Below are 72,089 nucleotides of genomic sequence, written 5' to 3'. Positions count from 1 at the left end.
GTGGCATTTTGTTATGGCTGCCTGGGCAAACTAATGTGGATTATGAAGTTAGTGACCCTGAGTCAGCAAGACTCTTCTCCTTACACAACTTTAAACTCCATAATGTTTTGTCTGTTCTTCTGTGTCCTCTGAGAGATTGTACATGATTTACAGTGGGTATAGGGAGTGGTGGCATAAATGCCTTATACCTACAGATAATTCCAAAACTCTTATTAGCTATTACTCTCCGCCTTTCCCTTTCCCCGCCTCCATGATTTGCTAAAACGTTCTGACCAAGAGACTAATTTGAAATTCCAAGTCCAGCTATGTTCTCTGTGATGGTCCAAACACATCAAGGGTAGGCACAGAAAAGAATATTAGAAATAAGTCTAGAAAATACATCACCCAGTTAATCAGCTCCTTTATAGACAGTTCTAAGTTAGTTTTATCTAACAATGCAGAAATGAAAGTGTATAGCATAAGAATAGAACCTGAAGAACTATTAGCCCAGCACTCTGCATTTGCTAAACATAGGTAATAGACTCATTATCTCACCCCACCCCCTACCCTACTTCTTAACAGTATGTGCTTGATCGCCCTCTTGCCTACATGTAATTCTCCAACAAAATTAAATCTGTCAGCTAGTTCTCAATTTTATAAACTACGAAGGGAAGGGGAGAGAGGAGGTCGACAGGGGCTGTGTTGAGTGGGAGCAAGGCTATTTTCCCCAGGGCTGCTAAAACACCAATCCAACATTTCTCCCAACAAGGGTCTTGAAATATGCCTGCATTCATGGTGCCATAGTGACATCAGCTGGTCAGTTTCTAAACAACACCCAAGTCAGGGAGTAACAGGCTGAGAAAAACATTAAGTTCACGAATGATATAGCCAAGAACCACTGGGTAATTTTTGTTTGTTTGTTTTTTAGCACTCACACGTTAGGTTTCTGAAGTGCTTTTTATAGTGATTCTTCCAAATATGTAATATTAATATCTGGTGAAGTAAACTTTTAGAAATGGGAATTTAAACCCTTCCAGTGGCAACAATTATGATAATAAGTATAATAAATACAAATAAAGTACATAAATTTTACAGGTCATGAATAGATTTTAGTTTTAAAATATAGGGTAGAAACTAGGCACAGTGTGAGATGGCTTCTAGTATGCTATTAAGACATAAAGTGACTCCTCTTGGAGAGTTACACAGCTATGCCAGTTAGGCTGGACCAAATGTGAAATACAAGAAAATTAACAACACAAGAGTGTGAACATAAGAAGAGAGAGTCAAGTCTATCTTAGCTAGATTTCTTTTATTGGGTTACCAGATGAAGGACTTTCAGTAGGAATTTTGGCACTGTGCTAAGTTTCTTAACCCCAAGGTTTGCACTTATTTGTAACACTACTGGAAATTCCGTGAAGCAGAACAAGAACACAGGAGCAGGGATTAAGAGGGTGATTCAGGAGGAAGAATCTAGAGCACTATGCCTATAATTTATGGTGGGGAGTGCAGAGTATATTAAGAAACATTCGTGGGATGCACAAAGCACAGTTTGAAAATAACTGTCTGAAACCTAACTAAGGGGAAGAAATCAGATGACCAAGTTTTAAATAAGATAATCTAGAAACTCAAGAAATTAGTTTGTAATTCAAGGTAACTCCTTTTGTTTATTTATTTATTGTTAAGGCATTAGCAGTACTGTCCTCACTATATATTCATTGGGCAATAGCACAACCCCAAGAAAAGAATGGGTCAAAATAAACTCTTTTCAAAGGTAAAAGAAATGTATTGATAAACAAGGAATAAGAATTGGGTTGGCAAAAAAATCTGTATGGTTTTTTCCCATAAAGTAAGACGCGTTTTTCATTTTCACCAATAACTATTGATCTGGATATTTTGAGTATGTTGGCTATCTCCCGTGTGATATAACATTGAGTGTCTCAGTTAGTGTCTCAATTCGAACACTATCAACTTCAACTGGTCTACTCAACCATGGACCATCATCCAGAGAGAAATCTCCAGCATGAAACTTTGCAAACCACTTTTGACGCGATCACTCACAGCATCTTCTCCATATATTACACAAATCTCTTTTTGTGTTTCAGTTCCTTTTTTACTTTCTTGAAATAATGAATCATGTGCCAAAAATGTGTATTTTCTTCCACCTTCAGTTTTAAAATGGCTACACAAAAATTGATGTTTTTTTAAATGTATACTGATGTGCTAGCTGTCGCAATAAAATCTAACAAAATTTTTTCAAATGAAGTTAAAAACAACTAAGCACTACTAGAGTCATCTTATGGGGAAAAAAACCAAATGAACTTTTTGATGAATCCAATAGATTGATTAAAATCAAAAAATCCTGAAAACATAGATATTGAAATATTATATTATCCTAAAAACAAACAATTTTTCAATAATTTCAGTTGATTTTCTTATGTATATATAGAGAAGCTAAGCTCTTATTTGTAATGACTGCCCACAATAACAAAAATTTCTTGCTCACTATCCATATCAGCCACAAGTCAGCAGTCATTCTGTTCTAGGTGCCTTCATCCCTCAGATTCAGGCTGAAGAAATGCCCCCTGTGTGGAGCACAGTAATCTGTGGCAGAGAAAAGAGCTAAGCCCAAATGACTAGTGGCTCTTCAAGCTTCTGCTCCCTTTTCATTGACCAAAGTAAATCAAATGTCTGCCCCTGTCATCAGTGGGGCAGGGAAGTACAGGGAGAGGCAAAAGAAGACCTATAGTTGTTTGTAAGAAAAATAGTACAATAATTAATAAATAATAATACAAGAATTAACTCTGTGTTTCCCATACTCACAACTGTAAACCTGCTTTTGTCTCATCCTGTATAATCCTCACATAGGGAGACTCTGCAAACCACATGGCTTCAGACGGGGATGTATAATGCTCTTATAGAGAGGACAGAAAAGAGTTAGGAATAATAGTACAATCTACCACCCCACTAAATGCTCAAAGTCTTGTCAAAGTAGATGCTCAATAAATGCTTTGAATTAGTAAGTGAATGACTTAATATTGGCATGACCTCACACTGAATGTACATTGATTCATTTTTCCTGGGGCAGAGTTTTATATCTTGGAGTGTTACATAGTAACTTCTCTTTTCTACCACAAATATCTACTAAAATAGAGCTCACAAACATAATATTGAGCAAAAGAAGCTAAACACCAAAAAGTACTTAACATCAGCTGAATGGATAAAGAAATTGTGGTATATCCATACAATGGAATACTACTCAGCAGTAGAAAGGAATGACCCATCTACACATATAATAGTAGAAATGAGTCTCAAAATAACTATGGGGAATGAAAGACAAAAAAAGAGTACATTATGTATGATTCCATTTATATAAAATTCTAGAAAATGCAAACTAGTCTGTGATGACAGAAAGTGGTGACTTGAGGAGAGGAGAGGCAGAAGTGGGAAAGAAGGTGGGTAAGGAATCTCTAGGATTGGAGGATGTGGTCATTATCTTACTTGTGGTGATGGTTTCATGGGTTTTTATGTGTCAAGTTTCATCAAATTGGACACCTCAAATATATGCAATTTATTGTATGTCAGTTATACCTCAATAAACCTTGAAAAATGTGTTGTAAAGATTAATTCCCATATGATTATATTTAGACAATGTTTAACAAGAGGAAAAACCAATCTACGGTGGTTAGCATAGATTGTGCCTAGATGGATTATAAAGAGATGCAGGAAATGCTGCTTTTTGATCTGGATGCAAGTTAGAGTTATGCAGACATGTTCTATTGGTCAATTTAATCGAGCTATATATTTATGATTAGTGCACTTTTCTGTAGGCAAGTTATGCTGCAATAAAAAGTTTTTAAATGTGCTCCTAGTTTTAGAACAAATATCAACCATTTTAAAAATATCAAAGAAAGTCATCCTCATAAAGAATTTATCAATGACAGAAAATAACAGTTTTGCGATTGCATTAATTTATCATCTGCTTTTGAAATTTGAGAGCTATGAATGGATTTTTATTTCCTGCAAGCCTCTGTGACTGAAGATAGGCCACAAAGACTTGTAGGCTAGACACTGGGAGTGAGCAGTCATGGAGACTAGTGGGGAAATGCATCTACATACTGACATGCTGCCAAGATCTATCCCCCAAAGTGCACAAATACTGCTGCTTCTGCTCTCTTTTGTGTCCCTAATTTCTATTATTGTTACCTGCACTATCTGCTTATGCAGGGACACATGGAGAAGCCACAAATGATGCACATGCACCCAAACAACTCAAAAAGCAAGCTAGCTAGTACCCTCTCACAGATGGGATGATTCTATCACTACAAACAACTAAGATGAGAAATGAAAACTCCTAGACATTTTTATGAACCCATCATTTTTACCACTTCATATATTTTTTAAAAATGTGTTCCCACTGAATGATTACTTTAATGAATAAATATAATGTACAGTAGAAGTAATTAAATTTCCCTTGCTGGCAAGGATGGTCTTAAATTAAAATGAATTGAAGGTTCATTATTTCCATCAATCCCCTACCCCCAAGCCCCCAAAACAGAAAAATCAGACTGATTTTCAAATGACTTTGATCTTTGTGTTTGCTTTATAAACTATTACCTGGTTCCCATTAATGCCCCTATGAAGTAAAAATAAATAACAGGGTCTCAAATTGTGTGCTTAAATAATTTTAAAAGAAAACTTTTCAAAATGTTGTTGATTTGTTGTAGAAACTACTACTCTCTTCTCATTCATAAAACTTTAAGATTCACCCCCAGTTCCCATCTAATAAAAGAATAATGAAAATGACCATAATTATGCATGATCATTACTTAAAATATGCAAAAGACAAAAATAACTGAAAATCCAATCCCACATCGAATATTCACTACTTACTTAATAGCTGGTGTGCTATGGACTACATAGATAATAAAAACCAGATTTTGGTATCTGGAAAGTGGTGTGATACCCTAACAGACTTCTAGAACCTATGCCAAGATCAAGTGGCTGGTAGAAGTCCCAGGGCCTTCAAAAGACTGTTAGAAGAATGTTGATGATAGTCCCCAAAATGCTACTGGTGAGAGCTCAAAGGAAAAGGAAGAAAATGTAGGGGAAGCTAGAGAAAAGGGGAGGCTTGTGACATAGTAGAAGAAAATTTAGTAACTCTGTTGCTGTGGGAACATGGAAATAGAACATGCACTTCTGAAAGGAATAATCTAGCTAAGGAGATTTCCAAATGGCACAAAGTGCTGCCTGCCTCTATTTGTTGCTTATAGTAAACTGTGAGTAGAGAAATAAGATAAACTAAAGAACTCTTAAATATAAAGGAACCAGGACTTACTAGGTTCACAAATAAAACCTTTTCTCATTCCAAGCTTTTCCAGATAGCAAGCAATGCTCACATTAGAAAATGCCATCCAAGGCATGATCAGATAAACCTGTCCAAAGATGAAACCAAGGGTGTAACTATAAAACCTTCTAAGATCTCCAAAGGTAGCACCCTTTCCAAATAGAAAATAGTCTCTCTCGGGATCTTAAAATTATTGTGCCTTGTTTGCCTTATAGAGAACCAAAGCTGCGGAAGGGTTTATTCAAGAAATTTCAGGTGTTGCTTTTGTCTAATGAATGGATTACAAAGCAATGTACAATAAAACCTGTGAATTTTTTAAGGAATTATATTAGCTTGAATTGAGAAGAATAAGCAGTACAAAATGAAACAATATCTTTGAATGATATAATCCCTATGGTTAGGAAGTAGACTGAAAAATTACTTTGCTTCAAACAGGATCACATTTTATAAAAAAGGGAGTCTATTTCAGAAAATGGAACCAAGAGCCACTGTGGCTCACTCCCAGGAATCGGGACTGAGTCTTAATCATGGAATGGGAAGCACATGCCATATGAATTTCATAATTATTATGATCCATAACTGCTCTGCACCATCACCTTCTTTGACCGAGAATGTCTATAATGGTTTTCCCACACTCACGCCATCATTATATGTTGGGTAACTAGGGTCCAGATAATTTAGCACTTTAGTTCACAGTTCTTTCAGTCAAAAGGAACAGTTTTCAAGGAGTTGTTCCAGAAGAGTAATGTTCAAAAAGCCTCATCCTCACCTTGACCCTTCAGTATAGTAAGTGCCCTGTAAGGAAACAAAGGGAGAGAGCAGAAATGGATGTGGAGCCAGCCCATCTCCACTTCCCCACAGACATGTAAAGAGGGAGCGATATTTACTAAGAAATTGTATCCAGCAGAGAAGTGAGCCATTGTCCATAGCAAAGCTGAGAGCAGAGATGAAGAGAACCAGTGGCCAAGAGAACAGATCTGGAAGGGTACATATTAAAATTTTTTCTTTCAATTTAGACCAAGAAAATGGCCCTTCAAGACAAGAAAGCTTATGTTACCTATAAAATGGAATCATGGAGACTTCAGAAATCTTCCAATCAAGCTGCTTTTTAAGATATTCAAAAGAAATTTTATAATTGTTGAAACTGGGTGATCAGTAATAGAACTTCACTGTATTATTGTCTCTAGGTGTGTGTGTGTTTTTAGTTGTGTGTATGTTTGAAATTTCCCATAATAAATATTTTAAAGTAAATATTATATTGAAGTTTAATACATAAAAAAGATTAAATGCACACAGTTTAAACACATCCAAAGTATTCTTTCAATACTCTTCATACTTGCTAAGAATCATTTTTCAAGGAATTCTTGGCAGATGATCAGCCACTGCTTAAATACTTGTAATGACAAGGCGCATACTCGTTTTGAGGCAAAGTTGGATGGCTCTGCTTGTGAGAAAATAATGTTGATATTCATCCAAAATACGACTCCTAACTTCAAGTGAGAACCACATGATTTCTCCACCAGGAAAGTATACTTATCCTTTTTATTTTCTTCAGTGCATTTTCCAATAACCCAAATAACTGGGAAAGTTTGGTATTCTGCATCACAACTAATAGATGCTACAAAGTCTGCTAGAGAGGTGCTAAGGGCTATGTTTCCATGCTCTGAGTTAAAAAGATGTGAACAAAATATTTAAGTTAAATTAAGATACCTACAGGCAAAACCTGACAAAGTGTCACACATTGTGTTACATAATAGATTGAGCGTTGTTTTTTTTTAATATCATGGTACTCTCCATTTTCTCCTACCTGTCATCTCGACATCATTTGTTATTAATTTAACACCAGAAAGGCTAGAAAGAGCTGCAAGCTACTGAGAGCACACAAATCAGGAGCAAAGACAGCAAAACCTCCTTGGAGATTCTTGTTCACAAACTTTAAGAGAATTTGAAAAATGCCCTTCTGTTTAGAGGAAGCTTAATATAAAAATCTAATAAAGTATGGAACACAAGTTTCAGATGCCTAATTTAAATGCAGAAACCAAGATTAAGATATGGGCAGCCAGGTCATCTGTATAATTCTCAGCAGTGTCTCCTCCTAATTACGTGGACTCATCCCCAGCAAAAGATACTTCTAAGACAGGGACATCTAAGTGTACCTCAGCAGAATGTGCTAAAGGGGGAAAAATGTGTTTAGATTGCAGACTAATTTTTACAGTAGTGCTCCGTTACTAATAATCACATTTGGCTTTACAATGAAGAATTATATAAGTCTTGCTTGTCCCATGTTAGCCAAAGTTGAGTCTCAAATGAGTGCTTTTTATCCCAAAACATGTCCAAATGCCACCCTACTCTCAAAAATGTTTTAAAGCAAAATGCCACTTTAATGCCAACTACATGAAAAAGACCCTCCTCTACTAAATTGCTTAATCAAATCCCATTTATTCTGGTAGGCACTCATATATATCCATAGCTGTTGAAAACCAGTTATAGAATCTAAAGTTTGGTACTGACCGCACTATGAAAGCAACTGACTAAATGCTCACTGAACCTATTTTTTCCTCTTCTGGTATCAGTCAGGATTCTTGCAGTAAATAGAATCCAACTGTGATGACTCAAGAAACTTTAATAAAAGGACTATTTTCAGGAGCACAGAAAGGAATAAGAAAACCAATAAGGATGCTGAGTCACCCGGAGACTAGCAAGAAGAGATAGTCATTACCACCCCTAGGTTTTCAACTACTCTCAGAATATGTTGCCTCTCCTTGGGTCATCCCAAGCATAGGAGATGGACTCCTCTCAGTTAAATAGGTTGAATGTCTTGACTGATGACACTTCTTCATATATCAAAAGAGTTTGAAAGACACACAAGGAACTTCAGGGGAGCAAGGCTGTCTGGAATGGCAGAGCGAAGAGCAGAGGATGAGTTTGGCCTTCACTGTGCCTGGGAGATCAGACGGAGAAGGGTTTCTACGCCCAGGCTGGGACTGCGAGTTTCAAACCTCCTGTTGGTGTCAAGAACTCTGAAGGTATATGGAATTTCCTTATGTGGAGTAGCAGAAATTATATGTTAGGAAGGGGGATGGTGGAAGCCTAAATGTTGTCAACTACCAAACACCAAAAATGGAATGGAGTCAGACTCTTAACACAGTGAAATGCTGGAAGGCTGGGGAATAAAAACCCCGAACCCTAGCTCTCCAGTCTCCTGCCTATGCCTCTCACACTGAACCTATCTGGAAGTAAGAGATTCTGGGGCCCAAAGCAGGGCCAGAGCAAGTGGAGAATTGAACTTGGGCAAAAAGGCAGAATAACCAGCAGAGGGACAGATTCCAGGACTCAGCCTCTTTTCTGTCAGGTTTGGCATCATGGCTAAGTTCTGGCAGTGGCATGTGGACAGGAGTGAGGTGCAACATTTTCAGACCTGGTCCACAGCACTGGACATGGCCATCAATGCTCTCCCTCTCCCTTCATCTATACTTCAGATTAAAAGGGTCCAGAGATGGGCCTTAGAGAATGATGGAGACACTAAACTATATGTTTAGGCCTGTGTTCCTAAAGGACTGTGTCTACTAAAGATCCACACAGAACAGTAACATGAGTGAGAAATCAGTTTTTATGTTCTAAACCTCTGAGGCTGTAAAATTACTTGTTATGTAAAACAACTATAACCAATATATACATGAATATTGTTGGGAAAGAAGAAGTCTTAATGAGCTGAAGTTAGCAAACGATTCTAAGGATAATTTTTTTAAAGCCAGTAAAAACAACTTATTAGCAGAGAAGGACCATGAAATAATAGGTTGGGACCAAAGTTACCAAACCTTTGTTTCACATGTTCTGTGCCTGTGTTTTCTAGCTGTTTTACGGAAGGTGTGCTCTATTGTGTGGAAGAAAGGAGAGGAAAATCGCTTTTGGGTAAGAATCCAACAGTACCTGCAATAGATGGGAACAGGTGCAGCCCTTCAACACCAGTATGTGGATTGCTAGTCCTTGTGGGTGTATTTAGTTCGGACACCTATAAAATACGTCATCTTTCTTCAATGCTATTCTTCCTCCTTAAGATTTTACTCCTATAATTATTAACCATTTAATCTTCATTCACTCTTTCTAGAAACATTTATTGAATGGCTATTCCATGCCAGTCACCTGTCATGTGACTTACAGTCTACTAGGAAAAGTCCCAAATGTGAAGAAGCACTTTGTTGAAAGTATGTATAAGGTCCAGTGGGACCCAAAAGGGGGCATGGCTGGCTCTCCTGGATTGAAGGCAGGAGCAGAAATGGATTAGGAAAGTCTTCAGAGAGAAAGTAAGCCTGAGCGGAGGCTGAAAGGGAGGCGCTCAGTGAGCACATGTCCTTCCAATGGCCTGGACTCGAACAGAAGGAACTGACCTGTCCTGAGGGCTGGCTCTGTAAGTGCGTGCTGGCCACCTACTAACTCTTCACTTTACAGGTATTACAGAGGACATGCTTCACCCTTGGGCCTTCTTCCAGAGAGGCTGGGAAGATTTTCTGTTGCTAAAAATCCTGTGATTCTCTGCCATCACCATCCCCAGGGCTGCAGTTAAAGCTGTGACACCAGCTCTTCCCTAACACATCCTCGGCTCAGCAGCAGTGCCAGTGCCAGTAGCGGCTACTGGCAGGAGAGTCAGCACAGTGCAGTGGTGACCTCTGAATGGCTCTCAGGCCAAGCTCTGCTTAGGCTCTGATGAACTGATGTCCCTAAGAAGAGCCTGGAACTTCCAACTGAGTCACCACTGAGTCTGAGAGCTACAAGGCTACAGAGGACAAGTCAGACAGGGGCAGACTTCAAAATGAGGAAAATCAGATCCCTTCATTCTTCTAAGGTACTTTGCTTTCTAAAATGCTCTGAAAATTCATTTTCTTGCCCTTCTTTGAGGCTCCGTGTCCTCATTTCTAAAAGGGGAATAATAGTACTTGCTTTAAAGATTGTAAGGATCCATGAGTTAATACAAAAACCAGTAAAGACCTTAGAACAGAATGTGGCACACGGTAATGATCAACAAATGTTTGACCTCATTGGACAATGAGGATGAGAATGAGGATGAGGACGGTGATAAGATAATAAATAGCCACTTCCTGAGCCTAAAGAACATGTTAAGGAAATCAGTGAATGAGTTGTTGGGGACTAGTGAAAAGAAATGAATTTTCTTTTAGTAAACTGATTGCCAACTCTGAGTCATCTTCATTTGCACTGGCCTACCCAGTAGACACGGTTTTCTGCTTTTGTGATTTTAATATTACTTAAAGGCAAATTACAATATTCTCTCAATTTGCATGTTAGTTGTTTTGACCTACTGGCCTAGCTTTCAGCTTCATTTTGTATCTTTGTATGTTCATTTATTTATTCAATAAATAACTTTATCGACCCTTGTACCAGGCTAAACAGAGCATAGTCTATGTCCTCAGCGAGCTTGCCAGTGGATGGCAGAGAGACAAGAAGACAGTTTCAATACAGTGGGGTACTTCTTGTGCAGGGAATGTTACCCTGTCTGCCATGAGAGCTCAGAGTCTCAGCCCTTAGAGAGGACTGGGGTAGGAGGGTGGGGGCATCTTGATGGAGAGAACAATAAATACAAAAGCCCCAAGGTAAGGGAGCTCATGGGACTTTCGGGAGTTTTGAGGAGACACGCAGTGGGAAGAACAGAACTCCAAGCAGGAAGTGTCCAAGGTGAGTCTGAAGGAGTCAGCAAAGGTCAGATTATGAAGAACCTTATTGGTTGGGCTAAGGAGTTTGGACTGAATTGTAAAAGTTCTAAGAGAGACCACAGGTATGTTTTCAGCAGAAATGTGACAAAATAAATTGGCAGTTTAGAGAGGTCTCTAGAGCTGCAGGATGGGGGACAGATGGGAAGGAGGCAAAATGGATATCAGGATCCTAACCCGGAGACCATTAAAAAATTTCAGATGGTCTATGATGAAGTTTATGCAAAGACATGAGCAATGAGGGTGCGGAGAAGTACAAGTAAAGGGCAGCTTCCAAGAGGTAGGCAGTCTGAGCACCAATACAAAACCAGTGAAAAGACATTTAGTCCGTCTTCCCGTGGGGCTTCAATTCACTCTCTGTTGCCTGCATATGGGATGTGAAAGAGGGAAGAGTCAAGGATAGCACCCAGACCTGGGACTTGGGCAAATGTTTGAATGCTGTTCAGTGAGATGGGGACTAGGAGAGAAAGGCCGGATCTGGGGAAAGGGCGTAAGAGAAAATATAATGAGTTCAGTTCAGACATGTTGAGTATGAGGTGTCTAGGGACTTTGGAGTAAAGACTCTTTAAGGCATGTTACCAACCCCTTCTGGTCCACCATCTGCTACCTGCCCAGCCTCTCCTCTCACCTTTTCAGCCCAAGCAGCACCTGCAAAGAATCATGTTCTCCTCACTTTCTAGCCTTTGCTCATGCAATTCCCACAATTCAGACCAACCCCTCCCCCCAGCACCACTCTTTTACCTCTCACCTGACCAGCTCTTTCATCCTTCATATCTCAGCTTAGACACCATGACTTTCTGGCAACCTTCCCTTACTTCCCCCAGTTCCAGATCAAGTGCCCCTCTGTGCATTCTTGTCATTCACTCTATTTCTTGATCATTGCCTGTCACACAATTCTACTCATCACTTTTCAAGTTTCTTCCCTCAAGACACTGTAACTGGATGGGGGGTTGATCATCAATGTGTTCCTGGTGCTCAGTTCAGTGCCTGGCACATTGTAATAGCTTAGTGAACATGTGGGATAAATGCGGATGTAAGAAGTGTCTGTGACATAGAAATAAAAGTGCATGTAACACCTGCATCACCTTATTTACCACACAGTTGATGTCACTCAAACATGGGTTTAACCCCAACATATTCTGAAATAGAAAGTTAAGCTCTCATAAAATTGAAAATTTTCAGATAGGCACTGCTAGGAGCAATCTGATACAGTAACAGTTTCTGGCATTGGTAGCCCATGTTAACAGATGCCCATGTGACATACAGAAAGCTGTCAGGCCTGCTCCAGAAAGCAAAGTCAGTCAGTTCACGTTCCACTTGCCAAATTAATTTCATTTGACATTTAATTTGTATCCTAAGGTACTGTAGATTTAAAACTTGACTATAATAATAGAAGATTACAGAAGTGTTCCATTTGACAAAATCAAATCATCAAGTTATTTTTATTATGAGTAAGGCTGTCTTGATGAGGATATCTCCAAGTCAAATATACAGATCATCTAAAAATACATTTAATCATTATTTTAATTTAAATACATTCCCTCTCTATTTTACACCTGCTGCTGAGTGAAGAAGAACATGCATCAGCTCAGCATAACAGCAGAGAAAGGAGACAACAGGAAGTTAGAAGTGTGTGGTTAGAACTAGAAAGCTGAGTTGAAATCTTAGATCCTCCATTTATTAAAGGGGTTATCAACCCTGGCTACACATTAGAATCGTCTGGGAATTGTTTTTTTAATTATTGATTTAACTTTTAAGAATTGATTTTTTTTAATTTTCTTTTCTTTTCTTTTCTTTTTTGATTTTTCAATTACAGTTGTCCCATTTTTCCTCCTTTGCTCCCGCCCACCCAGCCCACCCCTTCTCCCACAATCATATCCCTCCCCGTTGTCCATGTCCATGAGTTCTCCATACATGTTCCTTGACTAAACCCTTCCCTCACTTATCCCCCTTCTCTCCCTCCCCCTTCCCCTGTTGATTGTTATTCTGCTCCTTGTCCTATTTAGTTTTTTTGTTTATGTTGTTCTTTAGTTTCCTGTATTAGATGATAGCATATGGTATTTTTCCTTCTTTGCCTGGCTTATTTCACTAAGCATAATTCTGTCTAGTTCCATCCATGTTGCTGGAAATGGCAGGAGTTCCTTCTTTCTTTCTGCTGCATAGTATTCCATTGTGTAAATGTAGCACAGTTTTTTGATCCACTCATCTACAGATGGGCACTTAGGTTGTTTCCAGCACTTGGCTATTGTAAGCAGCACTGCTATGAACATAGGGGTGCATAAGTTCTTTTGAATTAGGGTTTTAGGATTTTTGGGGTATAATCCTAGCAGTGGAATCGCTGATTCAAAAGGCAGTTCCATTTTTAGTTTTTTGAGGTAATTCCATACTGTTTTCCATAGTGGCTGCACCAGTCTGCATTCCCAGCAACAGTGCAGTAGGGTTCCCGTTTCTCCACATCCTCGCCAGCACTTGTTGTTTGTTGATTTGTTGATGATGGCCATTCTGACTGGTGTAAAGTGGTATCTCATTGTGGTTTTTATTTGCATGTCTCTGATGGCTAGTGATGTTGAGCATTTTTTCATGAGTCTATGGACCTTCTGTATGTCCTCTTCGGAGAAAGGTTTGTTCAGTTCCTTTGCCCATTTTTTAATTGGGTTGTCTGTTTTCTTGGTGTTGAGTTGTATAAGCTCTTTATATATTTTATAGATCAGTCCCTTGTCTGAGATATCATTGGCAAATATGTTTTCCCATATGGTTGGTTTCCTTTTCATCTTGTTGATGTTTTCTTTTGCTGAGCAGAAACTCTTTAGTTTGATGTAGTCCCAATTGTTTATTTTTTCCTTTATTTCTCTTGCCTTAGAAGATGTATCCATGAAAATATTGTTACATGGGATATCTGAAATTTTCCTTCCTATGTTTTCCTCTAGGACTTTTATGGTGTCATGGCTTACATTTAAGTCTTTGATCCATCTTGAGTTTATTCTCGTATGTGGTGTAAGTTGGTGGTCTAGTTTTTATTTAATACCAATGCCTGGTCCCACCCAGACAAAGTAAATCAGAATTTCCAAGAGTATTGTATGACATCTGTATTTTTCTAAAGCCCACAAGTGATTCATGCTTATATCTATTAGCTATGTGAATTTGGGCAAGTGCCGTAATACCTCTGCTATACAAAATGGAGTGTAGTAGATATGTATGTGCCACTGTCATGGCTAACCATCAACCTTCTTTTTTTTTAAAATTTAATAGCTTGTTGCTATAATTAGGCTTGAAAAAATTTCGTACCCTGCAATTGGTTGATATGTCCTTATAACTTTAAATTTATATGTTACACTTTCCCTCTCTTTCTTTTCAATTTATTTACCGAAATAGGTTATTTGTTCTACAGAGTTTTCTATGGCCTAGAATTTGCCGATTGCCTCTTCATGGTGTCACTTAACACGGTCCTCTTTCTTGCTTTTATTTGCTATAAACTGGTTTTTAGATCAAAAGGCTTAATTAGGTTTAGGTTCAATTGACAAGCTACTCCATAGGTGACGATGTGTACCTCTCTCAGAAGCACATTATATCAATTAATCTCTACTTTTGTGATGTGACAAATTATTAATAATTGTTACCTAGATCCATTATTTTATTGGAGGATGCAAAACAGTGATATTTTATTGTTTTATCTTCATTTATCAGCTGGAGCACTTTTATAAAGAGAAACTTTACTCTCATCAGTGTGTGGTTTCCCTGAGACAGAGTATCTATAGGATAATTAAGGAAAAAATATTTCTTTATTTGTTCACTTTATTTATCACTTTTCAAAATAATGAATTAGATATCTAGAACCCTCCAAAGGTAACCAATGAAGATTGTTTAGATTTTGTTCTTGTGTTTGTTTTTTAGTATCATTATGAACTCATAGGTTTAAACATATTTAAAGTGTTTCGATCCATTGCAATTATTATTGACCTTCAAATTATCCTATCCTATCCTTTGACACTCCTCATTACTCTCTGACAACCTCTTCGCTTTCTGCTTTGGCAATATGATCCAGGCTTATCTATTGTACACATCCTGTCCTGGATCTGGAATCAGCCAGTTTTCCCAAGAACACTGATTCATGGAGTTGCCCTTGTTTCTAAGGTTTTTAAGTAAACAAACTAGATAAGAAATACTTTTTATTTTCTTCAAGATAAAAATCATCATGAGTTTATATTGATATTTTAAATAAAATTCAGAACTGAGGAGTTTTGATTTAAGTTCATCTATCTTACATTCACTTCTCTTTTCTGCCACATCCAAAACCATAGTTTCCAACGTCACCACATAATTAGCCCTTTGCTTTGTGCCACAGTACACAACCTTATTACACAACACTGGCTAACTGTTTTTCTTAGAGTCAGAAAAACAATACCAACACTAAAACTACTAATATGGTAACTGAACAAAAAATATATGCATTTTCCATAAATTTTAGTCCTTATAGTATATCTCACAAAGAATGTGTAATTAAATTATTATTATAAAGTCGCTTAAAAGATTTCCACACTATGTGATCATGTCACCAACTTGATGGACATTTTGTTTTATTTTGCTTTCGATTCTTTAGAGATTTCTTTTTAAATTTAATATGCTTATAATTGTATAAAATACATACCTGATTCCAAAGTCAAATGTATATGAAAAGGTAGACTTACAAAAGTCTGGTTTCTATTTCTGTCCTCTCCATAACATCTCCTCCCTCACAGGTTCTCTCTCTCTCTCTCTTTTTTTTTTTTTTTTTACGTTTTGTTTCATAATTCCACTTTTTAAATAAAAGCAAATACTTGTGTATATTTGTACCACTCCCTTCTTTATTAATAAATAATAGCATGCCATAAACATATTTTTACCTTGTTTTTTCACTTAACGATATGGCTGGAGACTATTCTGTATCACATTCCTCCTTAGAGCTAAATAGTACTCCACCATGTGGACATACCAAGATTTATTCAACCAGTCTCCTATTTAAGAACATTTGAGTGGTTACAATTTTTGCTATCATAAACAGGATATCATTCTATAGCCTTATACATACATTTTTTTCACAAGTATTCCATGAAAGAGACTCCTGGAAGTTGGATCTCTGGGCCAAATGGTGAATGTGTTTGTAATTGTGATAGACATCACCCAACTTCTCTGATAAAGATCACGGATTGTATCATTTTGCTGTCACCTGAAATGTATCAGAATATCTATTTCTTCACAGCATGGTTATAATTTACATTTCTCTTATGATAAGGAAATTCACTCTCTTTATAGCTTTAATGGACATTTGTATAGTTTTTTGTGAAAGGTCTATCCATATTTCGATGCTTTTTACTATATAGTTAGTTTGGTCTTTTTCTTCTCTCTTGTTAGTTCTTTTATACGTTAACATTATTAAATTTTTATAATAATATAAGTTGCAAATGTTACCCGGTTTTTAATATGTTCTTTTTACTTTGTGTGTGACTTTTTTCCCATTCAAAAGTTTCTTTATTGTTATGCAGTTAAGTATTTGGATTCTCTCACTTCTTGCATTTGGATTTGGAGTAATGACGAGGAATGTTCCCCCCATTCCCAGGGTATAGAATAATTTACCTATGTTTCCTTCTGGTATTTGTATACTTTTATTTTTTACATTTAATTTTGAATGCTTTTAGAATTTATCAGTGTATATAATGTAGGCTATTAAACAGCATTTATTACGAAGTCTGTCTTTCCTCCCATTAATTTGAGATGCTGCCTTTATTGCATATTAGCAAATCCAACTTGGTGTATATCTGGATTTCCTATTCTGTTTCATTGATCTGTCTAGTCAATATGTCAATACCACCTTGTTTTGATTATAGGAAATTTATAATAATGTTTCAACATCTTAAAGGGCTCTCCCAGCTCTCACCTTACATTGTTCTTTTTTAATCCACAAAATTTTTATGGCTTTTCTTGCTTGTCTGTTCTTCCAAATGAACTTTTTATTGTCTCCAGCTCCAGATTAAAACACAACCTGTGACTTTTTATTAAAATTTGCTAATCTATAAATTAAGTTAGGATTGACATCCATATAGCATGTCTCCACATTTGTTCACATATACTTTTCAGCCTTTTGTTTTCATATATTTATTCATATAACTAACACTTTCTATTATGTTTACATCTAGACTTTATTTTATTTTTTGCTTTTTTGAATTGTTTTTCTATTACAGATGTCCCATGTTTTCCCCCATTGCTTCCCCCTATCCCACCAATCCCTTTGCCCAGAGACAATCCCCACCCCATTATACATGTCCATGTCTAGTTCTTTGACTAGACCCTTTACCATCTTACCCTCTTGTCTTCTTCCCCACTCGCCCCTTGTCACTGTTAGTCTGCCCTTTGTTTACATGCTTCTTGTTCAATTGTGATCATTTGTTTGTGCTGTTCCTTAGTTTCCTGTATTAGGTGATATCATATGGCATTTGTCTTTCATTACCTTATTTCTCTAGTTCCATCCATGTTGTTGCAAATGGTAGACATTCCTTTTTTCTTTCTTCTGCATAGTATTCCATTGTGTAAATGTACCACAGTTTTTTGATCTATTCATTTACAGATGGGCACTTAGGCTGTTTCCAGCAGTTGGCTATTGTAAACAGCGCTGCTATGAACATAGGGGTGCATAAGTTCTTTTGAATTAGGGTTTTAGGATTTTTCAGGTATAATCCTAGCAATGGAATCACTGGTTCAAAAGGCGGTTCCATTTTTAGTTTTTTGAGGAAATCCCATACTGTTTTCCATAGTGGCTACACCAGTCCGAATTCTCACAAACAGTATGCTAGGGTTTCCTTTTCTCCACATCCTCGCCAGTACTTATTGTTCGTTGATTTGTTGATGATGGCCATTCTGACTGGTGTGAAGTGGTATCTCATTGTGATTTTTATTTCGTCTCTCTGATGGCTAGTGATGTTGAGCATTCCTTCATATGCCTATGGACTCTTTGTATGTCCTAATTGAAGAAGTGTTTGTTTAGGTCCTTTGCCCATTTTTTAAATTGAATTGTCTCTTCTTGGTGTTGAGTCGTATAAGTTCTTTATAAATTTTGGAGATCAAACACTTGTCTGAGGTATCATTGGCAAGTATGTTTGCCCATATGGTTGGTTCCCTTACATATTGGTTATGATTTCTTTTGTTGAGCCGAAACTCTCTAGTTTGATGTAGTCCCATTTGTTTATTCTTTCCTTTATTTCCCTTGCCTTAGGGGATATATCAGGTAAGATATTGCTACGTGGATATCTGAAATTTTACTGCCTGTGTTTTCCTCTGTGATTTTTATGGTGTCACGGCTTACATTTAAGTCTTTGATTCATCTTGAGTTTATTCTGGTGTATGGTGTAAGTTGGTGGTTTAGTTTCATTTTTTTGCATGTCCCTGTCCAGTTCTCCCAACACCATTTGTTGAAGAGGCTCTTTTCACTCCATTTTATATTCCTTCCCCCTTTGTCAAATATTATTTGACCATACATACCTGGATTTATTTCTGGGTTCTCTATTCTGTTCCATTAATCTATATGTCTGTCCTTATGCCAGTACCAGACTATTTTGATTACTATGGCCTTGTAGTATAGTTTGATACCAGGTATTGTGATTCTTCCTGCTGTGTTCTTCTTCCTCTAGATTGCTGTAGCTATTCAGGGTCTTTTTTGGTTCCATATACATTTTTGAAGTATTTGTTCTAGGTCTGTGAAATATGTTGCTGGTATTTTAATAGGACTTGTGTTGAATCTATAAATTGCTTTGAGTATTATGGACATTTTAATGATGTTAATTCTTCCCATCCATAAACATGGTATATGCTTCCATTTATTTGTATCTTCCTTAATTACTTTTTTCAGTGTTATGTAGTTTTCTGAGCACAAGTCTTTTACCTCCTTGGTTAAGTTTACTCCTAGGTAGTTTATTTTTCTATTTGCTTTAGTAAATGAGTTTTTTTTTTTTTTCTAGTTTCTACCTCTGATTTTTTTATTGTTGGTGTATAGAAATGCCTTCAATTTCTGAATATTGACTTTGCACCCTGCTATTTTGCCGAATTCACTTATTAGTTCAAGTAGTTTTCCCATGGAATCTATAGAGTTTTCTATGTACACTATCATGTCATCTGCAAATAATGACAGTTTTACTTCTTCTTTTCTAATTTGGATGCCTTTTATTTCCTTTTCTTGTCTGATTGCTATGGCTAGAACTACCAAGACAATGTTGAATAGGAATGGAGAGGGTGGACATCCTCATCTTTTTCCTGATCTTACAGGGAATGCTTTCAGTTTTTGCCCATTGATTTGATGTTGGCTTCAGGTTTCTCGTATATGGCCTTTATTATGTAGAGGTATGCTCCCTCTATTCCCATTTTGCTGAGAGTTTTCATCATAAATGGGTGTTTTACTTTATCAAATGCTTTTTCTGCATCTATTGATATGATCATGTGATTTTTGTCTTTCATTTTTTATTTGGTGTATTACATTTATTGATTTGTGAATATTAAACCACCTTTGCATCCCCACTTGATTGGGTGTATGATCTTTTTAATGTGTTGCTGAATCTGGTTTGCCAACATTTTGTTGATGATTTTAGCATCTATATTCATCAGTGATATTAGCCTGTAGTTTTCTTTCTTTGTTGTGTCTTGACCTGTTTTTGGATTTAGGGTAATACTGGCCTCATACAAAGAGTTTGGGAGTCTTCCCTCTTCTTGGATTTTTTTTTTTTTTTTGAATAGTTTGAGAAAGTTAGGAGTTAGTTCCTCTTTAAATATTTTGTAAAATTTACCTGTGAAGCCATCCAGTCCAGGGCTTTTGTGTGCTGGGATTTTTTTTTTTTATTACTGCTTCCATTTCACTAGTTCTTATCAGTGTATTCAGGCTTTTGTTCAGAAATTTGTCAATTTCATCCAGGATGTCAAATCTCTTGTCATATAGTTGTTGATAGTAATTTCATACAATCCTTTGTTTTTCTGTGGTATCAGTTGTTATTTCTCTTCTTTCATTTCTGATTTTGTTTATTTGGGTCCTCTCTCTTTTTTTCTTGATGAGCCTGGTTAAAGGCTTTTTTATTTTGTTTATCTTTTCAAAGAACCAGCTTCTAGTTTTATTGATCTTTTGAATTGTTTGGTTAGTCTCTATGTTATTCAACTCTGCTCTGATCTTGATGATTTCCTTCCTTCTACTCGCTCTGGGCTTTGTTTGTTGTCGTTCTTCTAGTTCTTGTAGCTGTAGAATTAAATTTTATATTTGGGATTCTTCTATCCATTTTAAGCAGACCTGTATTGCTATGACGTTTCCTCTCAGACTGCTTTCTATATATCACATAGGTTTGGGGTTGTTGTGTGTTCATTATCATTTGTTTCCAGAAACTTTTTGATTTCTTCCTTGATGTCATTGTTAACCAATTCATCATTTAACAGCATGTTATTCATTCTCTATGAGTTTGAATGTTTTTGAGTTCTTTTCTTGAGGTTGATTTCCAGTTTCAAGCCATTGTGATCTGAGAAGATGCTTGATATAATTTTAATTTTCTCGAATTTGTTGAGCCTTGTTTTGTGCCCTGCCATGTGGTCTATCTTTGAAAATGTTGCATGTGCACTAGAAAAGAATGTATATTTTGCTTCTTTGAGGTGAAAAGTTCTCTCTCTCTCTCTCTCTCTCTCTCTCTCTCTCTCTCTCTCTCTCTCTCTATATATATATATATATATATATATATATATATATATATACATCAGAGAAGGAAAACTCTGACTCCAAAAAACCTCCGCTGCCTTGTGGCATACCTCTTCAGGGGAAAGGCTAAGGGAGTAAACCCCGACAGAAAATCCGGAGCCGGAGTCCCTAAGGCGGTTTGACGTTGTAGTCAACACCAGCAACTCCTGCGGCGCACCTGAAGCCAAGCTGTATTGACTCCGTCTTTCCCTTGGATCCTTCAGCTGCGAAGAGAGGGGGGGTCTGCTGCATGGGCAACAGCAGACCCTCCATATCACCCTGCCCAGGCTCTGTAGCTTCAGCTTCACTGGAGAGGACACTCCAGCGTCATCGCAAGATGTCGATTCAACACGGGAGGAGACAGATACCGTGTCACTCCCAAGTCGGACTGCACAGCCATTCTCGGCGGTGCAGATAGACTCTTAAGAAACTACACCATCGTCTCTCGAGACGGACGGCTGCCGCCGCCGACGATATATATATATATATATATATATCAAGTCCATTTGATCTAGAGTGTTGTTCAATGCCTCAATATCTTTGGTGTTTCTTTGCTTCAAAGGTCTGCCTATTGTTGACAATGGGGTGTTAAAGACCCCTACTATGAGTGTGTTGCTGTCAATATTCTTCTTGAAGATCTTCACAATTTTCCTTATATATTTGAGTGCTCCTCTGTTGGGTACATATATGTTTACAAGGATTGTATATTCTTGATGGATTGTTCCCTAAGTATTATGAAATGTCCTTCTTCATCTTTTTTGTGGCCTTTGCTCTGAAATCTGTTTTGTCTAATATAAGTATTCCTACTCCAGCTTTTTTTTTTTCACGTCCATTTGCTTGAAATATATATATTTTTTATCCCTTCATTTTCAGTCTGGATAGATCTTTTGTTCTGAGATGGGTCTCTTGTAAACAACATATATGTGGGTCATGCTTTCTAATCCATTCAGCTACCCTATGTCTTTTGATTGGTGCATTTAATCCATTTACATTTAAGGTTATTATTGTTACATACTTATTCATTGTCATTTTTCCCCTTTCTACCTGTGGTCTTCTCTGTCTCCCTCTGTTTCTTCATCTTCTTAAAGCAGACCCTTTAGCAACTCTTGCAATGTTGGTTTTGTGAAGATGTATTCTTTTAGCCTTCTTTCGTCTTGGAAACTCCTTATTTCACCTTCCATTTTGAATGAAAGCTTTGCTGGGTAGAGTATTCTTGGTTGTAGGCCTTTGTTTTTCATTGCTTGGAGTATTTTTTGCCACTCCCTTCTGGCTTGTAGTGTTTCCGTTGAGAAATCTGAAGATAGCCTTATCGGAGGTCCATTGTATGTTATTAGCTGATTCTCTCTTGTAGCTTTTAGGATTTTCTCTTTGTCTTTCAGTTTTGCCATTTTAATTATGATGTGTCTTGGGGCGGTCCTCTCTGAGCTCATCTTCTTTGGGACCCTCTGTGCTCCTGGACTTGCGTGACTTTTTCTCTCATCAAGTTAGGGAAGTTTTCTGTCATTACTTTTTCAAACAGGTTTTCTATCCCTTGCTCCTTTACCTCCCCCTCTGGTTTTCTTGATACAATATTATTATGTTTCATGTTGTCCTGCAGCTCTCTTAAAAGCTCTTCATTCCTTTTTAGTCTTTTTTCATTTTGTTGTATTGTCTGAAAATTTTTTTCCACGTTGTCCTCCAGTTCACTGATCCAATCTTTTGCTTCCTCTAGCCTGCTTTTAATTCCTTCTTCTGTATTCTTCAATTCAGAAATAGTATTTTTAATTTCCACCTGGCTTTTATTGATAACTTCTATGTCCTTTTTAATGCCAATGTAATTCTCAGTAAGTTCCTTGTAGTTTCCCTACAGTTCTTTGAAATTTTCTTTGAGCTTGCTGAACTCATTGAGCTTCCCTGTAATCCATATTTTGAATTCAATATCTGATAGTTTGCTTACCTTTATTTCACTTAGCACTCTTTCTGGGGATTCCTTCTTTTCTTTCGATAGGGGTGTTGTTTCTCTCTCTCTCCTTTTTTTGTGACTTCTTGTTTGTTTCTGCTTCTTTGATTGATCTGAACTTCTTGAATCGGCCCCTTGCGGCATCAGATCATGTCCCAGTCTCTACATCTAGATTTTAAATATTTAATATAAATGGGTTTTTTTCTCTAATTGTAACTTCTGTTGACTTTTGAATTTTGATTTTATAATGTGCTACTTTGATAAATTCCCTTAATGTTTGTGGTTTCCCATTGATTCTTTGAGTTTTCAAGGTATAAAATCATATTATCTACAAGGAGATGTAACTGAACTCTCATTTCTGTTGTATGCCTCTAATTACTTTCTCTCATCTAAATGCATTGCCTAAAACCTACTAATACAATGTCACAAAATAATGGAGATGGTGAGCATTCTTCCCTTACTCCTTACCGTTACAGGAAAACTTCTAATGTTTTCTCATTAAATAAAAAATAAACCACTACCTTTCAGACTTTGGGACACACACACGTATCAATTGCTATTTTACTGAGTGTTCTTAATGTGAATGAGTATTAAATAATGTCTAATGACTTCTGAGCTTGTAGAGATGATTATGTACATAATTTTTCTCCTTAGCTGTGTTAATATGATGCATTATATTAGTAATTTCCTGATGTTGAACCACCTTAGCATTCTTGAAATAAATTCCACTTATTCATAATGTATTATTTTTAATGTGCTATGAGATTCTATTTGCTAATATTTTATTTATAATATTTACATTTATATTTAGAACTAAGATTGTTCTGTAGTTTTCTTGTTTAGAAAAATTATTGACAGAGTTAAGGATCAATGTTTTACTCTCTTTATAAAACAACTTTCCCATTTTTTCTTCCTCTTCTATGCTTTGGAATAGTTTACCAGCATTGAGATCATTTGACCTTTAAATTTGATAGGCTTCCCCTGTGAACACATCTTGAGTTGATACTTTTTTATGGGAAAGATCTTTTACTACTTCCTCTATTCCTTCCATAGCAATTACTAGTCTATTTAAGAATTTATGTCCCACTGGTGTCAATTTTATTGTTATTCTTAAAAATGAAGCAGCCAGTTGTTTGCAAATAAAATGAGTTCATTTTGGAATAACAGAGGACTTGTAGCTTGGGAATTTCAAACTATGGCAAAACAATAGGCAAGTTTGGAGAACAAATGAGAAGCGCTTGCTTTTGTAAAGGAAAGGAAGGAGTTGGGAGGGTGGTTTCAAATGAAAGTCCATTAGAGGAGAGAGAGAGTTGAAGGGGTGGGTGGTTATTGTGGCTTCTTATTGACTGGGTTATTGCTGGGCAAGAGGAAATTTTCCTTCCTCAAGCTGGGGTAGAAAAGAAGGTTCTTCCTCTTGCAGTCTATGAATGAGGAGCAGTAGTAGAGCATGAGAGGTCCCCCTCAGGTCTTCCTAACTCCATTTAAAATGAGATTTTCCTTCAAATGTTTTCACAGTAAGTTGCATTTTTCTAGAAGATAATTGAGAAAAAATTTTCTGGAAAACTTCATCTAAGCTTACACATTTATTTGCAGAACCTTGTTGAAAATAAGTCTCACGATTTTTGAAATTCCCTCTTTCCACTTCTAATTTTGTGTATTTATGTTTTTTCCCTTTATTATTTTTCACTACATATAGTAGCTTGTGGTTTATTTTTTTCAACTCTTATAATTTGAATTTATTTATATTCTACTCTTTTATTGTTATTGCTGTTTTCTTACACATTTCTTTTTACTTATTTCCTTCTTATATCTTTTGACTTATTTTTCAATTCTTTACCTAGATTTTAGTTTTATTTAGGTTATTTTTCATTTTTGTTAATGTAAGTATTTCACTGTGTAAATTTTCCTCTTGTAAATATCTCTAAGATTTATTATTCTGAAACTTCAGCCTGTGTATCCACTTTGGCCTGAGTTATTTATTAGAATATTTTTATGTTTCTTAAAAAATACCTTTTCAAAATATTCCTTTACTCGTAGTTTCTGACTTATTTAATTGTGGTCAGAAAATCATGATTTAGTTTTTTTATTCTTTAGAATTTATTTACTTTTAAAATGCATTTTCTTTGTAATCTAAGACACAACAAATTTTCACAAATAGTCATGTGTATTCAAATTGAAGTTGTGGTAGGCTTGATACAGAGAGATCTGATCAGATCACTGGGGAGAAATAGGGAGGGTCTGCAGGAGGAGTTTGCTGAGGCAATGGAAAGCAGCCTAGGATAGGATTGGCTGAGAAGCTGAATGCCTCCAGAGCACATGGAAATAAAAAGAGGGTTGGCTCACTGGCTCATGGGCTCTGGCTCCTGGGCTGGCTCTCTCTGACTTTCAGGCTCTACTTCCTTGAGGATTCCTGGATGATTGTTCTCGCAGCTGCCTGTGTTTCCCAGCAGATGGTATTTTGGATGGGAAGGAACTCCAGGCACAACCTAGGATCTGGCTGGCCTGGCAGAGGGTGGCAGGTTTATTCTTTGGATGTTTTAGAGTGGAGGAACTCTGAGACAGAAGCCTGCCATTCTTCCAAAATTGTGTAACTTTTGTATCTTATCTTGTGTTAGTTTGTAAACTAACCCTATGGGAATAAAATAGCTCAAAACTAACAGGGGGAATGCAGTTTAGCCTTAATTGATAGGTTTAAGCTGTGACTTGATAGGCTTAAGTGACTGCTTTTGAATAAAGACTCCTTTCCTTTATCACCAAAATTTCACCTCTGGAATTTTGCCTAGTGGGTGGCAGTGGGGAGCAGGACCCCAACTGCTGTTTGGTAATAGGCTGACAATGGCCCCCAAATATATCAGGTGTTAATCTCTAGAGCTGGGAAATATTACTTTATAAGGAAAAAGGATCTTCTCAGCTATGATTAAGTTAAGGATTTGTAGATGAAGAGATTATTCATTTGAGCCCTGAATGCAATCACAGTGCCTTTATAAGAGAGAAGCTGGGGGAGATTTCTGACACACACAAACAAGGCTGTGCAAGGAGGGAACAGAAAGAGATTTGAAGATGCTGACCTGGAGAATTGGAAAGATGCAGCCCAGCTGTGCCTTGATTTTGGCCCAATGAAAGTGATTTTAGACTTCAGCCTCCAGAACGTGAGAGAATAAAGTTCTGTTGTTTTAAGCCACCAAGATTGTGGGACTCTGTCACAAGGTGTTCCCTCTATTTATTAGGTTTCAGAATTTGTATATATGTATATGTTCTATACTATTGATTATCCTGTCTAAATTATCTATAGTCCTCCTGATTATTTTTGTCCACTTTCTCTGTCTTTGATCGAGATATATTAAAGGCTCCTATTATTACTGGGTTTCTATTTCTCCTAGCATTCCATTGTCTCTGCTTTACTGAAAATTTTGTCATGTTACTGAGTACATAATATTAATCACTATTTTATCTCCATTCCATATTGTAGCCTTTAGCATTATAAAGTGCCCTTGTATTGTTTGGGGTATGCTCTTATAAACAACGTAATGTGAATTTTGCTTTGTTAGCCAGTTCAAAAATGCTTTTCATTTTGTAGGTTAATTAAATCTATATATGTTTATTCATATAATCTAAATACTTGGCCCAATTCTTTCATATTGTTTCATGCTATATAAATTATATATACTCACACAGACAAACATAGTCATCCTCTTACATGATCTGTTTTGTTTGCATTCTCTCTTTTGACATTTAGGAAAGTTCATATTTTTATTTTAAGGTTACCTTTAGAATAATGCTTTTTTAAAGTATATTTTATTGATTATGCTGTTATAGTTGTCCCAGTGTTTTTCTCTTTGCTCTCATCCACCCAACCACCCAGTACCCCTCTTTCCTCCAGCAGTCCCATCCTCTTAGTTCATGTCAATGTGCCATACATGTAAGTTCTTTGGCTTCACCCTTTCCTATACTGTTCTTAATATCCCCCTGTCTGTTTTGTACTTACCGATTATGCTTCTTAATCCCTGCACTATTTCCTCATTTCTTCCCCTTCCCCCTCCCAGCTGATAAACCTCCAAATGATTTCCATACCTATGAGAATCACAGGTTGTTTGTTTAGTTTGTTTTGGCTTTTATTTTTTAGATTCAGTTGTTGATAGTAGTGAGTTTGTTGTCATTTTAATGTTCATAGTTTTAATCCTCTTCTTTTTCTTAAATAAGTTCCTTTAACATTTCATATAATAAGGGCTTAGTGATGATGAACTCATTTAGTTTACCATGTCTGGGAAGCACTGTACCTGCCCTTGCATTCTAAATGATAGTTTTGCTGGATAAAGTAGTCTTGGTTGTAGGTCCTTGCTTTCCATCACTTTGAATACTTCTTGCCAGTCCCTTCTTGTCTGCAAAGTTTCTTTTGAGAATTCAACTGATAGTCTTATAGGGACCCCTTTGTAGGTAACTCTTTTCTCTTGCTGTCTTTAAGATTCTCTCTTTATCTTGAACCTCTGGCATTTTAATTGTGCTTCCTGGACTTGTATTGTCTATTTCCTTCACCAAATTTGGGAAGTTTTCCTTCATTATTTTTTCATATAAGTTTTCAATTTCTTGCTCTTCCTCTTCTGGCATCCCTATGATTTGAATGTTGGTGCGTTTAAAGTTGTCCCAGAGGTTCCTAAGTCTCTCCTCATTTTTTTCAATTTTTGTTTCTTCATTCTGTACTGGTTGACTGTTTATTTCTCCCTTATGTTCCAATTCATTGATTTGAACCCCAGATTCCTTCCCTTCACCAATGGTTTTATGTGGATTTTTCTTCATTTCACTTAGCATAGCTTTCGCTTCTTCCCTTATGTGTTTGCCGTACTCAAGCATATCTGTTAATACTGTGAACACTGTTATCACCAGTGTTTTAAACTCTGTGTCTGTTAGGTTGGCTATCTCCTCATTGCTTAGTTCCTCCACTGGAACCTTGTTCTGCTCCCTGATTTGAGCAATACTTCTCTGCATTCTTAACTTGACCACCTCCTGTATTTGCCTGTGTCTTAGGTAAATCTATTGAATCCGTTGCATTGTAAGGAGTTGAACCTTAGGTATCTGTCAGTGCAGGGTGACCTGTTTCACCATGTTGTGGTGCTGTATGTAGGGGAACACTGCTGGTTGCTCAGTACTCACCCTTTTTCCAGGCACTTCTTCTGTTTTCCATATGGAAATGGCCCCCCTCTAGCTATTCCCCTGGTTGTGGTTCCCAGAGTGGGTGGGTTTAAAGATGTTCAAGGACTGTGCAGGCCTTCTAAACAAACAAACTCTGCTAAGAGACTGGCAGTTTCTTATGCCACCTCAAACCTCACTGGTTTTCACAGTCAGAAGCAATGAAGCTTTATTTTCCCCGGCACTGGAGCTGTGAGCTGCACAGTCTGATCTGGGGCTGAGATCACTCCCCAGGTGTCCATTCTGACTTTTATAAAGTGTGACTGTGCTTTCAGCTCCCTGACCACAGCCATTGACTTGATGCTGCCACCACTGCCACCATATCACCTCCTCTTCACTCCATTTCCACCCCCTCCTACCTGTCTGGATGAGTATTACTTCTTTATATATTTGTTGGACTTCAATGCAGTCCGATTTTCTGTTAGTTCTGGTTGTTTTTAGTTTTGAGGTAGTTGAATTTCTTCTTATGACTGTAGAGGGAGGTGAAGTGTGTCTACCTATACCTCCATCTTGACCAGAAGTTGTAGAATAATGCTTTTATATAATAGTCTTAATTGCCTCTTCTTTTGGATACTGCCTATCAATTACATATAAACAATATTGGAACTAGCTAGTATTGTTTTCTCTCCTTCCATCCTGCTCCCTCAGCATCTAATTTGAAATAATAGTTTTTTTCTAACTAAAACCCTTGGGCCATCAGCAAGCTGTTTTCATTTCCGTATGCTCTTCATCTTATCTCCCCAATATTTCACAATTATTCAAATACTTATAGTTTTTAATAATTATACATTGATATGTATATTGTTTCTACAATGCAGAGCAGATAATCATTGTATAATGTCAAACTCCTTTATTGCAATCACTTAGTCATGGTACTAGAGGTAAATATATAATCAAGGCCTCTCAAGCCTAGAAGTCAAAACTCAACTTCCCATGTTACCAGGACACAAGCTAATGACCACAAGCTTGGCAGTCACACATTTTCATTCAGAACTGAGCAATATTAAGAAGCATACTGTATGAATCTGCCATTTGTGCTGGAATAACTAGCACCCAAGCATCCAGCTCCCAAAGGCAACAGTTGGAGACAGCAGTTTCCCAACGATTTTAAGATCATGTTCCTGATACAGAAATGGTATTAGTAGTAGTAGTAGTCAGAGTAAAATCTGATTTCTGGCATTAGTACTTGGTAGTCATGACATCAGTGGTAGGGATTTCTTAAGCAAATCAATTCTCCAGTTTGGTTTGGGAATCCTAGCTTTGATATTTTTTCTGCAGCCATTCTAATATTATTGTGAACTTACTAAAAGTTTTTAATATATTCCCACTCTGCTTAAATTAATAGGAGTAGATACTGTCATTTGCATCCAAAGCCCCCAGTGATACCTGGAGAATGTGTATGTCCCTTTACTGCTGTGAAACTAAATGATATGCCAAATTTCTTTTTTTTTTTTTCATTGAATTTATTGGGGTGACATTGGTTAATAAAATTATATGTTTCAGGTGTGCAATTCTGTAATACCTGATCTGTATACTGTACTGTCTGTTCAGAACCCAAAGGCATCTCCTTCCATCACCATTTATCCCATATTTATCTTCTACCTCCCCTACACCCCTTTCCCTCTACTAATCAGCATACCACTACAAATATACTGCTGTCTGTGAATATGATTGTTGTTGTTGGGGATTTTTTTTTGCCTAATCTTTTCACCATTTTCACCCAATCCTGATCCACCCTCCCCCCTGACAGCTGTCAACCTGTTCTATCTATCTATAAGTCTGTTTCTATTTTGTTTCTTTTGTTCACTAAATTCAACATATAAGTGAAATCATGTGATATTTGTCTTTCTCTGACTGTCTTATTTTACTTAGCAAAATACTATCCAGGTCCATCCCTGCTGTTCTAAAAGCTAAGATTTTCTTCTTTTCTATGGCTGAGTAGTACTTCGTTGTGTAAATGTACTATACTTTTTAATCCACTCATTTACTGATGTGCACTTGGCCTGCTTCCAAATCGTAGCAATTGTAAATATAACTGCAATGAACATAGGGGTGCATATATTCTTTTTTTAAGTATACTTTATTGATTATGTTATTATAGTAGTTCCAATTTTTTCCCCTTTGCTCCCCTTTGCCCAGGATGCCCCTTCCCTCCAGCAACCCCATCACCCCTTAATTCATGTCCAGGGGTTGTTCATGGTTCTTTCCTATATTATTCATAACTTCCCTATGTCTATTTTGTACCAACCAATTATGCCTCTTAATCCATGCACCAATTCCCCATTTCTCACCTTCCCCCCTCCCAGATGATAACCCTCCAAATGATCCCCATACCTATGATTCTGTTCCTATTCTGATTTCCTTAGTTGGATTTTGTTTTTATTTTTTAGATTCAGTTGTTGATAGTTGTGAGTTTGTTGTCATTTTAGTGTTCATAGTTTTGATCTTCTTTTTCTTAAGTAAGTCCCTTTGACATTTCATATATTAATGGCTTGGTGATGATGAACTACTTTAACTTTACCTTGTCTGGGAAGCACTTTATCTGCCCTTTCATTCTAAATAATAGCTTTGCTGGATAGAGTAATCTTGGATGTAAGTCCTTGCTTTTCGTTACCTTGAATACTTCTTGTCAATCCCTTCTTGCCTGCAAAGTGTCCTCTGAGAAATCAACTGATAGTCCTATAGGCACCTCCCTGTAGGCAACTCTTTGCCTCTCTCTTGCTGCCCCCAGGTCTCTGTATTTATCTTTCACCTTTGGTATCTCAATCATGATCCGTCCTGGTGTGGTCCCCACTGGGTTCAGTGCGCCTGGGACCCTCCATTCTTCTCAGACCTGTATGTCCACGTCCTTCACAAAATTTGGAAAGTTTTCCTCATTTTTTTTCAATTCTTGCTTCCTCATTCTGCACTGGTTGACTGTTTTTTTCTTCCTTATGTTCCAAATCATTGATTTGAACCCCAGTTTCCTCCCCTTCACTATGGGTTTTGTGTGGATTTTCCTTCGTTTCTCTTAGCATAGCCTTCACTTCTCCTATGTGTTTGCCATACTCAGTCATATTTGTCAAGCCTGTGAGCATCTTTATCACCAGTGTTTTGAATTCTGCGTCTGTTAGGTTGTCTACCTTCTCACCTGTTAGGTTGGTTATCTCCTGGTCGCTTAGTTCTTCCACTAGAACCTTGATGCATTTCCCCTTCTGGGCCACACTTCTCTGTCCCCTCATTCTTACAGGCTCCTGTGTTTGTTTGCCTCTGTGTCCCAGGGTGGAGCCTTAGGGATTCATCAGTACAGGGCAACCTATTTCACCACGTTGTGGCGCTGTATGTGTGGGAGGGGTCTGAGAGGGAACAATGTCATCTGCCCAGCACTTGCCCCTTTTCCAGGCACCTCTCCCTCTTCTGCACTGAACTGGCACCCCTCTAGTTGCTGCCCTGGCTGTCGTTCCCAGAGTGGGTGGGTCTGCGGACATTCTGAGACCATGGGGGCTCTTTAAACAAGTGGATTCTGCTGAGAGACTGGCAGTTTCTGCCTCTTCCCTGACCCCCACTGGTCTGCACAGTCAGAAGCAATGAAGCTTGATTTTCCCCGATGCTGGGACCATGAGCTGCACAGTCTGGTGAGGATCTGGGAGTGCTCCTCAGGTGTCTCTCCTGACTTGAAAACATGTGACTGCTTTCTACCAGCCTGCTGCTGCGACCGCTGCTGCCGCCACCACACCGCATCCTCTCCACCCCAGCTCCACCCCTTCTATCTGTCTGGATGAGTATTTCTTCTTTATATCTTTGTTTGCTGGACTTCTATGCAGTTTGACTTTCTGGAACTTCTGGTTGTTTCTAGTTTTGAGGTAGGTAGTTGTATTTCTTCTCATTTGTGGAGGGAGACACAGCACATCCATCCATGCCTCCATCTTGGCCTGAAGTCCAAACGGTAAATTTTATGTCATGTGTATTTTACCACAATAAATACACATACATTAAATGTACACACAAGTTAATGTGTAAGAGGCAAGAGGAAGAAAATTGTATGATCTTTAATGTACTGCTGGATCCAGTTTGTTAATATTTTGTTGAGAATTTTAGTGTCTGTATCCATCAAGAACATTGGTCTATAGTTTTCTTTCTTTGCAGTGTCCTTTTCTGGTTTTGGAATTAGAATTATGCTGGTCTCATAAAATGAGCCTGGAAGTCTGTACTTCTCCTGATTTTTTAACAATAATTTGAGAAAGATAGGTGTTAGTTCAATCAGTCTATTAAAATTTTCTGACCTTCCTGGTTTAGCTTTGGAATTTTGTATGTTTCTTGTAATTTATCCATTTCATCCAGCTTGTCCAATTTGTTGGAATATAGTTCATAATATTTGCTTAAAATTCATTGTATTTCTGTGGAGTCAGTTCTTCTCCTCTTTTATTTCTAATTTTATTTATTTGGATCCACTCTTTTTTTCTTGATGAATCTGGTTTAAAGGTTTGTCAATCCTGTTTATCTTTTCAAAGAACCACCTCTTGGCTTTATTAAGCTTTTGTATTTTTAGACCTTATTTTATTTATTTCTGCTCTGATCGTTATTAAGCCTTGTCTTCTACTCTCAGATTTGTTTGTTGTTCTTTTTCTAGTTCCTTTAAATATAAAATTAGATAGTTCATTTGATATTTTTCTTATTTCTTGAGGTAGGCCTGTAATGCTATAAATTTCCTTTTTGAGGACTTCTTTCACTGTGTCTCCTAGATTTTTGGTTACGTTCTCATTTTCATTTGTTTCAAGGTATCTTTTTATTTCTTCCTTGATGTTTCATAACATGTTTACTTAACCTTCATTCCTTATATGATTCTCACTTTCTTTTCTTCTGATTGATTTCTAATTTCAAACCATTATATTCAGAGAAGATGCTTGATATATTTCAGTCTTATTACATTTATTAAGACTTATTTTGTGTCCTAATACGTGGTGTATCCTAGAAAATATTCCATGTGGACTTGAGAAGAATGTATGTTCTGATGCTTCGGAATGAAATGCTCTGAAGATATCAGTTAAATCCACCTGATCAGGGGTGTCATGTAGGGCCACAATTTCTTTATTGATTTTTCTCTCTGGAAGATATATAGATTGATGTTAATGGGTTGTTTAAATTCTCTACTATTACTGTATTACTGTCTCTCTCTCTCTCTCTTTATTTCCATCAAGATTTGCTTTACATATGTAGGTGCTCCTATCGTGGGTGTGTAAATGTTTACAGAGGTTATATCCTCTTGTTGGTTTGCTCCCTTTATATTGTATCCTTCTTTGTCTCTTCCTATAGCCTTTGTTTTAAAGTCAATTTCGTCAGATGTAAGTACCACAACCACAGCTTTTTTTCCCTTTCCATTTGAATGAAATCTTTTTCCATCCCTTGACTTTTAATCTGTGTATATCTTTTGTTCTCTGGTGGGTCTCTTGTAGACAGCATATATGTGGGTCTTACTTTACTGCCCATTCAGCTACCCTATGTGTTTTGATTGAAACATTTAAACCATTTACACTTAAAGTAATTAGTTTTAGACACACGTTTATTGTCATTTTATTTTTTTAACTATGTTCCTTTGTTTTTCTTTTCTTCTTATTCTTAAAGAAGAGCCTTTAACATTTCTTATAATACTGCTTTGATGGTAACAACCTCCTTTAGCTTTTTCTTGTCTCCTGCAACTATAGAAGTTTGACTTGCCTGGTAAAAGTCATGGTTGTTGGCCCTTGCTTTTCATCTCATTGAATATTCATGATAATCCCTGCTGGCCTGAAATGTTTCTGTTGAGAAGTTAGCTAACAGTCTTATTGGAGCACCCTTGTAGGTAACTAAATATCTCCTCCTGCTGCTTTTAAAATTCTCTCTTTGTCTTTAACTTTAGCCATTTTAATTTTGATATGTCTTGGTATGAGCCTATTTTGATCATCTTGTTTGGGAGTCTGCACTTCCTGGATTTGTGTGTATCTTTCCTTCACTGAGTTAAGGAAGTTTTCACTCATCATTTCTTCAAGTATATTCTCAATTCCTTGGTCTTGCTTTTCTCCTTTTGGTACCCCTATGATGTGGATATTGTTATGCTTCATGTTGTCCCTGTCCCTGGCTGGTTTGGCTCAGTGGATTGAGCGTCGGCCTGTGAGCTAAGTGTTGCTGGTTCGATCTTCCAGTCAGAGCACATCAGAGAAGGAAAACTCTGACTCCAAAAAACCTCCGCTGCCTTGTGGCATACCTCTTCAGGGGAAAGGCTAAGGGAGTAAACCCCGACAGAAAATCCAGAGCCGGAGTCCCTAAGGCGGTTTGACGTTGTAGTCAACACCGGCAACTCCTGCGGCGCACCTGAAGCCAAGCTGTATTGACTCCGTCTTTCCCTTGGACCCTTCAGCTGCGAAGAGAGGGGTGTCTGCTGCATGGGCAACAGCAGACCCTCCATATCACCCTGCCCAGGCTCTGTAGCTTCAGCTTCACTGGAGAGGACACTCCAGCATCATCGCAAGATGTCGATTCAACACGGGAGGAGACAGATACCGTGTCACTCCCGAATCGGACTGCACAGCCATTCTCGGCAGTGCAGATAGACTCTTAAGAAGCTACACCATCGTCTCTCGAGACGGACAGGCATGGGCAGCAGACCCTCCATATCACCCTGCCCAGGCTCTGTAGCTTCAGCTTCACTGGAGAGGACACTCCAGCGTCATCGCAAGATGTCGATTTAACACGGGAGGAGACAGATACCGTGTCACTCCCGAGTCGGACTGCACAGCCATTCTCGGCGGTGCAGATAGACTCTTAAGAAGCTACACCATCGTCTCTCGAGACGGACGGCTGCCGACATGTTGTCCCGAAGGTCCTTTAAACTATCCTCATTTTTTAAAAGTATATTTTATCAATAATATTGTTACAGTAATCGCAATTTTTTGTCCTTTGCTCCCCTCTTCCCAGTCCCCCATTCCCTCCAGCAATCATCTCCCCCCCTTAGTTCATGCCCATGGGTTGTGCATATAACTTCTTTGGCTTCACCCGTCTCTATATTACTCTTTTTTTCCCCTTTATTCCTATATTATTCTTAACTTCCCCCTATTTTGTACCAACCAATTATGCTTCTTAAACCCTGCACCACATCCCCATTTCTCCCCCTTGCCCTTCTCAGCTGATAATCCTCCAAATGACCCCCATACCTATGATTCTGTCCCTGTCTTGGTTTTCTTAGTTGGATTTTGTTTTTATTTTTTAGATTCAGTTGTTGATAGTTGTGAGTTTATTGTCATTTTAGTGTTCATAGGTTTGATCTTCTTTTTATTAAATAAGTCCCTTTACATTTCATACAATAATGGCTTAGTGATAATGAACTCCTTTAGCTTTACCTTATTGGAGAAGCACTTCATCTGCCCTTCCATTCTAAATGATAGCTTTGTTGGATAGAGTAATCTTTGTTGTAAGTCCTTGCTTTTTATCACCTTGAATACTCCTTGCAAGTCTCTTCTTTCCTGCAAAGTTTCTTTTGAGAAATCAGGTGATAGTCTTATAGGCACCCTTTTGTAGGTAACTCTCCACTTCTCTCTTGCTGCTTTTAGAATTCTCTCTTTATCTTGAACCTTTGGCATTTTAATTATGATGTGTCTTGGTGTATCCTTTTTGGGCCTAGCTTGTTTGGACTCTCTGTGCTTCCTGGACTTGTATGTCTAGTTCCTTCACCAAATTAGGAAAGTTTTCTCTCATAATTTTTTCACATAAGCTTTCAATTTTTTGCTCTTCCTCTTCTCCTTCTAGCATCCCTATGATTCGGATGTTGGCACATTTAAAGTTGTCCCAGAGGTTCCTAAGCCTCTTCTCGTTTTTTTTCAATTCTTATTTCCTCATTCTGTTGACTGTTTATTTCTTCCTTATGTTACAAATCATTGATGTGAATGCCAGAACCCTTCCCTTCACCACTGGTTTTGTGTGGGTTTTCGTTCATTTCATTTAGTATAGCCTTCACTTCTTCCTTTCTGAATTTGCCATACTTAAGCATATCTGTCAAGCCTGTGAGCATCTTTATCACCAGTGTTTTGAACTGTACATCTCTTAGGTTGCCTATCTCCTCGTCGCTTAGTTCTCCCACTGGAACCTTGATCCGCTCCCTCTTTTGGGCCGCACTTCTCTATCTCCTCATTTTTACAGGCTCCTGTGTTTGTTTGCCTCTGTATTTTAGCTAGAGCTGTCACACCTGTTATGTTTAAGGGGTGGAGCCTGAAGTATGTATCAGTACGGGCAACCTTTTTCACCACATTATGGCGCCGTATGTGTGGGGAGGGTGGTCTGAGAGGGAACAATGCCACTTCCTCAGCACTCGCCTGTTTTGCAGACACTTCTCCCACTTTTGTGTGGGAATGGTGCCTCTCTAGCTGTTGCCCTAGCTGTCATTCCCAGAGTGGATGGATCTGTGAATGTTCTAGAACTGTGGAGGCCCTTTAAAAAATGGACTCTACTTAGAGACTGGCAGTTTCTTCCTCTGCGCCAACTCTCAGTGGTTTGCACAGTCAGAAGCAATGAGGCTTTGTTTTCCCCAGCGCTAGGACTGTGACTGTACAGTCTGGTCTGGTGCTGGAAGTGCTCCCGGGGTATCCCTCTCTACTTTTAAAAATGTATGACTATGCTTTCTGCCAGCCTGTCGCTGCTGCTTCCACCACTGCTGCCTCCACCACTCCCTGTCCTCTCTGCCTCAGCTCTGCTTCTCCTACTTGTCTGGGTGAGTATTTCTTCTTTATATCTTTGTTTGTGGACTTCCATGCAGCTCAGTTTTCTGGAACTTCTGGTTATCTCTAGTTTTGAGGTAGTTGTATTCCTTCTTAGTTGTGGAGGGACACGCTGTATGTCTACCTATGCCTTCATCTTGACCAGAAGTCCAAACTCTCCTCATTTTTAAAAAATTTCTTTTATCTCTCTCATTGGGTGTTTTCTTCTACCTTGTCTTCCAAATTGCTCATTCAGTACTCTGCTTCATCCAACCTACTACTTATTCCTTCTAATGTATTCTTCATTTCTGACTAGTCCTATTTTTTATGATTTCTGTGTCCTTTTTTAGCTTGCTATCTTTTTGTTGAAGTTCTCACTAAGTTCCTTGAGCACCCTCATAACAATTTTTTAAACTTTATATTTGGTAAATTGCTTGCCTCCATGTCATTTAACTCTTTTTCTGGAGATTTTTCCTATTCTTTCATCTGGGTCATGTTTCTTTTTCTCCTCATTTTGGCTGCCTCTTGTGTTTATTTTTACATATTAGGTAGACCTGGTATGACTCCCAGTTGTTGGTAAGGTAGTCTTATGTAGTAGATGTCCTGTGGAACCCAGTCATGCAGTCTCATTGATGACCTTATCTGGTGCTCCAGAAATGTCCCTTGTGTGTGTTATGTGGGCTTTCCTGTTGTAACTGAGTCTTGATTGCTATTGTCCCATTCTTGCATGTGTTCAACTGTGAGGATTGACCTCAACCACAGTGTATGAGCTACTCTGCAGGTGCTCACATAAAGCAAAATTCAACTCAGCCAAGTCTGGTACCTTCCAAGCTCTTCTTTTGGATATGCCACTTTTGAAGCTAATTGGACCCTGCTCTAATGTTGCCTGAAGCTGGCCACTAGGTGTGTTGGTTCTGGAGCCCCTTGGAAGGGACTCTTATGCAGCACAATGTCAGATGCAGCCTATGGCTTGCCCTGGGAAACCTGTTTGGAGCTAAAAAGCAATCCACAGTTTGTAGCTGCCTCTGCTGGGCCTTGGTGTGCATGGGAAGGACCAAGCTGCATGCCAGGGCTGGCTTTTACCAGCACCAGGCCCAGAGACAGGTCAGCAAAAGTCCCAAGGCACTCTGAGATCCACTTGTGCCCACTTCCACCTGCCAGCTCTGTGTTAGGTTCGGCCACTAAAAGTGCTTCTGGCAGTACTTGAATTGTATGAGGTAGATTTTCAGTGAGTCACCAGGTAGAGGTAAGTAGTATTATCTAGATTGATACAGGTTCAAACTCAGTGCCAGTCCTGGGTCTGAGGCCACTTGGCATGGGTATACCAAGTCTACTGCCACCTGACAGGTGCCCACAGACTTTTGTGGTGGGTTTAGTTCAGGGAGTCATCAGGATGAGGTCAGTAGCATTTATCAGGCCCAAACATACCAAGATGTGGCAGTGTGAAAGGAGGGCTCTGCACCAGTGGGTAATTCAAGGGAAAAATGGCCACCACCCTAGAGTCACACAACTCAGTCTGACCAAGATTGTGCCAGAAACCTAAGCTCAACACAATAGGCTGCCGAAGTCTTCCATGAGAAGGAGGTGCCAATCATGCTTGGGGGGAAGATAAGAGGAGTGGCCTCTACCCCAGGCTCGCACAACTCAGTCTGTCCCAAATTCTGCCAGACTTCGGCAGGACAGGACCACCAGGAGTTGAAGGTGTGGGGCCACCTGGAGCCCAGAAGGTGGAGCTAGAGAATCTCCCATGACAGGTAGCCATCAGTCAGGTTCATGGGAAAGTGGGAGGAATGGCCCCTGCCCCAAAGCTAAACCACTCAGTCACTGACACCTCCTGAGTCTGCCCAGACCTCTACACCCTGGCCCAGGCAGCTGATTTCTCAGCAAGGCATGAGCTCTGCAGGGTGGGGAAATAAGAAGTCCAGAGGATGGGATTATTGCATTTTCCCAGGCTGATGTCACATAGAGGGGAGTGCCCCATCCAAGAAAGATGGTGACTGTAGTGTGACAGAGGGACTCAGCAAAGGGGTCCTGGTGGCTGTCCTCTCAGCTCTCTCCTAAGCCACAAACCCCAGTCTCTCCTCACACAACCACAGTCCACTTCATTCTCCCTCTGCTAGAGCTCAGGGTGAGTGGCTGCAAACAAAATTTTGTGTTTTGGTACTTTAAGAAGACAACTGTGTCTCTTCCTGATCAACAGTTTATCTGCTGATTTTCACAGCCAGATCTCATTGGGTGCCTCTTCCCAGCTCAGGTGCTCTGGGCTGGGATTACCAGTGTGCAGTTGAGATCCCTCATTCTTCAGTGGGAAACTTTGGAGCTGAGATATCCCTCTAGAATCTCACTGTCACCCATGGGAGTGGGGCCAGCCCTTTTCATGTCTCCACCCTTCCTACTGGTCTCAGTGTGGCTTCTTCTGTAAATCCTCGGTTATAAGACTTCTCTTCAGCTAGTCTTCAGTTGGTTATCCGGGTTGGTTAATCCATATTTTAGTCATAATTCCAGCTTGATGTTGGAAGGAGGTGAGTATAACATCCACCTAGTTTGCTGCCATCTTGGATCTTTATTAGTTCTTAACACAAAGTAGTGTTTGGCAGTTATTAGTTTCTTTCTGGATTTTTTGAGGAGGCAAATAATGGGTACAGAGGCAGCCATAGTATTGGAGTTTCTGAAATCTGCATTCATTAAAGATATATTCATTTTCCTTTGCCTGGGCACTGAATGTCAAATCCTCAATTGATTCTTGGAATCTTTTTAGCCTATTAGACTCAGAGAGCAAAAGTAATAAGCTTTACAGGCAGAACTGGCTATAGGAGTCATGTGGTCTAGCACAAAACAAAAATACAGGCCCCCTTTTAAAAAACAATTAAGAATTTTAAGATGGCAACACTCAGGCATTACATCAAGGATAGGATCCCTCTGAGCATTTGTACATAAAGCACTTCTGATCTTCTTTCTCATCCTTTGATATTAAGAGTTGAATTATGACAGGAACACCTAGACCCCTCTTTCTATGGCCATCCATAAATTCTGTTCAAAACAGGCAAGCCAGGCCCTGGCTGGTGTGGTTCAGTGGATTGAGTGCCAGCCTGTGAACCGAAAGGTTACTGGTTGGATTCCCAGTCAGGGCACATGCCAGAGTTGCGGGCCAGGTACCCAGTTGGGGGCATGCAAGAGGCAACCAATCGATGTATCTCTTGCACATCAATGCTTCTCTCCCTCTCTTCCTACCTCTCTTCTGCTCTCTCTAAAAATAAACAAAATCTTAAAAAAAAACAAAAAAAACATGCAAGCCAGTATATGTGTATACACCACAGTTTGTCACAATGGAAGTCCCTTCCAGCCAACTATACAAAATTGTTAGTAGTACAGCTACTTTACAAAATTATAATTACAAAATTACATCAGCAGCACAAAAGTCATGTCTACTTTAAGGCAAAAAGTTAATCACAAGTTCATTTTCGATATTGAAAGACAGAATGTCAACACCAAAAGGAACAAGAGAGAATATCTAATCCAAGCCCATGCACATTATTCTTGAGAAAACTGAGTCCCAGTGGAGTTAGCTGCCTACCTAAAGTGACATAACTAGTTACTGTTGAATAGACTAGAATCTCTGGCTCCTGAAATCCAGTTTCAATTTGCCTCTTTTTATGTGCTGTAGCAGGTAACCAATTTCTTCCCCCAGTCATTAATTTCTACAACAAAAGTAAGAATACTAGAGAAGAAAAGGAAATTCAGGGTTAAAAACCTTCAGGACTTAAAGGAAAGAAGCTTGAAACTATATTAAAGTGAACAGTTTCTTTTTAATTACAAAGTTTTTCTGCAATTATTTAAATCAAAAAGCATACATTAAAAAGTGATATTAGACCCATTTATCCATTCTTACTCCTCAAAAATTATTGCTTTTATCATTCAGGTAAACATCCATTTAGATAGTTATACTGGAACTCAAATCTCAGTTTACATCATTTAGCGTTATTTTACCCCCCCCAACCTGAGAATGTGCTTACTGATTTTAGAAGAAAGGTGAGAGAGTGTGAGAAACATTGATGTGAGAGAGAAACATCTATTGGTTGCCTCCTGCACATGCCTTGACCAGGGATCCAATCCACAGCCTAGGTATGTGCCCTGACTGGGAATTGAATATGCAGTCTTTTGGTGTATTGGATGATGCTCCAACCAACTGAGCCACCTGGCCAGGGTTTAGCCTTATTTTAAATATACCATTCCCTGGAAATAAATAACTGAAAAAAATGTATATGTTATTATAAGCAAAAAGTGTACCTAAACACTGAAAATAGATATGTGAATTTTCTCAGAGGACTGGCCTATCTGGAGTTATTCAGTTATTCAGTTTTCAATAAATGGAAAATGAACAAATTATTAATGTACAATACAATTATACCAAATTTTTCTTTGTATTTTTATGTTGATTTGGCCAAATTCTCTTTTCCTTACATTTGCTTCTGCTGCCAGTGTTAACTTATTAAGAATTCTGGAGTAGGAAAGATGTCACACAGCACAACATTTTCCAATAAACTTCTTTATTTCTCATTTAGTGATTTACTACCTGTAGTAATTCTCTTCCATTTCTCTCAAACTAAAGCACGTTTTGTTTATTCATTGTGATGTGGAATTTTTTTTTTCATAAATCTTTTGGAAATAGGGGTCAAGTCTTCAACATATACTGCCCATTTTCTACTTTGAAGATATAAATATACAGCAACTTAGGGAGAAAACATCATGTGAATTGCTTACTTATATAACAAAGGCTATATAAATCATATCACTATTTTTCTGGTATTGCTATTAAAGATCCTTAAAACTGCTAATGGCTGATTTTCTTGGGTTATAGGAATTACTCGATACTCATACAACCAGTGTCCTATAAATAAACCTTAAATTTATATTTTACTTCTACTCGAGCTGTAGATTTACAGAAAAAAAAATTAGTTTTTCCATTTCACCATTAAAACCCAATTAAAATCCCCACGAATAACGCTGTATGTTGGAAACCCCTAACAGATTAACTCCTTGCTATTTAACTTGATGGTGCAAATTCAGATTCCTTAGCTAAACTAAATTTCGGTTCCAATTATGTATAAACCTGTTAACCAGTTAACTCTGGCCGTTAGGCCAAGAGCCTGTGGTTTACAAGGTCTCAGATTGTGTGCTTTCGCAACCAAAGTCCGGCTCTGCCGGTCCACCCTCCAGAGCTCCATAACCTCGGAAGCCCAGCCACCACCTCTCCACCTGTCTGACACCACGCCCTTTCCCTTCGCTTGGCCCCGCCTCCTGCGCGAAGGCCCACCTTCCACGCCCTCCTTTCTGCCAATAGCTGGAGAGCTTTGAGGGAGGGTCTTCCCTCCCCGCCAATGCCATGGATCCTTGCTGTCCTGGTCCCTCCTCTGCCGGCAGCTCAGACGGGAAGATGGCGGCGGCCGCAGAGTTGGCACTGCTGGAGAAGTCCCTGGGGCTGAGTAAAGGGAACAAATACAGCGCTCAGGGCGAGCGCCAGGTGAGAAGCAGAAGCGGCTCGGAGGGGAAGAGGTAGATGGCAGCCGGGCCTGCAGAGCACAGGTAGGACGGGCTGGCAGGCAGAGGCGGACGGAGAGAGGTTGCGGCCCCCTGGTCTTCCCACGTGTCTGCTCCGCTGGGTGGGCTGGCGACTCTGGGTCTCTTTCTGCAGTCCTAGCTACCGGAAGGGAGAGAGGGAACTTCCCCCGGTCAGGCTCGGCCGGAACATGCCCTTCTGGTAAATTGTTATAATCCTATTCTGGGGAAACGAAGAGGATCCTCAAAGAGTCCGTAGATAGACCAACCTTGAGATTCCGTGTTTGCATTCAGTGACAGCAGTTACTACACGCGTGCCTTTGATTCATTGTTATGCAGCTACTCCAGAGAGCTAACAGGGTGCCTAGCAGTAAGTGTGGTGTGGTGGGCCTGACACACTCCCTTCCCTCAGGAAACTTGCTTTTTTAGCTGGGTGGACAGACATCGCAGCCGTTTTCATTACAATACTGAATAGTGCGACATTGAAGTCAAGACGGCTTAGAGAACATAATGGTATTGGCCCAACCTGGAAGATTCAGGAAAGGCTATTTTGAGACCTGTTTATCAAATTCAGTGTTCAACGTGCAGAGACTGAAGGGGAAAATTAAACTGTATAAGATTGACTGGTGAGGTATAAGGACCCAGATTTCTCAAGGCATTGAAGGACTTTGGTGTTTTATCAAGATCGCTACTGTCCGTTGAGGGAATGTAGAGGAAGAGAATGTATGAAGACAACTTTGTATGTACAGTCTGCATTGCTTAATGGTGCGGATACCATCTGAGATATGCCTGGTTAGGCGATTTCCTCCTTGTGAGTGTAATGAGTGTATGTTCATGATACAGTGTTCTCTGTAAGTCAGTCACACAACTGCTCAGCTAGCTGCCTGCTGAGCAGCCCAGCAGCAAGGACTGGACAAGAGTCACAGTAACTCTGCTATACACTCAGCTTTCATTGAATGCAAGTTTACTCAAAGTAGAACATCAACATGCATTAATATCCTACTCACACTCTTAACAATCCAAGAGAATTATAACACACAGAAATCAGTGGATAATGAACCCGAGTCCCAGAGTCTCAGCCTGCAGGTCCAGGAGACAGCACGGTGGGCAAGGGAGTTGTCAGCATGTTGCAGGGAAGGATCTCTGAGCCAGGTGGGCAGCAGGGCAGACAAAGTCCTCAGTCCAGCAGGGCAGAGCTTCCAGCAGCCGATGCTAAGGGAGATCAGTGTGGCATGGAGCAGCACTTTGGTGTGGAGCTCGGCTGTCTCGGCAGTGGTCTGAAACCTGCCTCAGTTATACCTCAAAAGTAGTGTGTTCCACCCTTCTGGGTCTTCTTGATAAATGTGTTGGCACTCCTGATGCCACGTTTGGAATTTGTCCGGGAACCTGTCTATGGGTGGCCCCGCTCTACAAACATGGCTATTCTGATCACCAGTGCAGCTATCTTACGTGTGTCTCCTTGCCAGATGTGTCTGTTCTGACCATGTGGGCAGATAACTTAAGTATGTTGCCTTGCCAGATGTGTCTAGAGTGACTTGGGTAATTTCCCTCTTGAACCAAAGTGTCACTGGAAGCCATTTTGATTGACATGAGTGACTCCAATTTGTTTTATATATTTTTTGCTGTTTTGATCGGACCAAAGCCATTTTATTGGTCCTGATCTCCACAGTGAGAACATCATAGAATGATACACAAACCTAGATTTATTTATGGCCTACTACACACCTGGACTACATGGTATGGCCTGTTGCTGCTAGGCTGCAAACCTACACATCATGTTACTGTACTGAATATTGTAGGCAATTGGAACACAATGGTAAGTGTTTGTCTCTCTAAACAGAGAAAAGGTACAGTAAAGATATGATATAAAAGACTTTTTAAAAATGTTACAGAGTATGTGGCACTTACCCTGAATGAAGTTTGCAGGGCTGGAAGTTGCTCTGAGTCAATGAGTGAATGTGAAGGCCTAGGAGATTACTGTATACTTCCATAAAATTTTATAAACACTGTATACAGTACTAGGGCTACATTAGGCTTATAAGAAAAAAATTTCTTTCTTCAGTAATTCATCTTAGGTTACTGTAACTTTTTCCATTATAAACTTAAATTTTTAAAAACTTTTTGGCTCATACTAGCACTTAGCCTAAAACACAAACATATTGTACAGCTTCCAAAAATATTTTTCTTCATTTCTTATTCTATAGGATTTTTTATATTTATTTTATTTTATTTTTTTACTTTTTAAAATTTCTTGTTAAAAACCAAAACACAAACACACACATTAGCCTAGGCCCACACAGGGTCAAGACGATCAGTATCACTATCTTCCACCTTCGCATCTTGTCCTACAGGAAGGTCTTCAGGACCATAACACACATGGAGCTGTCAGTTCCTGTGATGACAAGGCCTTCTTCTGGGACACCACCTAAAGCACCTCCCAGAGGCTCTTCTTGAGGAAGAGTCACTCATAGAAATATGTCCATTGTGGTTGGTTGGTTTTTATTTATTTATTTTTTCATAATTGATTTGTTTGGGGGCAGATAAACCACCATAAACATTCCTCTATTAATGATAGGGATTTTTTTAGCTTCATTATTATGTATGGGACCACTGTTGTATATGCAATCTGTCATCATTGCATAGTGCATGGATATAGACATTTTATGCCTCGATATTTTTTTTCAAATGACGTTTACTTTGTTCTTTTTTTGTTCTTCCTTTGGCTCTTGTTAAAATCTTGTCTTAAAAGCAACATATTGTAGTTCTTACACATAAGTTAAACCAAAGTCTCCAAAGGGTCCACAACTTGCTTAAGATCAGCTGCCCAGTAACTGGTGACAGAGTGAGCATTTGAGCCAAAGTGACCTGCTTTTGCTTTTTCCTCAGGCCTCATGCTGATTTCTTCCCTTCATTCACTATCCACTAGTTTGGTTTCTGTTTTTTAGGAAACCTTACTAAGAGATGAGACTTGCCTTCAGGGATCTTACTATCTAGTATGAGAAACAGCCAGTGCAGTTAATTTAAAGCAGAACAGGATGTTTACTAAATGAAGGTAAGCATTGTTTAGGAGTGTGGAGAAAAAAGTTAATTCTGTCTCTAAGAATGGGTTTGTAAACTACACAGAAAATTTGGTGTTTAAACTGTGTAAGACCAGTAAATTATGAAAGATGGAAACGTTTGGGGCAAAAAGTAAAGGAAGATGATGAATGATGCAATGCAAAATAAACCCCAAATTATAGTTAGAAGCCCAATTGTGAGGGCTTTAGAATTCAGAGTATTTTTTGGAGGTGGGGGGACAGCTATTGAAAGTTTCTATTTATGAGTTTAGAGAAGGGATGAGGATATGTGATAATATTCAGTCTCTTTTTTTTGGCAGGGGGAGGAGTGGGGTAGACAATTGACAGCAGTAAGCCAGCAATAAGGTATTTTCTGCAACCTTACTGACAGTAATTAAAAACTGAAAACAGTTCAGAGGTCCAGCTCTAGGGGAATGGTTCATTAAATCATGGCATCAGCACTTTGGAATATTACTTATGTAGGCATTAAAAGTGATTAATTGGCCCTGACCAGTGTGGCTCAGTTGGTTGAGCATTGTCCTGCAAAGCGAAAGACTGGGTTCAATTTCCCAGTCAGCATATGCCTGGTTGTGGGCCTGGCCCCTGGCTGGGGCACATGTGGGAGGCAACAGATAGAGGTTTCTCTCACACATGATTTTTCTCTTCCTCTCTTTCTCCCTCCCTACCCCTCTCTCTAAAAATAAATTTAAAAAACTTTTTAAAGTGATTATTGAGGACCATGGAACCCCAAGATGAATATGGAAGTAGTATGTGTCCCATGATTGCAACTGAGTAATATTTCTATACTATCGTCGGTCGTCGGCAGCCGTCCGTCTCGAGAGACGATGGCGTAGCTTCTTGAGAGTCTATCTGCACCGCCGAGAATGGCTGTGCAGTCCGATTCGGGAGTGACAATCCCTGCCGCACTTGGTACAGGTGAAGGCAGATGGCTGTTGTTGCTGCTGCTGACGCTGCTTCCGCTTCGATCTTTTCTGGACCGCCTCCTCGTTGCGCGCAGCCTCCGCGCGTGACGTACCTTGCCTGACCGCGAGCCTCCAGGCTAGGCGGTCGACTGCTTGAACTTACCATGTGTTGAGATTGATGGAGCATTGTGTCATGTCCTTTTTGCAGATGTCTTTGAACCGCAGTTTTGGGCGCCCTGTCATCCTCTTGCCTTCTGCTAGCTCGCCGTAGAGGAGGTCTTTGGGGATACGGCCTGCATCCATTCTTTTGACATGGCCGAGCCACCTGAGGCATCTCTCGCTAAGAACTGCATGCAAACTGCTCATATTGGCTCGCTTCAGCACCTCGGTGTTGGGGACCTTATCCTGCCAGGCGACATGCAGGACGCGTCGCAGGCACCTCATGTGGAAGCTGTTGAGTTTCCTTTCGTGCCTTGCGTAGGTGGTCCACGTCTCGCTGCCATAGAGGAGAGTGCTGAGTACGCAGGCTTGGTAGATGCGCAGTCTGGTTTTCTCAGTGAGGCTGGAATTGTTCCACGCTCGCCGGTTCAGTCTGGCCATAACTGTGGCTGCCCTGGCGATTCTCCGGTTGACCTCCAAGTCGACTGACAGAGAGCTCGAGATGGTGGACCCGAGGTAAGTGAAGTCGTTGACAACCTCCAGGGTGGATGTTCCCCTGGGAACAGGCGGCCGGCTTAAGGCTCATCTGACCACCGAGTCTGATAGTCCTCACACTGAGATGAAAGCGTGGGGAGAATTCACTGCCACTACTCCTGACACGTAAGGACGCTGTGAGGGGACGTGCAGAACTCAGGTCGTGTCTTTGCAACTTTGATTCCCTTTTCTCAGCCTACAGTTATTTCAAAGTTAAAAGTGTTTTATGTAGTATGTAAACGTGCAGCTGAATAGGGTGGTCCTGGTTGCAGGTTATATCTTTGTTTGCTGGACTTCCATGCACTTTGATTTTCTAGAACTTATGGTTGTTTCTAGTTTTGAGGTAATTGTATTCCTTCTTAGTTGTGGAGGGAGACGCCGCATGTCTGTCTATGCCTCCATCTTGGCCAGAAGTCCTCCTAGTGAATATTTTAATTGAATTATTACATTCTTCAATTCCTGAAGTTCTGTTTTTTAAGATACTTTCATTTTGTTCATGCATCATTTTCCTGATTTTCCTTAGTTGTCTGTTTTCTCTCGAAGTTCATTGAACTTATTTAAGATGGTCGTTTTTATTTTTGTCTCATAATTATTAGGTCTTCATTTCTTTAAGGTTGTTTCTGTGCTGGCTTAGGGGAGGGGCTCTCATGGGTGAAATAATTTTTTTAACCATTTTAATGTAGCTGGTTTTGGCTTTGCACTTTCCTGGGATATTATGACTTTTTAACTGGTTTCTGGAGTTCTCTTAAAGCGTTTTTAGACAGTATATTGTTAAGTTCGTGTCTCTGTGGAAGAACAAAGTGTGGGGCTTCCTATTTTTCTAAAGGATTGGGCTGGTCTGGCAGAGGGTCCCTGGTTTATTCTTTGGGTGTTCTAGAGGGAACAGGCTATGAGGCAGAAGCCTGTCATTCTTCCAAAGTTGTGTAGTTTTTGTATTTTATGCTGTTTTAGTTTGTAACTAGCCCTATAGAAATAAGGTGATTAAAACAGGGGGAAATGATAGCAGGGCCCAGGTGTTAGAGTTTAGCCTTAATTGATAGGCTTAAGTAATTGAAGCTGTGACTGGATAGACTTTCTTTATCACCAAACCTTTGCTTCTGGAATTTTGCCTAGAGGGTGGCGGCAGGCAGCAGGACCCCAAATTGCTTTTCGGTAGCATAACTACTATTGAATCAAGATTAAAGCATTTCCATCTCCCTAAAAATTATCCTGTGTCTTGTTGTATCATCCTTTCCTCTAGCCCCATAGCCCAAGGCAACCAGTGATCTACTTTCTGTCTCTATAATTTTGCATTTTCTAGAACTTCATGTAGACTTTTATGCTTTGCTTCTTTCACTTAGCGTAATGCTTTTTGAGATTCATTTGTGTTGTTTTGTGTATCAGTATTTTGATCTTTTTTATTGCTGTGGATGTCTGTGACGCGATATTCTAGCGTCCGCATCGTTTAGAGCTGCAACTCAGAACAGGGCGCGTTCCTAGAAGCCGCTTTCGGCATCAGTGGGCGGCGGCGCGTGGACTTGCAAGCGTGGGGCGCGGGACCAACCGACGCCACTTCGTGTTGGACAGTGGAAGCTGGAGAGCCGGGCTATTCGGACTGAGCCAATTGGTTTCCATGGATCTCAATAGTGCCAGCACTGTTGTTCTTCAAGTCTTAACTCAGGCCACCAGTCAGGATACTGCTGTGTAAAAGCCAGCTGAGGAGCAGTTGAAACAGTGGGAAACACAGCTAGGTTTTTATTGTGTTGCTGGTAAGTTGCTTAAAAATAGTTATTATTTTTAATAAAATGAGACACTATTCTATTGTTTTAAAAACCTACTTGTGTTGGTGGTTTACTTAGTGAAACTGATCCAAATGTTTGGCTGCCATTGCACTGCCATTTACTAATTCAAGGCATGGCACTTGGAGGACATTTAAGAGATGTTTATTGTTGGGTGAGTATACCCAAGCAGGGTATTGGTAGTATCTGCTTAGAAGGTTACACTGCCAGTTTTCTATTTTAGCCTGTAAATGCTGCCCTCAAGACTGTAAAGGAGGAAAGAGGAAGGACATCTCTAAAGTCAGAGAAGGAAAACTCTGACTCCAAAAAACCTCCGCTGCCTTGCGGCATACCTCTTCAGGGGAAAGGCTAAGGGAGTAAACCCCGACAGAAAATCCGGAGCCGGAGTCCCTAAGGCGGTTTGACATTGTAGTCAACACCGGCAACTCCTGCGGCGCACCTGAAGCCAAGCTGTATTGACTTTGTCTTTCCCTTGGACCCTTCAGCTGCGAAGAGAGGGGGTGTCTGCTGCATGGGCAACAGCAGACCCTCCATATCACCCTGCCCAGGCTCTGTAGCTTCAGTTTCACTTGAGAGGACACTCCAGCGTCATCGCAAGATGTCGACTCAACACGGGAGGAGACAGATACCGGTTATAAGCTCATCCGATTGGCGAAGGAAACGAGCGCCAGGGGTCTCCTCTGACGGTGGGAGAGGTCATCGCACCTCACTGGACAGCTACCGTCTCGCCATGGCTCGCCTGCCCCACTGGGTGCGTGGGGATCAGAGAGGCGCCTCTCGAAAAGTGGGCCACAAAACACCCGCACCAGTTAATTCCAAGCAAACAACAAGAAAGAAGCCTCCGGCTCTTCGCCTCGCTAGCTGGAACATCAGGACCATGTGCCCCGGACTTACTGCAGACCTTCCGTGGATCAAGGATGCCAGGAAAACCGCTGTCATCGATAGGGAACTGGCACGACTAAACATCGACATTGCGGCTCTACAGGAGACCCGGTTGGCCGACAACGGAACTATCAGAGAAACCAACTACACCTTCTACTGGCAAGGGAAGTCTCCGGACCAACCAAGACAGCACGGTGTTGGGTTCGCTGTGAAGAACACGCTTGTTAACTCCATAGAGCCACCCACAGGAGGCACAGAGAGATTACTTACCCTCCGATTGTCAACAACTTTCGGCCCAGTCAGCATTCTTAGCGCATATGCCCCAACCCTCTGCGCCACCACCGAAGAGAAAGAACAGTTCTACCATGCACTGGACGAAGCGTTATCCAAGATTCCCAGAAGTAACGCTCTCTATCTCCTTGGAGACTTCAACGCAAGAGTAGGAGCCGACCACATGGCCTGGCCCACCTGCCTTGGAAACTTTGGGAGAGGAAAGATCAATGAGAATGGTCAGCGACTGCTTGAGCTTTTGTGTCACCACGGCCTGTGCGTGACAAACACATTCTTCAAGTGCAAAGAGATCCACCAGGTGTCATGGAGGCACCCCCGCTCCCGTCATTGGCACCAGCTTGACCTCGTCATCACCAGAAGAACGGATATTGGCAGCACCCTCCTCACCCGCAGCTACCACAGTGCAGACTGCGACACGGACCATGCCCTCGTGGTAAGCAAGGTGCGCATAATGCCGAAGAGGTTGCACCACTCCAAGATGAAGGGTCGCCCACGCATCAACACCAGTTGTGCCAGCAACCCAGTTAAGACCCAGCAATTCATCAACAAGATGGAAGATGCACTCGGCGAGGGAATGGCGGCAGATGACATTATCGAATCCAATTGGCCACGTCTCCGCGACGCCATATACAACTCCGCCATTATTGCTTACGGGAAGAAAGAGCGGAAGAACGCTGACTGGTACGAGGCTCACTGGGAAGAAATGGAACCCATGATCGAGGCTAAGAGGAAGGCCCTACTGGCTTACAAGGTCACGCCCACTCCCAGTACACTTCAAGCTCTACGGGCTGCCAGGAACAAAGTCCAGAAGACTGCCCGCCACTGTGCCAACACCTATTGGCTAAACCTGTGCAGAAGCATTCAGGAAGCCGCCGATATAGGCAACGCACGAGGAATGTATGAGGGTATCAAGAAGGCAACAGGCCCAATCCCCTCCAAGATCGCCCCCCTTAAGTCCAAGACAGGTGAGGTCATCACTGACCAGGAACAGCAAATGCGGCGGTGGACCGAGCACTACCTCGAGCTGTACGCGACGAGGAACACCGTAACAGACACTGCTCTTAAAGCCATCCCAGACCTACCAGTCATGGAGGAGCTAGACACCCCACCTACTGCGGCAGAGCTCGGCAAAGCCATCGACCGCCTTGCTTGCGGGAAAGCACCAGGAAGCGACGGAATCCCTCCAGAAATCCTAAAGAGCGGGAAACCAGTCCTGCTACAGCCGCTCCACCATCTACTCTGTCTCTGCTGGAAGGAGGGTTACATCCCCCAGGATATGAGAGACGCCAACATTATCACCATGTACAAGAACAAAGGAGACCGCAGCGACTGCAACAACTACCGGGGCATCTCTCTCCTCAGCGTCGTCGGCAAAGTATTCGCCCGGGTCGCTCTTGCCCGCCTGCAGACCCTTGCTTCCCGCGTCTACCCAGAGTCCCAGTGTGGCTTCAGAGCTGGCCGATCAACAGTGGACATGATCTTCTCCCTACGCCAGCTGCAGGAGAAGTGTCACGAGCAGCATAAACCACTCTACCTCGCCTTTATTGACCTCATGAAGGCGTTTGATCTGGTCAGTCGAAGCGGACTCTTCAGCTTGCTACGGAAGATTGGCTGTCCACCACATCTGCTTGCTGTGGTCATGTCCTTTCACGACAACATGCACAGCACGGTGTCCTACAACGGCGCAACCTCTGAGGCCTTCCCAGTCAGCAGCGGAGTAAAGCAGGGCTGCGTCCTCGCGCCTACGCTGTTCGGAATCTTCTTCTCCATGCTCCTCCAATACGCCTTTAAGGACTGCAGCGAGGGTGTCTTCATTCACACCAGATCCGATGGCAAGCTCTACAACCTGGCCCGTCTACGAGCCAAGACCAAAGTCAAAGAGGTGCTCATCCGTGAGATGCTCTTCGCCGACGACGCAGCTTTGACATCACACTCCGAAGAGGGACTCCAGCAGCTAGTCACTTGCCTTTCCCACGCATGCAAGGAGTTCGGACTAGCCATCAGCCTGACAAAGACGAATGTTATGGCTCAAGGCACGGGGACTCCCCCATGCATCACCATCGACGGATACACCCTGGAGGTTGTCAACAACTTCACTTACCTCGGGTCCACCATCTCGAGCTCTGATTTCTATACTATAGTCTGTGTAAAAAATACACAATAGACTTTGGAGCCAACTGTATTTTATTTAAACCTGACTCTGCCATTCTAGTGACCTTGGTTCTTTATCTGTAAAATGAGGGTAAGATTACTTACCAGTCTTAGAAGATGTAATGATTAGATGAGAAGGTAACTGGGAATTTTTTTGAGTTAGTGTGCTGGGGTTATGCATAATATATTTATACTAATACATATAATTCTCTTTAGAATTATCTTACCTCCCCCCGCCCGCCACACACACTCACAATTGCAAGTTCTTTGGTTTCTTCTTTCTCCCTCCCTCCTTGCCTCCCTCCCTGTCCCTCTCTCTCACTCTCCTCCCTCCTCTCTCTTTCTTCTTCTCTTTAGTCTTCCTTCCTTACAAGATTAAGATTCATTCAGAAAATCATATAAATCTTAGTGAGTTACCACAAAGAAGTGAACACACCAGGTAACCACATAGTCAGGGAATACATTACCAGCACCTCCAGTGGGTTCCATATTATTTTCTTTTAATACATTTTTTAAGGAACTTATTGGTTCTCTTAGAGGTAGTAGTTTTATTTGAGTGTGAATGGAAAAGTGAGAATTCAAGGAGCTAAGTAATGAATGTGAAATACTGTTGACTTTTGAACAATGTGGAGGTTTAAGGTACCAACGCTTCATGCAGTTAAAAATCCACGCATAACTTTCGACTCCATCAAAACTTTAGTAGTAGGTGAGGAAGTGGAAAGTGGAGAGTTACTTTCTTTAACTTTCAGTGAGTAGCCTTTGACTCTGTAGCCATGAAATGTTAATCTCCTGATACACTTCAGAGTTCTGTTGACCTAGATGTGAGAGTGCCCTGAAAAGTATAAATCACTAGACAAGTATAAGATACTATTTCATGGATGAAAAGAGCGGTAGTCTTCCCGAGAATATGTTTTTTTGATATGCATAGATCATTTAGATTGTACTCTTGATTATTTATAATGATTGGTCTCCCCACTTGGATGATACTTTTCATTTTCTTTAAAATTTCTTACGGTGCTTCACTTAGTCGTACATCAAGAATGTTTAAATCAGTTAGCAATTTTTTTATAATCTGACCCTTTATATTGCTGTTATAATAGGGGAAACATGAAAAATAGGGGTATTTTTCACATGATTACCTGAATCCCAGACTTTATTATCAGTAGCCCCAATTATATTTTGCAATGTTTTTTTTTAAATAATGAAATATGGGCCAACATTTAGAGTGACCTCACTCTAAGTGACTCCAAGATGGATAAATATGCAGTCTGTAACAACCAAGTCACCATCACAGCCCAGCTCTCACCTAGGTAATGTGATAGGGAATTAAATTAGATCACATGTCCCTAAAACCAGCCTAGATCCCATTTGATGGTTCTAACTATTCAGTTGGCCAAAAAGTCCATTTAGTTTTTTCCTTAAAAGTTTTCATTTTCATCAATAACTTTATTGATTTGGGCATTTTGAGTATGTTGGCTATCTCCTGCTATTGGCTTCTAGTGGGTAGAGGCCAGGGGTGCTGCTAAACATCGTTCAATGTATAAGACAGCCCCACAGCAAAGAATTATTTGGCCAAAAAACTTCACAAACCACTTTTGACACATTTGATCAGTCATAGCACATATTCCATACATAGCACTAACCTTTTTTGTATGTGTGTGCTTCAGTTGCATTTTTACCTTTCTTGAAAAAATAAAGCATAATTTGTCAAAAATACTGCATTTTTTTCCATCTTCAGCATTCAAATGGCTACACAAAAATTCACCAATTTTGATAAGATTTTTTTAATGCACACTGATATGACAGCTGTCATATTAATTGTATTAATCTAAAAAATTGGTTCAAATGAAGTTAAAGATGGTAAGCACTACTAGGGCCATTGTATAGCAAAAACTAAACAGATTTTTGGCCCACCCAGTATATGAACATAAACTCAGTGTTACTATAACCTTTTTGGTTTTGTTATTACAGAAGTTGGGTTTATTTAAGCATTCTCACCTTGCTAAAATAAAATAGGACATGAGTAAACTTGATTGAAAATAATGCATGTTGATTGTTCCACACTGCTGCTGTCTCGGCCACTTCCCTATCAACACATGCTTCCATGATGGCCATGAGAAGGGAAGAGAGAACATGGAGAATCATTTCATTGTTCTGAGTAAATCACATGGGCACATTCACCTGCATAGGGGTGGAGATGTACAATCCTTCCCAGTGCTTGGAAACAGAAGAAAACCAGAAATATTGGTGAGAAGCAATAAAAGCTACCACTTGCGTTTTAACTCATTTGATCATCACAGCAACCCAAGAGCTAGTTCACCCTTGTCCCAACAAGGAGACAGAAGAACAGAAAAGTTATTTGCCCAAGGACACATAGCTAGAATTCAAACGTAGGCATTTTGCCTCAAGGGAGCCACTCTTAACCGCTAGGCTACTCTGCCCACATACCGGTGATTCTTAAATGTTAATGGCAAAAAGAAGTGGAGATGGGACTTACTATAAACTAATGAACAAAACAGAACCACAGGCATGGAAACACAGAACAGATTGAAAGTGACCAGAGGGGTGGTGGGAGGGGATAATGGTGGAAAGAAGGGGAAGGGACTAGATAAACAACATGTATGAATGACTCATAAACATAGACAACAGTGTGGGAATGGGGGTAGGGGTGTATGGGTGGAGGAAGGCAGAAGGGGAAAATCGGGACAACTGTAATAGAATAACAATAAAAAATAATTTAAGAACCATAAAAAAAAAATGCATGTTGTTAGGATTTTCATTTTCTCTTTTTGTACATACAGTTATATAAAAACATATTACTGAATTTTGCAGTGTTATTATCAGTTTCATCATCAAGCATCTTTTATCAAATATAAATTTTCCTGACTTTTATTTACATAATTTAGTATGTAATTTGGTATCTCAAAGTAAAATCTTAGAGTAGTTGGGAAAGAGTTGAGGCGTTTAGCAATTACTTAGAATTGCAGTTGTGATAGTATTTGTTTCTAAAATTTACCTGAAGAACTTTTTTTTTTCTTTTTAAGATTCCAGTTCTTCAAACAAACAATGGTCCAAGTCTAACAGGATTGACTACTATAGCAACTCATTTAGTCAGGCAAGCCAACAAAGAATACTTGCTTGGAAGCACTGCTGAAGAAAAAGCAATAGTTCAACAATGGTTGGAATACAGAGTAACTCGAGTGGATGGAAACGCCAATAGAGATGATATCCACATTCTGTTGAAGGTATTGTGACTTCTCTCTATAGGCTGAAATGAATGAACTATTGATACCAGGAATCTCTTCCCTGACTTTCAGTATCTGAAGCTATAGGCCCTCTTGTTTCCTTCTGCCCCAGGGTAGTTTGTACCTGTTACTGCCTTTGCCTGAACAGACTGTGCCAGCCTTATCCCTTCAGATCTCAGCTCAGATACTCCTTCCTCAGAAATGTTCTTGACTACCCTCTCTCAGACAGATGCCGTTCCTTGTTCTATGTCCTTTTCCTTCAGAATACGACACTTGTGCTTTTCCTTCATACAACTTACAGCTCAGTAAGATTTCTTTTTAATGGGATGACTTAATGTTTATTTTTCAACTGGGCAATCTTGATTCCCTAATCAGTAAAGTACTTTGTCAAAGACAAGGGGAATCAGGATCTTTGGGGATTATAGTTTGAAAAAAACTGTCAAACTGATATGAGAAAGCCCACATTCCCCTCCCTTGAGACTTAATGCATTAGAATTTATGTTTTCTTTATAAAGAAATCACGTTAGAATAAAAGAATCTATTGATATAAAATAGAAACTGAATGTGGCTTCAGAGTCACCGAGAATTAAAAATATTCCAAATAAAATTATTTTTGTTTATTATTTTTATAAAAATAAGGCAAATTTTTAAAAATCTCTTAAAGTTTAAAGGAACCTTAGCGATCACCCAAGCCACCACATATCATTGTGGGAACCCCTTCTGTTTCCTAATTTTATGTCCATTATCATTAAATTGGTCATATAAGTTGTGCAAGAAGGTCTTAAAGTACTCTGGGGAAAATACTTTAAACTGTGTTCTTAATAGGTACTATCAATAGAACTGGTAGAAAATAAATTTCAGGCCTTGTTCATTTATAGGCTCTTCATGGTAACTGTTCATTCTTAATATCCATACCGACCCTTCCCTCTGCACCCTGCCGTTATCAGCAGCATTTCCAGAGGGAAATCAGCAAGTCTTCCCTGTAAATGAATGTGAGATTTCAGGCAAAGAAATAATTATAACTCTCTTACAGTTTCCCCCCACCAAAAATGATAGTAATAAAGTACTTAATTTTGAAAGAAAGGAACGGGATTTTATGGAACTGGGTCTTTAAGGTCAAAAGACAGATTTGCTGTTAGGAGCATAAAAAGTAATTCTACCAAAATGTTGTTTCTGGTATGTGTAAATATGATTATCTGAAATTTCAATCTGGACAATCTGACTGAAACTATTACGATTTTTGAAATATAAGAGGAACTGGGTGATCTGGGATGTGGTCCTTGCTCTGCCACTGTTTGCTCATCTGTATCTACAATGATGTGTCAGATACAGCTCTAGGAGTAATGATACAGTGAACCATTATATACAGTCCCTGCTTTAATAGAACTTGGACCAATGGGGAGACAAATAAATGGATAATGGACTACAAGTGATTTTTGGTCATAGGAGCACAGATGAGGAAGGGTTGTATTCTCTTCTGCTTTACTTTTTGCTATTTTACGACAGTGTTTTTATTTTAAAGGCAATATTTATTATAGAATTAGCAAATATAAGCAAATAAAAGAAATTTCAAACATTTGTTCTATCAAGAGAGAACTGACCACCAACTTACACCATAGACCAGAATACACTCAAGATAAATAAAAAACCTTAAGCTGTGACACCATAAAACTCCTAGAGGAAAACATAGGCAGGAAAACTTCAGGTATCACACATAGCAATATTTTCACCAATACATCTCCTAAGGCAAGGGAAATAAAGGAAAGAATAAACAAATGGGACTACATCAAACTAAAGAGTTTCTGCCCAGCTAAAGAAAACATCAGCAAGATGAAAAGGAAACCATATGGGAAGATATATTTGCCAATGACACCTCGGACAAGGGATTGACCTCCAAAATATATAAAGAACTTACACATCTTAACACCAAGAAAAAAATTAATTAAAAAATGGGCAAAGGACCTGAACAAACACTTCTCCAAAGATGACATACAGAGGGCCCATTGACATATGAAAGGATGCTCAACATCACTAGCCATCAGAGAGATGCAAAAAAACCACAATGAGATACCGCTTCACACTGGTCAGAATGGGAATCATCAACAAATCAAACAACAAGTGCTGGTGAGGATGTGCAGAAATGGGAACCCTACTGCACTGTTGGTGGGAATGCAGACTGGTGCAGCCACTATGGAAAACAATATGAAATTTCCTCAAAAAGCTAAAAATGGAACTGCCTTTTGACCCACCAATTCTATTGCTAGGATTATACCCAGTGAATCCTGAAACACCAATTCAAAAGAACCTATGCACCCCTATGTTCATAGCAGTGCTGCTTACAATAGCCAAATGCTCGAAACAGCCTAACTGCCCATCTATAGATGAGCAGATTAAAAAACTGTGGTACATTTACACAATGGAATACTATGCAGCAGAAAGAAAGAAAGAAGGAACTCCTGCCATTTTCGACAACATGGATGGAACTAGAGAAAATTATGCTTAGCGAAATAAGCCAGGCAACGAAGGACAAATACCATATGATATCACCTAATACAGGAAACTTAAGAACTACACAAACAAGCAAAATAGAACCAGAGGCATGTAAACAAGGAGCAGACTAACAGTGACCAGGAGGGCAGAGGGAGAGGGAGAGAAGTGGGTAAAAAGGGGAAGGGTCTAGTCAAGGAACTAGTATAAATGACCCATGGACATGAACAATGGGGTGGGGATTGACTGTGGGAGAAGCAGTAGGCAGGGTGGTGGGGGAGCAATGGGGGTAAAAGTGGGACAACTATAACAGAAAAACAATAAATAAATCAAAATTTTCAAAAACTGTTAACACTAATGTTCAGTCATCAAATATTTATTGAACCCCTTGTGTTCCTTCCATACTTTTTCTTTTCACATATGTGTGTTTTATTTTTAAAATCGATAGTTATTGGACACTAACTAGTTTTATTTTCTTTATTGACTATCTGTGAACATCTTTACATGTCTATAAATATTCATTTATATTATCATTTTTGATAACCTATTAATATTCCATCATATACTTGCACTGGAATTTAAATAGTCTGTCCCTGTGTAGTTACTAGATTGTTGCTAAATATTTTAACACTTTCTCATTTGTTTCCTTAGTTAGTTCCTACAGGGGAAATTGCTAAGCCAAACCTGTGTACATTTTTAAGGCTATGCTGCTCATTTGCCCTCCAGAAAAATGCATTATTAGTTTGTCAGTATGTGAGGGTAACCTTCCACAAACCCTTGCTCACATGGATGTTGCCCTTTTTTTCCTTCACCACCCCAGTTTCATTGCCAGAACAAATAACCAGAAAGTGATTTCTTTGTTTATTTTGTGTTTTTCTTAAAATTACTAATCCTTTGGCACTTTTTTCATAACGCTTATGAACATTTCCATTATTTTAAAAAATTGCTTATTTGTATGTATTCTTTGCACATTTAGACTGGGCTATTTAGCTTTTTATTATTTTTAAAATTTCTGCTATTAGGGTATTATGAAAGGGTTAATTCTTACTCTAAACTTTCATTTCATTACTGAAACCATGATTATGTGTTTAAATGGTTCATAATTAAGGTAATATGTAATTTCAGAAAGCAAACATTGCAAAACACTAACATTTGTTGAATCTAGATGGAAGACATAACTTTTATTATACTGCTTTTTTAATATTAATTGGTTAGGAAGAAAAAGCAAAATCAGGTGGAACTCTATACAGGGAAATATTTTTTTTAAGTTTGGCAATGGCATCAGAAAGACTTGTTTAAAAAAAAGCGTACACATTAGAATCACTAATCAGAAAAATATGACCTAATCAGAGTTTTTTTTTGTCCTCGGTTATAAGATTATAACTTTTAAGAGTCTGTATAAAGAAAACATTTATATAGGTTCTGTTTTAAGAATGTATAAACATATTAAAGAGTATTAAATTATTGTTTCAGACCTTATTTTAAAATGCTTCTTAAAATTAAATGAAGATATATTTATTTTTATACTTTTATCAAAGTTGTTTCACATGAAGATGTTTGAAGAGAAACTATCTCCACTGAACAGATTACTATAGAATTTACGTAGTAGCTCCTAATATATTTTACCCTTCCTCCCCAAATTTTAATTTGATTCTTCTGAATTTATCTCCTTATTTACATCTACATTTCTTTAAATGCCGTCATCTGTAACACCCCTTGGAATCCATATTCTTATGCCATTTTGAAAATTACTGTCTTTAAATGAAGTTGTAGCAAATTTAAAGAGATTAAATTCAATTTTGCGAATATTTACTAATTACTGAACCACTATGTGCCAGATGTTTGGAATGTGATTTAAGAAAACAAAATGCTATCTCTAAAGTTTAAGAAGTTTTCCAGACTAAATACTATTGACTTCTGAGCAGTGTTTTGTAACTAGTCTTTATAAGAGCCTGTGAGACTATCTGACAATAATTCACATAAATATTTATAAACCTTTGTCTGAAGGTTATATGAATATTTTTCTTATTTAATTTAAAGGTAATTGACCATATAATAAATCCCTGTGCTCTTAAATTATATATTAAATTTGAGAGGGACTAAAAAGTATTCATATTTTTTTTAATCTAGATTTTTTTTCTTGGGAAATTAATTGATTTATTCATGCTGGTCTTTCAGACAATACTTCAAATTAGATTGGGACCTTTTACAATTTTTTATTTTTTTAACATATACTTAAAATATTTTTCCTTCAAAAGTACCTATTAGCTATTTAGGGAACTCCATGCTTATTAGTATATATGTATATATTTTTTGTAATGATGTTAAATGAACTTTTTTGTATATACTTAACCTTTATAAATTGGAGATAATTGGAGAACAAATGACAGAACTTTGTGTAGCTTTAAATGGAGTTTAAAACTGGAGTCTTTAAGGTGTTAGAAAAACTAGATATCCAATTGCAAAAGAATGAAGTTAAACCTTTACCTTACACAATATGTAAAAATTATCTCAAAATGAAAAGTTGTAAATGTAGACCTGAAACTATAAAACTCTTAAAAGAAAATGTAGGGGGAAATATCACATCATTTGATTTAACAATGGTTTCTTGGATATGGACGAAAAGCATAGGCATCAGAAGTAAAAATTTTGAACTACCATATTTTTCGCACTATAAGATGCACCTGACCATAAGACGCACCTAGCTTTAGAGGAGGAAAACAAGAAAAAAAATAATCTGAACCAAATGGTGTAGTAACATATTTAATAAAATATAACAGACTATTTCAACCATGTAAAGTGAACAGCAGTCAACAGCAGTATTAAGAACAATCATCACTGTCATTAACAAATGAGGAGAGACTTAAGGTTCAAGTACTCTTCTAGTTTTCTGGAAAGCCCAAGAACTCATCATTGCTAGTGTCAGAATTTATGAAGCTCAGTTGCTCACAATCACTGATATCACTTTCTTCACTATCTTCATACTGACCAGACTCCCTGAGATTCAGCAGTGAAGTGGGACATTTAAGCATCTCCAGGGGTTTCATGTGGGCCCACTGCTTCCTCTCCTAACAGCTGTCACCACTGCTGACATGTCAGGTAATACACATCATGGTCTGTGATGCAGTATTTGCTCCATAAGATGCACAGACATTTTCCCCCACTTTTGGTGGGGAAAGAAGTGCATCTTACGGAGTGAAAAATAAGGTACATATATCAAAATTTAACACTTCTGCTCATCAACAGGCACAATCAACAGAGTGAAGAGGGAATCATGGAATGGGAGAAAATATTTGTAAACTATATATCTGATAAAGAGTTAATGCACAGAATATGTAAAGAACTACAACTCAACCAAGAAAAAATTAAGAACCCAATACAAAAAGGAACAAAGACCTGAATAGACATTTCTGTAGAGAAGATAGCAAAGCTAACAAGTCTTTGAAAAACTGCTCAACATTAATAATAATTAGGGAAATTAAATCAAAACCGCAATGATATATCACCTCACATCCATTAGGTTGGCTACTACCAAAGAAACAAAATAACAATGTTGATGAGGGAGTGGAGAAATTAGAAATGTTGTGCATTGTTGGGAACGTAAAATGGTACAGTTTCTATAAAGTACAGTGTTTCCTCAAAAGATTAAGAATACAATTACCACGTGAACCAGTTATTTCACTTGCAGATACACTGGTATACCCAAACTGGGTCTCAAACAAATATATGTACACCCATGTTCATAGCAGCATTCACAATAGTCTAGTGGTGGAAACAATGCAAGTGTCCATTGTCAGATGAATGGATAAACAAAGTGTGGTATATACATACAATGGGATAATATTCAGCCTTAAAAGGGAGGGGAATTCTGTGCATGCTATAACATAGATGAACTTTGAAGAACATATACTAAGTGAAATAAACTAGTCGCATATGACAAATACTCGGGTTCCACTTATATGAGGTAGTCGAATTGATGGAGACAGCAGAATGGCAGTTCCAGGGCCTGGGTTGAGGGAGAAATGAGTAGTTGTTTAATAGAGTTTTAGTTTTGCAAGATGACAAAATTCTGAAGGTTGGTTGCACAACTCTATGAGTACCCTGAACACTTAGTGAATTATACAGTTAAAAATGGTTAAGATGGTATATCTTATGTTACCTATATTCTACCGCAATTAAATATATACATGTATAAAAATGCTGCAGTAAGCCAATAAATTATAATTCCCTTAAGAATTAGAAATTGTTGAGAAGTTTTTTATATTTTAATTAAAAAAATAAATCTAACATTAGCATGATTTACAAAGTGTTTCCCCCCCAAAACAAATAAAAATTGGGAGTCTGAAATGCTCACTTTGAATATCATTTTTAATGTTTTCTTGTTTCTTTAAAATAACACTGAAGTTATTTGCCCTGTTTTTAAATGAGGTGATTAGTATATGATTTGTGATTTTTAATGAATCTGAATCTATTAATGTTAAAGATAATTTATTTAACTAAAGGTCAGGATTCTGTTTTCTAATAGCCTTCTAAGTATTTTAAAGTCAAACAATATGGTAGTTAACTGTTTTTTAAATATTTTATTTGTTTTTTTCTAGGATCTTAATTCATATCTTGAAGATAAAGTCTACCTTACAGGATATAATTTTACCTTAGCAGATATCCTTTTATACTATGGACTCCATCACTTCATAGTGAGTATTTGAATAGTTATTTTTTATGTAATGTTGAGATGATTTTTTTATTTGTCTTGAATTTAAATCAAATTTCAATTTTCAGTTTACCAAATAAAAACAAAAGGGATAATTTTTATACAAAGTACCTCATGCATATAAATATTCCTTCCATGTATCCATCAGGCATAGTTGCTTCCTCTTCCATGACCTGCTTGATTCCTGTTCTTGCTTCCGCTCTTCTTTGCAACTACTTCTCTTGCCACCTTTAGGCCTTGATCGTCATCATCACCTGGACCCCACCTCTCCATCTTAATTCCACAACCCCATCTTCTGTGCAACTTCTTATCCTTGACTGTTAATCTCTTACTCTCTAAATCCCATCATTGTCTGAAGTAACCCCTTCCCTTTTTTTTTTTTAAGATTTTATTTAGTTACTCTTAGATAGGGGAAGGGAGGGAGAAGGAGAGGGAAATATCAATGTGTGGTTGCCTCTTGCACACCCCAAAATGGGGATCTGGCTCTCAACCCAGGCATGTGCCCTCACTGGGTATTGAACCAGTGACCCTTTGGTTCACAGGCCAGCACTCAATCCATTGAACCACACCAGCCAGGGCTCTTTTTCCTAACCTATATATTTTCTTCCCCGTGCAATCTAGATCTTCTTTTGTGTAACTTTGACTACATCCCTTTATTACAGCATCTTCAGCTTCTTTGTTTCACTGTACATTCACCACCCTTTCCCTGTAAATTTCCAACTCTTGGTCAGTCTAAATAAATGCCTTTAATTCTAGATCCAGGCTGAGTTCTGTTGGAGATAATACAACACTACAGACTGATACCATTGTAAATGTATAGTGTTCAGTTTCATTGGGGCTGTCTTGCTGATCGGCTTTTATTCCTCCTACGCACAATGCTAGACCTTTAACACCTTGCTCAAGCCCCAACCTTCTGCCTCCCCCTTTATCTTCAGTCATTATCACAGAACCTTCCATCCCTTATTCAGCTAGAAAATAGAGGCTAACCTTTGAATACACTCCCCTTCCAGCCCTGCCTATGTGCACTTCCTCATTTATCTTGTCTCCTTTTTCTGGCCTCAGAAAGAATCATCATGCTTTTTTCCTCAGCTAATCCATTCATCTGGCCTCTTACCTCAGTTCCCCCTCTACCTTCTGCCCCCTTTTCGGATCTTGTCCCAGACTTTATATCTTTTCTTTCTCATATATTCAATTTTTCCCTCTATCTGGTCAATCTCTTTCCATTAAATTGTTTCCCATCTTAAATTTATTTACAAACAATTATATGGCAATAACTATATAGGCACTGTTCTGTATGCTTCATAAATGTTAACTCATTTAATCCTTATAACTACCTGTGAGATAGGTATTGTTATCATCCCCATTTTACAGATGAAGTAACTGAGGCATAGAGAGGTCAAGTGGCTGCTTTGAGATCACCCAAGTAAGTGGCGAAACCAGCCCTGGGAACCAGGCAGTTTGGCCCAGAGTTTGTACTTTCTCACATTTCTCTACCTAAAACCTCCTCCCAACACCTGTCTCCTCACTGTGGGGAAGAAAAAAGAACTCATGTTTTTCTGTATTCTGCACCTCATGCAGAAGGTCAGTAAGGTCTTGTTTCCACCTGTGGACACCTCTCCCATGTGACTCTTGCTGTGATTCTAGATGACATTGCCCTCGTTCCAGAATTCATTATCTTCAGTCCGGGCTGTTGAAATATCCTCCTGCCAGCAGTCTCATCTCTTACAGTCCATCTTTATTGCTACCGGGGCAGTTTTTCTCATGAATGTGTCTTTCTCAAAATAATGAGGTAGCTTCTCACTGCCTCCGATAGGAGACCCTTCTTCATGTGACCCTGCCTCCCTTGCTGGCCTCATTGTTGTTATTCTCTCCACACGCCTCTCTCTCAGCTGTAATGTCCTCCCTGGAGTCTCCTCCACCTTTGCTCTTTCTGCTCAGTCCATGCACAGCTCCTCTGCTGCTTGGCCCAGCCCTTACCTTCCTCCCAAATTCATTTGTATTTCAAGTGTCACTCAGTTCTAGCACTAATTTTCCTGGGGAAGTCCTCTTGGGCTCCTAAAGCACATTCAAGTCTCCATTTCTTTATGTATCTCACAGACTACCAGTTCTGGCTTGTTTTATGTTTTACTGTAAGTCTTAGAAAAAATCTCTTTTAATTATAAACTACTTGAGTTAGAGATTGTAACAATTCCTATTTGTAATACCACCGTCTGACGTAATTTCTGGTACATGTATATAGTCTGTCCCCTCTGTAAACATTGAACAACATAATTCACATATCTCTTACATTTTTCTGAGTTTTACATATATTCTCTCATTGTACCACATAGATCTGAAAGAGAGAAAACTAGCTAAAATTGTCCTCCTGTTCCCAGAGAAGGAAACTAATGCTTAGGAACATTGAGTACTTGATGCAAAGCCACAGAGCTCAGGTTTTGGAAGGACCAAGACAAACTCCATCTTCTGACTCAAGTGACAGAATGCATGGGGAAGCCGCTTCATAAAGAAAGCACCACGATAATGTATGACAGTTATTCTTTGCCCCACCTCCAGCTATGATTCCTCCATTTGGATTTTCATGACTTACTAACCATTATTTCTAAGATTCCTAAATGATTGTGTTAAGTTCTATAACATTATTGTAATGTCCTAGTATGATCCTTAATTTAGCATAGTACTTTATATTATTACAAGTTTATTTAATAAGAGCTTACTATATGTGCCCATTATACTATACTGGAGGGACATAAAAGAAGTATAAAACTATTTTCAGGCAACTTTTGATCTCATTGAAGAGATAAGACTGTTTTACGTGAAAACAATTAGTGAATAAGAGAAAATGGAATCTAGTGCTAATTTCTGATTAGAATATTATGTGATCAGTGAAAAAGGCATATAGAGAAAATTAGAATGTAAAATCATGAAATTGTCAGAAAAATATCTTTGGATGGCTTTGGCTCTCCAAGGGAATTTTTATGATTTTAGAAAGCTTATAATAAATTTGACCCTAAATATTGCTTATAAATAGGATGACCATATGATGTATCATATAAAACAACACTTTTTTTCAGTGAAACTGGAGCAATTAATAATTACATTGGTCCAACAGGAATAAAGTAGCATGAATGTTCCCCACACATAAAAGAAATAAGACTCAATTTTAAGCAAAATAAGAAGATTGAGGAGAATCGTGTCATATATCCCTTTGCCCCTCTCCCAGCTCTTAGCACAGTGCCTTGTGCAGCCTAGTGCTAGTTGAAACTAGAAATATTTAATAATCTCTTCCTCTTTATAGTTCCTATTTTAGGTTGTATAACTTTATAGTGAAAGTATAATATTTAATTCTGTACATCAATATAATTAAAGTAATCATATTTAAATGTGAAGGCAGTTTAAGTAGAGCTGAAATACTTTGATCACACCAGCCTCTTTATTCCATTCTGATTCAAAATATTTTAGTAGGTTTTTTGGGTTTTTTTTTGGTTTATTTTTACAATCCCATTTTGAAGTGCAAAAAGCCTCCAGGTAAAGAGAGCTTGCTTGCTATTAAGGTATCTGTCTTTTTCCTGGTGCAAACCCAAGAGTCTTTCAACTTGGGGAAGTCCATAACTTGATTTGAGTGAGACTGCCGTGCTGTGAGCAAAGGTACCTTATAGAAGGGAGCAAGAACAATCTGTATCTAAAAACAACAACACACTTACTGATATTTTAAAAATATTTAAATGTGGCGTTACTTAATTTTAAAGTTAATGTTAGAGAAATGTCATCTCTAATCCTATGTGATGCCTCTCAGCAAGCTAATGAATGTCTGTCAGGACTGTTGCAAGGTCTGGCTTCACTTAACATCAAGCTGTCATTAAGAAGGAGAGCATTTCTCCCATATAATTAAAAAAAAAAAAAGATGAAAATGAAGATGAGTAACTGTTACAAACCAAGTGTAAATTTACATTTTTCTGTCTTTAGGCTCATGCAGGTCATGTAGTAGGGAAAGGAAACACTGAACAGGAGGGAGCTTGTGTGGAATTTCTTGGCCAGCAGACTGAACAAGGTCATGCTTCTATAATGCAGAACACTCAGTACCAGCTGCAAAGTTATTCAATTATGAACCTAGGTGCCTCCCAAGGCATTTGATTTTCAAGCAGGTTAGAAGTGTTTCATTCAATGCTGCATGTTAAAATGAGGGTTACATTGGTAATATTTAATAATCTGTACCTATTTATAGTTCCTATTTTGAAATGTCTATCCTCTTTATATGTAGTGACTAGGATATTATGACTAAGGATATTATGCTTATCTTTTAAAAAACATAATTGTTAGTTGACCACCCTCTTGGGTTCATAAAATTAGTTCATAAGCAAAGCATTTCTCCCACCTTGGTCCAAGTGTAAGCAACATACATGGGAGAAATAAACACTTCCTCAAGGAACATGCCTTGCAGACTACAACCTGTACTGTGACAGAATTCCACTGTGGTGTTAAATGACATCCCTGCTGAGTTAGGTGTAAATATACCCAGATGAGAAAAAAATGATTACTAGGTATTAAATTCAGGCAGAGTAGATGTGAAGTTCAGATTGGCTGCCTGCTCATATTCATCAGATAGTTTCCCATGCTCTGTTTGCTTTGGCGTATTTATATTTTTGCCCCTATTCTTTCATGTATTTGTTCATGTTATTAAATACTTAAAATGTAATCAGTGCAGTGTACAAAACAACAGTCAGGGAACCTTCAAGTCTTCAAATAATCCTACGTATTTTATTTCAGTGTGAGCCCAATTTTAGCTGTGGCCAACATACTCTAATTATAAGATCTAGTCTATCTAAATTCCCTCTGAGGAATATTATGTTGTTCTTCCTTTGTTATACTACCAGTTAGTGTGGCTGTTTATTATCACAACAGTGACTCATTGCTTTCTTAAATGATTTCACTAGTAGATAGCAGTCCCTGTGAACAGACTGTTACTCAAGATTGTTAAAATCCTTTGTAACATTATGTGCTGTTTGAGTATAAGATTGTTATCAACTAAAATCCATTTGTTTTGAAATTTAGAACACTGATGGAGATAGGTCGTTCTTTTAGAAAGAAAGGAAAAAAGTAAAAGAAAGAGCTGCAGAGCAGTCCAGGACTGCAGCCATAAAGCGTGTCCCAGAGGCAGCATGATGCCAGTTGGAAAGGTAGCAAACCAGCATTTCACCCTGATACGGAATGGTCCTTCAAGTGTTTCTCACATGTCTTCATGGAAAATTAGTGACTAAGAATATTATCTGTTTGGCTTTAAAGTCCAAACTAGTTATAGAGTGCCAGTAGAAATAAAAAACGGAATAGTTAAGTAGAAAGAGCCAAGCATCACTGTGGACAAACTGGCGTGTAGACTAAAGAGAAGCAGGAAGTGGTAACTAGAACAACTGCAATGTATTTCCTGTTGTACAGAGCAGGGAGAGGACCCAAACTAGTCCACTAGAAATGAATGAGGGAATGCCAGTGTTGTAGGTGGAATAGTCGATGGGGATCCCATTCAAAAAGTTCTAAAAAGACTAAGTTTGGTGTTGTTTGTTTACGGTAAGTTCAGAAATAGATTGTCTACCAAAAAAGTAGCAAAAGTAACAAGTCATAATTTTCTCAGACTCAAGGGAGGAGCTCCAAAGTTTAAACTAAAAGGAGGTTAAGTGGTAACTTGAATATTTTGGTAAAGCTCTGTGTATTTCTAGCAAAGTTTTCTGAGGGAAAATGAACAAATTTATATTGTCTGAAGTATATCATTAGTTAAAAATTATTAGAATTGGAAAATGTTAGACAAAGTTTAAGAAGGTCATAGAATAACAGTTATTTTATACAGTAGGTATGCTAAAATCTTCCACTAGAAACTCTAAATATGAACATTTTAAGTTGAAGAATAATGAGTTTGCTCTGTGTTACAGTTTGCTGTTTTAAATAAGCCTGGTAAGCAGCATATGCTAGCCGTCTGATAGCAGATGCTGTTCTGACATGTAAATAGTAAATATACATTGCCCTTTTTACCTTGTTTCAAAATCTCAGTGACCAACTTGAACACAGATCCAATAATCTTTAGTACTTTATTGTTTGGAAATGCTTTATTTCTGGTGTATTTAATTCATTCTGAAAAATAACATCTCACAAAATGGCTGAGTGGAGACTTTATAAAAGAAAGTACTAGAGAGACTAAATTGTAAGAAAGTGGTTAGATTTGAATGATCATGAAATTCATGTTGGAGTAAAACTTGTTTTTCTGTCTGCTTTGACTATCAGTAAAGAGGTTTACTGAAGTTGATTTTGAATTTCATTGATTTATTTAACAGAACTCACCCCCATTTCCTATTAGATTTGCAGCTATGTTTACTAGTGGTTGAGCTTTTTAAAAAAAAATCTTACATTTTCTTTCAAAATCAGTGGTGAAGTTCACATATGGTAAAGATTTAGAAAACAAACCAAAAAGCTCTTTTATAAAATGTATTTTCCCTTTTGAAATATAGACTGATATTTAGTTCATTCCACAGTGGTTGTTTAAGTGCCTCCTGTGTACAGCATATCAGACAGGAATAACATAATTCTTTACATGTGAAATCATGAATTCCTGTTTAGTAAAAAGTACCTTTTGCATAAAAAAGACATTCTTGACCAATTTTTTTATCTCCATGCCATGGACTAACTATATTGTAGGTGAAACAGTTATAGTAGTGTATGTCTGATAACTAGATGCAAACTTATGCCCCCTTAAACGAGTATTTTTATATTTGCTGTAGCAGCTTTTGTATGGGGCTTAAACCCAAAACTTAAATTTTTATGTAACAGAAGCAGTAATAATTGCTAATAATTTAAGTACACTGGGCCAACAGAGATAGTTGAGACCACTAAAGAAAGTGTTGAAAGATCAGATACTGAAACAATAGTATCCTGCTATTATAAAAGGCAAAAAGGAAGGCAGGATAACTTGAACTAATTTTTCTTTTTAAATTGCCTCATAGTAAATATAAAATGGAAATAGGAGTTCATTTAAACATTTATTAAGAAAATACTATGTGTCTATCTTTTTACTGCTAGTATTATTTGTATTCTGTAATAATTATTGCATACGAGAGTGATTTATCCTTCAGTTTTCTTGACCCAGTAACTTAACAGTGTTTGCCTATAAGCACAAGTATGTATATGCTAAATTCTGAGCCGCAATAGGATGTACATCTCACTAAGAGTGCCTTCCAACAAGCAGACTGATAGTGGGTTTGAACCACACAGGGGTGACTGAGGTATTTTCCTTTGTATAAGTATTTCTGTCAGTTTTACGGACACTTGAAATACCCGTTAAGTAAATGTTGAATTAACAGCAGCAGCAGGAATTGCACTCCTTTTCCATGGGTCATGGCTGTGAGTTACTGCCCTACTGATTTTCTCTTTACCTGACACCTCTTCATGATTCCAATCTAAGATTTGTCTTAGAGAAAAGCATATTTTGGATTTTGAGCCCAGTGAAATGATTGGCAACAACTGTTTCTATTGCATCTTTTTCCAACCTTATCTCTGGGCTTTCTCGTAGCTTTATAATATATTTTGTGAACTGTTACATCCACTGAACATAGAGTTGAGTTCAGCTTATTGCAAACAGAATTTAGGTCTGTTGTTCACCTGAGGAATTAGCCAGCGGAAGTAGCTCTTCCTTCTTGTATTAAGCAATAATCACTTAAATTATATGGCAATTGTCTTGAATGAAGTTTTTCCCCAGAGTTTAATAGAAAGGAAGCAGTAGTTCACATATGTATACACCAGCCATCTACAAATACCTGTACATACATATATATCAGTTCACAGAGTATTCCCTTGTTAAGTATGTTAGATGCCACTAAAGTTTTCTTTTTTTAGGTTTGCCCAAAAATATTAGAGAAAACTAAGTCTCAGTGTTTTGGAAGCTATTTTTTTTCTTTGTCCTATTTTTCTTTACAATAAAGTAAAAATCAAACTCTTTGAGTTAATGTAAAATTGGCATTTGTTGAAAACGTGATTTCCCTAGGAAGCACAGCTGGTTTTGAACTGAACATAAAAGCATTAAACAAATGAATAGCTCTTCCAAGTGGCTGAAATTTTTCACTCCTATCTGAACATATTGGCTTTGAGAACTGTTCCCCCCACCCCCAATTTCTATCTCCTACTCAGATGATATTAAAGGTTGTGTTTATGTAATGTCTGTGTTGTGTGTGTGTGTTTAATCTCTACTTAGGTTGACCTGACAGTTCAAGAAAAGGAGAAATATCTTAATGTGTCTCGCTGGTTTTGTCACATTCAGCATTATCCAGGCATCAGGCAACATCTGTCTAGTGTTGTCTTCATCAAGAACAGACTATATACTAATTCCCACTAGAAGCTACCCAGTTATACAGAAGAGTGATTAAAAATATTTTAAATGGAAAGTATGTTCTGGACCAGAGGACGAACGTAAAGTGATATGCAGTCATTCTTTATTTGCTGAAGTTGATAGATTTTCAAACTAAAAACTTGTTTCTGAATGTTTTATTTTATTCTTTAGTTGGAATTTTGCAACTTTTTATGTAAAAATTCAACTGTCAAAACTTGAGTTAAGATCAAGTTATAAATTACCTTGTTTTTATATGAAATTTATTTTAATAAAAGTTGTGAATCAGTGAATTAATTTTTTGAAAACTAGTCCTTGTAATGGTTGACCTATTTGACTGTTTATTGACCTCTCTTTCACATTTTAAAATCCATTTGCCCCTTATGAATATTTACAGTGGATTGTTTATTAAGATCTATAATAAATTGTGCCAAGGATAGAGAAAGGGAAGACAGATGTATTTGTTTTGAAATATTTATGTGAACCAGTAAATGTGGTTGAAAACATCTTTATATTTGTTTCTTTCTTTCAAGTAGTCGCTCGCTATTCATTGAGGTGAAATTAACTACTGAACCACCCTAGAGGGAACTAGACTAAGATACATTATCTTGAGTTAATGGTTCTTTTTTTGTTGTTGGGCTTAGTGGATAAAAACAAATAGGAATTCCCTGCTTGTTATCCCACTAATTTTGGACTTGATAACTGCTAGATGTTTTTTAATTAAAAGCCAACTCTCAAATACCATATGATTTCATGTGAACTCCAATGAACAGACTGAGCTAATAAGCAAAATAGAGACAAACTCAGAGCAAGGATGACAGCTATTGGGGTGGAGGGCAGTTAAGGGGGGGAGGGGTTGAACAAAAAGGAAAAAGGACTCATGGACATGCACAACAGTGTGGTGATTACAGTAGGAGGGTGATATATTGGGGTTCCATGGTAATGGGAAAATAAAATAAAAATTTTTTAAAGAAAATGCAACTGATTTTTGGAAAATAAGTAAAAGGCAACTCTTAGAAAGGCTGTTGTTCAAGTGCTATGTAAAGAACAGAGACACTAATAGATCTATACAATGTATAACTTGTACTGGCTGAGTAATTAAGTAATCGATCATTGAGTTAAAGAACTTATATTTCCAAATAATAAGGAAAATAGAGTCTTTTGGTGCTTTACTGTTTAACATTATTTAATATTTTGGTTCTGATACTAAATCTTAAGTACTAGTATACAAGTAAAAGCGAGTGCAAAGAGCAGAGACAGGAAATAGACAGCCCTTTGAGTTCTGCTTTCATTTACTGGCCTGTGACCTTAAGCAAGTCAATTAACTATATTTACATAATCTATAAAAATAAAAAT

General features: G+C 38.6%; 1 protein-coding gene and 1 non-coding gene across 2 annotated transcripts; one reads left to right on the top strand and one right to left on the bottom strand.

The window, feature by feature from the left end:
* Positions 1–1,601: 1,601 nt before the first annotated feature.
* On the bottom strand, positions 1,602–1,728 carry LOC150015496 (U4atac minor spliceosomal RNA). The gene has a single exon (XR_016510380.1). It is a non-coding gene; the product is annotated as a U4atac minor spliceosomal RNA (small nuclear RNA).
* Positions 1,729–42,006: 40,278 nt separating this feature from the next.
* EEF1E1 (eukaryotic translation elongation factor 1 epsilon 1) lies at positions 42,007–71,245 on the top strand. Its single transcript, XM_090271769.1, has 4 exons — positions 42,007–42,122; positions 54,976–55,176; positions 62,262–62,357; positions 70,602–71,245. The coding sequence occupies exons 1-4, from the start codon at positions 42,036–42,038 to the stop codon at positions 70,740–70,742; spliced, it is 525 nt and encodes a 174-aa protein (XP_090127895.1). The 5' UTR covers positions 42,007–42,035; the 3' UTR covers positions 70,743–71,245.
* Positions 71,246–72,089: the final 844 nt, after the last annotated feature.

The sequence above is a fragment of the Furipterus horrens genome, unplaced genomic scaffold (assembly GCF_987537825.1).
Source record: "Furipterus horrens unplaced genomic scaffold, mFurHor1.1.pri manual_scaffold_3, whole genome shotgun sequence".
Taxonomy (NCBI): domain Eukaryota; kingdom Metazoa; phylum Chordata; class Mammalia; order Chiroptera; family Furipteridae; genus Furipterus; species Furipterus horrens.
Note: the sequence above shows the minus strand (reverse complement) of the source record. Positions and strands in the feature narration are given on the sequence as shown.

Coding starts and splice junctions, on each gene's coding strand:
- EEF1E1 (XM_090271769.1), top strand. CDS start 42,036: ATGGCGGCGGCCGCAGAGTTGGCACTGCTGGAGAAGTCCCTGGGGCTG. Junction 42,123..54,975: donor GCGCTCAGGGCGAGCGCCAG/GTGAGAAGCAGA, acceptor TTTCTTTTTAAG/ATTCCAGTTCTTCAAACAAA. Junction 55,177..62,261: donor ATATCCACATTCTGTTGAAG/GTATTGTGACTT, acceptor GTTTTTTTCTAG/GATCTTAATTCATATCTTGA.